The sequence below is a fragment of the Ricinus communis genome, chromosome 1, assembly GCF_019578655.1.
Source record: "Ricinus communis isolate WT05 ecotype wild-type chromosome 1, ASM1957865v1, whole genome shotgun sequence".
In the NCBI taxonomy this organism is placed as follows: Eukaryota; Viridiplantae; Streptophyta; class Magnoliopsida; order Malpighiales; family Euphorbiaceae; genus Ricinus; species Ricinus communis.
In genome coordinates this window covers 35,062,661-35,123,608 of record NC_063256.1, presented here as the reverse complement: position 1 = coordinate 35,123,608, position 60,948 = coordinate 35,062,661, and the positions used below count along the sequence as shown (strand labels likewise).

The 60,948-nt window shown below is 28.6% G+C and overlaps 5 protein-coding genes across 6 annotated transcripts; 1 reads left to right on the top strand and 4 right to left on the bottom strand.

Annotated features, from left to right (window-relative positions):
- Positions 1-2,629: 2,629 nt before the first annotated feature.
- Positions 2,630-4,293, top strand: LOC8278079 (outer envelope pore protein 16, chloroplastic). Its single transcript, XM_002532809.4, has 6 exons — positions 2,630-2,851; positions 2,938-2,989; positions 3,117-3,148; positions 3,523-3,556; positions 3,674-3,741; positions 4,014-4,293. The coding sequence occupies exons 1-6, from the start codon at positions 2,738-2,740 to the stop codon at positions 4,152-4,154; spliced, it is 441 nt and encodes a 146-aa protein (XP_002532855.2). The 5' UTR covers positions 2,630-2,737; the 3' UTR covers positions 4,155-4,293.
- A 212-nt stretch (positions 4,294-4,505) lies between these two features.
- On the bottom strand, positions 4,506-7,249 carry LOC8278080 (pentatricopeptide repeat-containing protein At1g07590, mitochondrial). The gene is made up of 2 exons (XM_002532810.4): positions 6,331-7,249; positions 4,506-5,834 (listed from the first exon to the last, which is right to left on the bottom strand). The coding sequence occupies exons 1-2, from the start codon at positions 6,643-6,645 to the stop codon at positions 4,584-4,586; spliced, it is 1,566 nt and encodes a 521-aa protein (XP_002532856.2). The 5' UTR covers positions 6,646-7,249; the 3' UTR covers positions 4,506-4,583.
- A 3,381-nt stretch (positions 7,250-10,630) lies between these two features.
- LOC8278081 (metallothionein-like protein type 2) lies at positions 10,631-11,590 on the bottom strand. The gene is made up of 3 exons (XM_002532811.4): positions 11,383-11,590; positions 11,164-11,247; positions 10,631-11,080 (listed from the first exon to the last, which is right to left on the bottom strand). Exons 1-3 carry the CDS (start codon positions 11,445-11,447, stop codon positions 10,990-10,992), a joined length of 240 nt encoding a protein of 79 aa, XP_002532857.2. The 5' UTR covers positions 11,448-11,590; the 3' UTR covers positions 10,631-10,989.
- Positions 11,591-17,039: 5,449 nt separating this feature from the next.
- Positions 17,040-21,675, bottom strand: LOC8278082 (probable GTP-binding protein OBGM, mitochondrial). 2 transcript variants are annotated; one of them, XM_015727636.2, is made up of 7 exons: positions 21,313-21,675; positions 20,143-20,415; positions 19,055-19,278; positions 18,846-18,954; positions 18,458-18,540; positions 18,320-18,382; positions 17,040-18,211 (listed from the first exon to the last, which is right to left on the bottom strand). In XM_015727636.2, exons 3-7 carry the CDS (start codon positions 19,187-19,189, stop codon positions 17,120-17,122), a joined length of 1,482 nt encoding a protein of 493 aa, XP_015583122.2. In that variant the 5' UTR covers positions 19,190-19,278; positions 20,143-20,415; positions 21,313-21,675; the 3' UTR covers positions 17,040-17,119. The 2 variants fall into 2 exon arrangements, with proteins under 2 accessions (XP_015583122.2, XP_048233697.1); XM_048377740.1 differs by lacking the exon at positions 20,143-20,415 and having other exon boundaries at positions 21,313-21,674.
- Positions 21,676-25,258: 3,583 nt separating this feature from the next.
- Positions 25,259-29,998, bottom strand: LOC8278083 (proteasome subunit alpha type-3). Its single transcript, XM_048369937.1, has 10 exons — positions 29,774-29,998; positions 29,521-29,560; positions 29,337-29,420; positions 27,936-28,009; positions 27,589-27,675; positions 27,426-27,510; positions 27,201-27,247; positions 26,711-26,776; positions 25,846-25,936; positions 25,259-25,591 (listed from the first exon to the last, which is right to left on the bottom strand). Exons 1-10 carry the CDS (start codon positions 29,875-29,877, stop codon positions 25,520-25,522), a joined length of 750 nt encoding a protein of 249 aa, XP_048225894.1. The 5' UTR covers positions 29,878-29,998; the 3' UTR covers positions 25,259-25,519.
- Positions 29,999-60,948: the final 30,950 nt, after the last annotated feature.

The window sequence follows — 60,948 nt, the reverse complement described above, 5'->3', positions numbered from 1 at the left end:
CTAAATAATAATTAGAATGTGAGTCTGGTTAATTAGATATAAGCAAACCTAACTGCATGTAAGCAATATTCTAATTAAAATTTTTCACCGAGACTTGATTTAGTATATAGACGATTAAAACACTGGTTTTAGATAATTAAAACATATTTTATTATTTAAAATTAATATATATCAATCATCTATAAATTTAGTATATAGACGAGGACACACACTAAATATAGATAAAAATTTCATATTCTAATAGGAATTAACATCTTTTGCCTTAGCATTTGGAGAAGTGTTACAATGCACTACTTTTTGAATGTTAGGATTATATTTAGGCGAAAAAGAACTTTAAGAGCCAATGTGACAAAATACAGGAACATTGTGGGTCAAATTTATTTATTTATTTTTGCCCTAATTACCTGAAAATTCTCAAATTTTGGACGTTCTAATAATTTTAATCAATTCTTACAACTTTTTCATGGAAAAGTCAATATTTGTATTTTTATTTCTAAAATACACTCTTGTCACCCACATTTTAAAATCATCGTGGTTTTTGCTGACTGTGTATTTATTAAAAAAAAGAAGAAAATGAATCAGTAAATAGTTGCTGACTCAGCCACTTAGGCAATAAGCATCGTTTTATACCTCTTCTATATATCACCTTCTTTACTGAGTTTCTAGGATTTTAACATCTTTCATCATTTTTATTTCATAAATAATATCTTAGCTTTTTTGCTGTCGTTCAAACTCGTCGTTGCTCTATTCCTCGTTGGAGTCATAATGTTGATTGGTGATCTCATTTTAGTCTTCACTCTCATATCAGAATTACTTCTTTAGTTATCAAATCTCTCATTGGTCTTTGCTATTCACAATCCTTCTTGAATCTGCAACTTACAACAATGACATCCTCCAAGTCATAAAGCAAGATGTTGAGAAGATCATTGATTGAAAGAATTCAGCTCTTAAACAAGATGAGATTCCTTTTAAACCTGCTCGTGTTATGTGGCAATTCCAACAAAATCAATCCCTCACTGTAGATTTGATCATTGATCATTTAGTTAAAGTTGATGTCCTAAGAACATAAAATATTGTGCATGCAAATATGGAGCTTGAATTTCAAAAGAATGAGGAGAGAGTTGCTCTTCTTAAACAGGGGTGAAATGCTTTCTAAACTATGCTTATAGTTCCTCTTGATTCTGGTGTTGGGAGGGTATTGAGGCAGAAGCTGCAAGCTTGGTCAGCCCACGAGCATGGTGTTACTTGGTATTGTTGGATTCAAGCTATATGGAGAATTGGGCACTAGGATCACTGATAGGATATCAAAATTGCTTGGAAGTACATGGATGCGCTGATAAATTTTTTATAGGTTCATTGTATAATGACTTGTATGTAGAACAACTTGTTGAATTATAACCACTTGTTGTAGGTGCCTGAAGGATGAAAGCAATGAATTAACAATGCAATGCCTAATGCAACATTACCACAGAATTGAAGGACTGGAAAGAGTGATGAAAATTGTTCCAATGATTGATGAGCCTCAACTTGAGTAATACACACCGTTTTACTTAAATGGTTGAGTCAGCAACTATTTATTAATTCATTTTTTTAAATAAATACACATTCAGTAAAAACCATTATGATTTTAAAATGTGGGTAGTCAGATTATATTTTAGAAACAAAAATATAAATTTAGATTTTTTTATGAAAAGATTTTAAGAATTGATAAAATTATTAAAACATCCAAAATTAAGGAATTTTCAATAATTAGGCCTTTATTTTGCCATCGAGACTTTACTCAACTTTCAAAATTTTGAGCCATTAGAAAGGGGAAGGCAATGTAAAGGGAAGGGAAGGGAAGGGAGTTAAAATGAAAAGGAGGAAAAAATTATTATTATATTGTGTTTGGTTACATAAAAACAATTATTAAAAGAAAGATAGAGAAAATAAGTAAAATTTATTTGGATGAGTGGAAGGAGAAGAAAATAATAATTATTAAAAAATATAAATAAGTCTCAAAAAATATGTCCTTACATAATAAAATACATACAAATTTTATATATATTAATTAATTTTAATATTTAATTTTAAAAAATTATAATAAAATAAAATAAATTTTTATTTTACGGTAATAAAATCATGAGACAATTAATTATGAAATATAAAAAGTGATAATATTATACAAATAATAGCTTCGATATATAAAACTTTTATATAAAAAAAAAATAAGAGACATGCCCTTGTATAAAATAGCAATTCTATTTATAATGATAAAAAAAAAAAATAAATATGAAAAATCTAATAAAAGACATTTTAAATCTATATAAAAAGGATTATTTTTAGATTATTATTAAAAAAAATAAAAAAAAACTGTATATATATATTTTAATTTTTTTTCATGAATTAAATTTTTATATTTTAAATTGAAGTGTAATTAATTTTATTTTTTATTTTTTTTTATTTTAAAAATTAAATAGCCAAATATAATAGTATCTTCCGTACATGGATATCTATTTTCCTTTTCCCAAAATGCCATCACATCGTTATCACAATCAAAATCAAAGCTGTAAAGATTATTAAAATAAAAAGAAAGAAGGAAAGCAACAAACAAACAAATGTAAAAAAGATATTTATAAATTATAATACATATAACATAGACTGATACCCAGAGAGAGAAAGAGAGAGAGAGAGAGAGAGAGAGAGAGAGAGAGGTGTACAGTGTTAGTTGCTAGCGAGTGAAGAAGAAGCAAAGAAGATGCCAATAAGCAGGTTTGCAGGTTCATTATCAACACCAAAAGTTGATGTAGTTATAGACATGGGCCATCCTTTTCTCAATCTCACTGTCGATGGTTTCTTGAAGATTGGCACTGTACGTTTCTTTCTCTTATTCTTTTAGGATCTGCTGAAGTGAAATTGATGCTGTTTCTGGGTTCCGGGTCATTGATGTTTTTGCAGGTTGGAGCTACTAGAGTACTTGCTGAGGATGCATACTATGCAGTCAAACGAGGTTATCTCTCTCTCTCTAATAATATCCATCAAATGATTTTGGGATTTGATTTAATGTTGGATAGTGATCGTGTTTACATGATCTAATGCTGTAGAATTTGTACTAATTGTTACATTTTCATTTGCAGGGAGTTTATCTGGTCGCAGTTTTGAGCATACAGTAAGCTTTTCTAAGCTATCTCGCCGTAGTTTTAGGCAAATCCCATGTGCAACAAGTGTCTTTTCTGCTGATGTTGCTTAAACCTAACATATTTTTTGTTTCTCGTTATTTGATTTGAAGAGTTCTAATGCATCTTCTTTGATTAAAGAAACAAAAATCTGTAGTAAATTCTTTAATCTAGGATGAGAAAACCCTATAGTATTGCCAACTCGTTTCCTTGATTTATGATTGATCTACTTTTTTCCTACCCACCATTTGTATTTGCTGTTCTTTATTATCTTCGTAAGTAGAAATTCTTTTATCAGAATGTTGCAGTAATGGTGAAAATGATACATGCTTTATGTACTTGCTAAAATGAAGTACTGTTTCTGCAGCTGAAAAAGATGTGCAAAGAAGGTGCTTATTGGGGTAAGCATGTCATACATTGCATAGGCTAACTAGAAATCAGAGGTGTGCTTTGTCAAAAGAAAACTTCTTGTTATGTGTTATACTAAAGTCATACTTGTTTCTTGATTGTGCTTGCAGGAACTGTTGCCGGATTATATGTGGGAATGGAATATGGAATGGAGAGGATTCGTGGCAGCCGAGACTGGGTATGCTCTCTGCTGATTTTAGTTGTGTCGTCTCTCTGCTGATTTTTGTTGTGTCGTCGAATAGGCAGCAATAACTTAAACGTGCTGTTAGAACTTCTATTGCTTTCCTTATTAGCGTCAGTCTTTTCCTAGTTAATTGAGAGGAATTGTTTATAAGAATCCGATATTGCCATATATATGGAGCTGTTTAGCTGAGGAAAACAGTGTGGTTTCAGTTTCAACTGTATGTTCTGCCTCTGCTAATGTCTTTCAATCTGCTGGATGTATTGCAGAAGAATGCCATGCTTGGAGGTGCATTGACTGGAGCTCTGATATCAGCTGCAAGTAACAAGAGCAAAGACAAGATTGTGCCGGATGCAATCACAGGAGGTGCCATTGCAACTGCTGCAACATTTCTCAATTATCTCACCTGAATTAGGGAAACTAGTTTTTCCTACCATCTTTGGAGAGTTCCGAGGCATTAGATATCGAGTTATCATGTTGCTTTCATCATTAACGTGATTGATTGTAAAATGGAATAGCTAATTTCAGTGCAATGAATATTTCTATCTATATGCTGCCTGTGCTTTTCCTTGAATAAACAGCAGCTTTTTAGGGTTTTGTACATTCTGCATCCAGGAGATTAACTTCAGAAATCATAATAAGCACAGCCTCATTTCAAATCCAGTGTAATCTCATCTAATACCAAATAACTGCACTCTCCTTCAATCCTTCTAATATTGATATCCAGTTTCTTGACTGTCAACTTCCACAACAAATTGAACTAGACCAAAATCACTTTCTTATTATTAAGAAAAATGAATGAAATATATACAAACAGCATAGAAACTTTTGTACATAATTCAAGTGTTAAACTGCTCAATAAGTTTAATCAAGCTATAGGTCTCAGCATCTGGCCTAGCACCCCCTAAAATCATCCTCCTCAAAAGATAAGGAACATAAACTTTGGCCTTCACATAGGCTTTTATCAAAGTATTATACACAAAGGTATACCTTGCATACTTTGCTTTATGGAGTTCTTCAAAAAATTTCTCAGCATTAGCTACATCACCCTTCTCTGCAAAAATTTCAACAATGGAAAAAGTAGTCTCCAACCACGGGATTGAATTCTTTATTTTGTTGCTTGTTGTGAAGTCCATCCCCATTTCCAGAGTCTTCAAAGCTTCTTCCACTAATTCAGCCTTCAAACAACCCAAAGCAAGATGTCGAAAAGTAATAGCATTCGGTTTGCAGCCATTTCTATCCATTTCCCTGAAAATGTCAGTTGCCTTTTTGACAAGTCCACATTTGCAATATATAGATAGCATGGAGTTGAACTGCTCTGTTGATTTTAACCCTTTTAATGACTTCATCTCTAACCAAAGCTCTTCAGCTCGACCAAGCTGCCCAATTCTACCAAATGCTTCAATTGCGAGAATGTAGCTTTTTGACCTAACATGGGGGAGTTCTTTCACAGTGCCCCAAATTCTATCCAATTTTTTTCCCTTCCTCAAATACCCATACAATATAATTAAAACATCTAGTGTTGACCAGTTATCTCCAGTATAAGACTTCTCAACAGCTTCTACATATGCCTCAGCCACAGTATATAATCTTGCAACCGCATGTGCAATAGCTAATATGCAAAATGAAACCTCATTTGGCTCAACTTCTAATCTCTTCATTTCACCAAATACCTTTATCAATCCTTCAACGTTATGTTCATTAGCTTCAATTTTCATCAGAATGTTGTATGTAGAGACATGACGAACCACCTTATCAGCCTTCATTTGAGTCAGAATTTTTGGAATCATTTTCCTGCGGCCAGGGGAGGAATGGAGGATTATAAGGCGATTAAATATCAAATGCGATATTGGGTGACCCAATTCTCTCATTTTCTTCATGTATTCAAGTGAAAGCCTTATGACACCTTTCTCCAAGCATGCAATTACAAGATTGTTATATAACAACTCATTCTGGAACTCAGTAGGAATACGAGTGAAAAGCTTTTCCCCATGTGATATTCCATGAAGTTTGGTTGTGAACTCCAATAGATAAGAGTAGTCAAGTTCCTTTGGCCTATAAGGTCTCTCCCTTATCACCCATTCCATCACCTGCCAAAAACCCAACATTCTCAAATACATCATCTAATTTAAAAGGCTCCAAGATTTAAGTGCTACCTCTAAACAAGACCACTATATCTTTAGTAATTAAGAACAGCACCATGCCCTCTTCTCTTCTAAACATGCTTCATGAAAATTTGCTTTTTTTAGCAATTTATTTGATTACGAATTACCAAGAAAAGGAAAATATCAATCTTTAGAAATATAAGCTTTTCTTTTTTGCTTTTGATTACTATCCATCATCGCATACTCTGCTTATACTAACTCTATGTTTGGTAAGGATGATTATATCACAACTTTCATTACTTTGCCTCGGGTTTAGAAGTGCATCTGTCTTTATTTCGGAACCTACAGAACCATGAAGACAAGGCTACAAAGCCATTCCTAAGCAGCGATGCAAAGTAACTCATTTAAGCATTTAAACAAACATCTACATTGCACAACACAAAGCTAATTTATATCATTAAAGAAATAAAGAAAGAGTAACCTCGAGCGCTCGTTTGTTTAATTTTAGCTTTCTCAAACGGTTAATAGCATGGAAAACATCGCCGCGGTGAATGGGGAAACCTTCACGCATCCAGCTCTGAAATGCTAATCCAATCGGTTCTCCTCTTGGAAGCTTCTCAATTCTCAAAGATAATGACTTGGGATTTTCTTCTTGTTCTTCTGGTTCTAGTATTTTCACATCGGTTGTTTGGGTGCAGAGAAAATTGAAATTGTAATGATTTTGATAGGCGATTGAAAGTGTTCGATGAATTGCTTGAGAGAACCTGCGTTGGCCCGAAAGCACTGCCGCATGCATGCTTTTGGTTTTGAATGCTTCGGTTAATGGTTTGCTTTGCTAAAACTAGAACATGACTGATGATTTGGGTAATGCTTTGAAAAGGTCGTACAAAGCCTTGCAAGTGTTCATAAAAGTCCAGCCCAGAAAAAGGTTACGCCAAATGTGTCCGTCTCCGCGTTGTGGTTGTGAAAAATGTTTGAGGAAATTGCATTGGATTACGGCATTTTTTGATAAAATATCTTTTATACGGTATTTTTTTTCTCTTTTCATTTTTACTTTGTCTTTTTTATTTTTACTGTTTCTGACCATTTTTCTTTGTTTTGTACTCTATTTTATTATCTTTTAAAAGTTTCTATCTCTTTTTCAATAAAATCACACATTCTTTTTTTATAGTATTCTATTTTCTCCTTAATAATTTTATCAATTTTACTTATTATCTCTTCAATTCTCTTTGTACTCTCTACTTAACAAATTTATTTTTCACATTTTATTCTTGCTTCATTTACTATAAATTAGTGGAGAAATTAAACAGTGAAGAAAAGATCTGTTGATGGAATAAAATCACTAAAAAAATATGAGTTAATGGGTGTGAAGACCGATGAGATAACTATTGTTATTGTTTTTTGTGTAGCAAAGATGACTAGTTCTTTGTGAAACAAAGATGGCTGATGATGTTAGGCGTAGAAGATGGATTCATGGGTTTTTTTTATAAAATTAAAGAGTGAAATGAGATGGATCACATTGTTCATTGTGGACTGCATCATTGCCAATGCCAAGAATACCTATGGGACTATACGAAGATGCTCCTGGCACTTATGGCACACGAGAAGTATTCAGTTTGAAATATCATGAAGCAATATATTTATAAATATGTTCATTGCCATTAAAGTGGCATTTATTGTTACTGTTTGTTGTATGTGCTAACTTGAAATAAATTTGTGAGTTTTTAATTTGTTGATTAATGGTAGAAAAAAATATATATTGAACCTATTTGATTTGTTATTGATTTCGTTTTTAGATTGTTAGAGTTTCGTAATTTGATAAAAAAGTGTGTGGTTTATCTTATAGTATTGAAGAATGTAAAGAACTAAATGATTGTGACTAACATTTGAATATGCATTTAATAGATGTTTGATGAATTTTCTAAATAATTCTTTTTATTACTTTTGATGATGGTTTTAATAGGTGTGATACTAATAGGTTCCGTATTATATTCAAGACAGTATATATATACTATATATATGAATATATACCAAAATATGTATACAAAATGCTTTTTTTTATACAATTTTAAGAAGATAAAAATTTTATTTGTAATATTTTTATTTTGATATGCTGGAAACTTTTTTATGTAATGATATAAATATTATTGTTTCTTTTTCATTTCTACGTTCAAAAATATATAGTGAAGACTGAGAAGGAAAATAGAATTATAAGAGGATCAAAGGAAGAGTAAATGGATTATTATACAATTAGCAAAGAAAAGTGATGACATGGAGCATTAATTAAGAATTCATGGCTAGCTATTCAGTTTAATTTGATTCTTTTTTTTATTTTTTTTGTAATGGTGCTACTCATGTATGGACAAGCAATAAAATGACCATTCGTAATAGTTCTACCCATATTTGTATGCTTGTCCTAAGAAACTGGCTAAACTTTTTAAATAGTGCTAAACTTATAGGTGCATAGATACCAAAGGTACAAGCAAAAACCAAATAACAGTTTCAGATACTATGTATATACTATATGTATATCGAATATATATGAAACATATACTAAAATTATCATTTACTGTAACTTTTCTTTGTGTTTTTCTAAAGATATAAGTATAGTGAGTATATTATATATAATGAACATATATTAAAATAGATTGAATGTATTTCATTATTTTGAATAAATACTGCTATTACTTATTTGCTACTGGAAAAAAAATTAAATTTGGAAATAAAAATATAAAAAGTATTGTTTTTCATATAAAAACGCATAATTACAAAATGCTTGAAGGGTCTTTCCCGATAGATTTGATTTTCAAAATACATTACAAAGTCATAATTTTTGTTTTTGATTCAGAACACAAACTTCACTCATAAAAAGGAGAGACCTCATTCCTCTAAACAGACCTATCTAAAGCCAACGCAACTATTCCAAAAACTATTCAATGGAAATATATCACACTTCTTCTAAATTAATCAATTAAAACTGATATTGTTATTGAGAAAAAAATCTAAAATTTAAAAATTTAAATTAAGTAAGTTGAAATTTTTGATTAAATATTTATCCAACATATCCTAATATATACTTTTTACTATACATTTATAAAAAGAAGTTTTCTTTATGATGATTTTTAATTTTTTTAAACAAATGTGACTTATATATAAAATAAATTACATTCTTAAGAAATAGTTTTAGATACTAGTTATGTATATAGCCGGTTCTCTAATGGTTTAATCTGCAATCAAATTAATATTATTGAATAGATACTAAACATATACCAAAAATTAAATATTACTAAAATTATGAAAACATATATCAAATTGCTAATAATATATATACCATTTTATAAAAAACGTATACCTAACATATACCACTATATTTTTTAAATAATTTTTCAAATTACAATGTTTTTGAAAGAAAAAGATTTTAATAGTAAAAATGATATTTTTAACGTTTTTTTGGATATTTCTGAAAGAACCCCAAATTATTTTTTTACATTTTTAGAATTTTGAAACTTGATTTTTGAAAATTTAAGTAAGTAAATTAATATATTCTCTAAGAAAAAGGTTTCAAGAAAGGAATTCTTTTAAAAAAAATTCAATAAATAACACAATATTTCATCTTTTAACATCCGACATGATCTTAAAAAGCTAAACTATGCAATATGCAATTGTTCTCGACTGCACATCATCCTTCCAAATAAAATACATGATTAAACTCAATATCATAGATTGGACGAAAAGTATTTATTTTTAATTCATTAATAGGATAATGATATAAAAAAAAGATTAAATAGACTTTTTAATCAAATAGAAAATAGAAATATTGGAAGAAGTTTCGAATTTCATGAAATATATCAAAATTTAAAATTTTTCTATGTCAATGATCATTTATCAAAATTCAACTAAATACTAAAATAATGTTACTGGATTTTTATATATATTAGGCGATTATAACAAATTTATTGAATTGATCCGCCGGTAATTTCTATCTCACGATTAAATATAAAAATCGAAAAAACCTTAGTTGGTAAAATAGTGTTGATTATGTTATTACTCTATTAGGAATTAAAATTATTTTTTACACAATTGAGCAATTAAATTAACTGTTGGAAAGTTATTTGGACATAATAGGATTGATTCTTTGAATTGACCTGATATTATCTTGGCTATCAATTGGAATCATCTGAGGGGGGATCCAACCCACCACCACATACACCAAGAGAAAATATTATTGTTTTCCATATGGACATATTATTGTTTTATTTTCCCTTTTTGTAGGTACCAATAGAACATAAAATCCTATGATTTTTAGCCTTTTATAATAATTTTCATATACCATTTAGTGCTTAGAGCCAAACAATGTGATAATCTTGTTTGTTTATCTTATGGAGTATGAATTTGAGAAGGAGATTGTGATCCAATTTTGTTTTTTTGCTTTAAAGAAAGAGAAACCAATGCATTATGGGTACAAAAGCTATCATCAATTTCAAGAATTTCTTAGTGTGGGGGAATCTGATTATTAAAAAGCAAGCTGCTGGAAATGGACAAAGACTAACTTTGACAAAGGCATAATGAATTATTGGATAGACTGTAGAATAATACAAGTGCATATCAAGTCTCAACTAAGGACCAATCAAGTATATATCAGTTGTCAGCATCAATGATGTCAAGCAAACATTGAAAAGTAAATGATCAAGATTAAAGTAGAATCAGAGATTGAGAATTGTGGAAAATGAGAGAAAGCAAAAGAGAAGAAAGAAAATTAACAGAAACAAAGCTTCACACTATAAATGAAATTAAGGAGATGTATTAACCATTAAATCCCCTTTCAGGAAGTACACAACAAAGACCAGCAAAGCACTGATGACACAAGAACATAAAGAGAAAAAGAAATAAAGAAAAGAAAAGCCATGAAACAGAAGGAAATGAAATCCCATGAAAGGATTTTTAAGTACCCATGGGCTTTTTCTTCTTCTTTTTCTTTTTTTCTTCTTATTTACAGCAAGCACTATTATATATACTGACTAATTAAGCAGACTCTTTTTTCTTCTTTTTTTTTTTTTTTTTTTTTTTTTTTCTGGGTAGTTATTAAACACCACAATCAATTACTTTGCTGGGGACATGGCCATGTCCATGGTGATTTTTCTCACTTGCAAGTGCATGGATCACAGCTGCAGCTTGATCCACACTTGCAGCCACTCTCAGCACTGAAGTTCATCTCAGACCCCTCAAAGAACCTGCAATTAGCAGTCCATACTCAAATTAATTTCATCTTCTTGTTTATATGTAAAATACCAAAATTTATTGTTCTGATACATACTTCTTAGCAGGTGCAACTCCTGCAATGAGGAGCTCAGTTTTGGTGCTGCTCTCTGAGAATCCCAAACTAGGGTACATGGAACATCTGCAAGAACAATTAAACATATAAAAAAAATAATATCAACCAGAGCCTGTTAGCAACCCTTGACAAGAAAATGATAAAGAGGTACAGAAGGTATTATAATAGATTTTAGCATATTTTCCAAGAAAATGAATTTACCCTCCACAGCCACTGCCACACTTGCAGCCAGAGCCACAGCCACAGTTACCACCACAGCAAGACATTTTTCTGTTTTCTCTTCAGGGAAGTTAAGAAAAAGAAGGATTTGAATTGCTTGGAAAATGATTTCTCAAACTCCTGAATGATTCTATAGTTGCTTGCCTTCGCTCCTATTTATAACGTAGCTTAGGCAAAAGGTCTTTCATGTCAACCGTACACGTGGTTATATCTAAGGCCAACAGCGTTTGTTGGGTATATATGCATTGTGCTTTACATTTCTCTCTTAGTCTAGGCAAACCCTAATAAATAAATATTAATCTTTAACCTTTCCTTGTTATCATAATTATACCAGAAAAATAAGCATATTTAGAATAATATTCGAAGCGGATTACACAAAAGAAGAACTAAATTACATCAGACTTTAATTATCTTTAAATGGGTCGATTTAATTTCAGCAAAAAATACAATTAAAATCACTATTCCATCTCTGGTTTCAAACTTGGATCATTCCTAATAAGAAATTATATAATTATATGCATTAAAAAATGATGTTCACAAATTATCAATAAAACAAAGTAGTGCAAATCATAGTGAGGAAGATCATTGTTTTATATTTAAATATTTTAGTCAATTCTCATAGGAAATGAAGAGAAGAAGATAGAAGATAGAAGAAAGAAGACAAAGAAAATATAATTACTTATTCTGTGTTGAAAAAGGAAAAAACAAAATCTGATTCATCATCAAACTATGGTAACATCGAAGCCTTGTAACCTAATGGAAGAACTTATCAATGAGTGGAAGAATTCAAAAGAGTATTAATTATTGTATTTCTTGAGGAAGTAAACGTCAACTTAAATAAGGCATGAATCTTGCAGTTTTGGACATATATATGTATATTTAATTTAATGATAAGTTTATATCTCCATAAATTTAAATTTGGGTTTTCTATTTTTGAAAAAAAAAATAGATATAATTAGCATGTGATAGGTTAAAAAGAATGAAAAATTTATTTTTTTTATAAAGTAAAGAATAAACCACCATATCTCGAGCTTCTAATATTAAGTGCCTCTCCACAAGACAATTTAGTGGCTAATTAGAGTCTTCTTCTTTTTTTTGTATAAATAAAAATAAATAAATAGTTGTTATTGTAAATATCTCTTAATAATACTAATAAATAGCATAGCGAAAGGTTCAAATTCAAAACCTCTCAAATAAAAATGGCACATTAATTTAGTATTTTTTTGTAGCTATTCAAGTGTATGATAGTATACTTTCTTTATTTAACATTATCTCTTCATTGAACAAAAAAATGTGATATTAATTCTTCTCCTTTGGGTCCCTCTTGGGTAGATAAAATTTTTAAAATTTATGAATTTAACTTAAATCTGTTGTTTGGCAAGCAAAAAATGGTTTAAATGTATGGATTTTAAAAATTTCTCGTTTTTTAAATTTCTCACTTTTTACGGTTTTAATTTTTCACTTAAAAAGTGTAAAATTTTAAAAATCTGCCATTTTAAAAGAATAATAGATTGTTATTAATATATTCTTTTATTTCAGTATTGTTTCTTAAAACTTAATATTATTTCAAAATTATTCTCAACTTTAAATAAAATATCATTATTTTTATTTCTAATCCAAACAAAAAAATTCATAATTTATAAGTTTTAAATCTATTAATTTGAATATTTCTCAATCCAAATGATATCTCTGAATTCAATTGAAATCCAATAACTAAAGCGAACCAAATCGGAATCTATTAACTAAAAAGTGAAATTAAGTGAAAACTGGAAGGGTGCCTAAAATTTCAATCAGTTGAATGAAAGAAAGAAAACAGTACAATAATTGGACTGTAAAAGGGGAAGAAAACAGTAGGGACGATGAGAGAAAGAGAAAGGAAGAAGGGGAAATGGGGAAAATCCACTTGCAAATGATGAAAGAGGTGTTTGGCTTTGTCACTTTTGGTGCAAAAATGAGTGGTGGATCTTCTTTACCTCTTCATATTTCCACTTGTATTGTCATCTCATCAGTTTTATCATCCTCCCTCCCAAACACACACTTCTTTTCAGCCTGACATTTTCTAAAATTCTTAAATTTTATTAAAAATCAACCAACTATCAAAATTCAGACTTTTATAAGCTTTTTAATTTCATAAATTTATTCATACTCTTTTTATTTAGTATTTGTATAAATCGATGAATTTCAAAAATATTTATAAAATAAAACAAATATTATCTTTTTTATAAAATATATATATATATATATATATAGTTAATTTAGAGCGTGTCGAATAGTACTCCTTACGAACGGTAAACTTACGGACAGTAAAGTACTCCTTCAAAAATTTTAAAATAGCTGCATATTTAAACAAATATTGCTTTAAATATTTATAAACTTTATTTATTTTTTCAGTTTTATTATGAGCTTTTCATATATAACATTTTTTTATAAAACCTTTTTAATTAATAACAATAATATTGTATGACTTTTTAAGATTGACGTCGCCTACTAGCCATGTAAAGAATAAGAATAAGTTTCAATTTGGCTCCTAAATTTGTCATAGAAGTTTAAATCACCCTTTTTAATTTTTTTCTGGCCATTTTAGTCCAAAACTTAATAAATATGAATCATTTAAATTTTTTGTGGAAAATGAGCTACACATGCTTTATTTATTAATAAAAAACACTTAAGAAACAAAATAAAAATAAAAATAAATAAATTATAGTTTTCATATTTTCTTTTTATCACTTTCCTAACAAACAAACAAACTCTACTCTTTAAATTCTTACCCAAACAAAATAAAATCAAATTCTACCAAAACTAAATCCTACCCACACAAATAAAAGAAAGTCAAATCCTACCCAAAGAAAAAGAAAATCAAACTCTACCCAAACCAGATCTCAACCACGCAAGCAAAAAAAAATAAAATAAACTTCAAACACAAATCTGAAAAAAATAAATTGAGAGTAGTAGGGACGACGGCGACAGTGACAACAAGTAAAGATAGTAGTGAACTGAGGTCATATGGGCGACGGCGACGACTGATTCTTTGATTTTTTTCATTTCGATTTGTTTTGAAAAATAAGCAAAGATGGTGGACACAGTTGGCTTCAATGGTGGTGCTTGAAGTGGTGCCTTGGTGGTTACTGTGATGGTGATTTTTTTATTTTTTATTTTATTTGTATTATTGTGTGATATTGCTATTCACGAGTTTTATAGTTGAGAGAGTTTTGTTGTTGATAAAATTATTAGTACGCCTTCCTCACCATCGTTGAGGAAGGCGGCAGCGTTAATCGAGCGATGGAGTTGAAAATAGAGGTGGTAAATTACATTTTTGTGTAATAACTATGATTTATTATGAAAATAATTAAGGATATATTAAATTTTATTTAATATTTATAATTAATATTATTTATTTGCATTTACGTATTTTTTTTATGAGAGGTGTAATACACTCTCTTATTTTTGTACAAAAATGGATCAAAATGAACCATATTTGCTAAGTTTTGATTAAAATATTTAGAAAAAGTCAAAAGAGGTGATTTGAAATTAGATGACGAATTTCAAGGGTCAAATTGAACTTTATTCCTAAAGAATATCTAATGATGGAAGGCTTCTGCTGCTAAGACCTTGAAATACAATCCTACATTGCTAAAATTAATTTAATTTTGTTCTGTAAATTAATTGAATTTCTAAAAGATATAAACTTCTTCCACTAATTTTTTTTTATTGAGCTATTATTTTTTAATTATTTATTCTATGGAAAATTCTATTTTACTATTTTTCTAAAAAAATATAAAATTTTATAGCTAATCCACGTTTAAATTTATGCATGGATACACATTAGAATGGGAAGTTCATAAATAAAATTAAAATTGAAAAAATTTATGTAAATTTAATGAATTTACCTCTCCTTTTCAGTTAGCCAATTATTGTTTTTAGATTTTTTTAAAGATATTATGCAGATATATGACTTTTTGATTCTATATGTCTTGAATGACTTCAAAAGTAAAGCAGCACTGTGTTTGAAAGGAAAGTTTATAACAAAGAGAGAGGAAATGAGATTAGAGAGTATGCCCTCTTCATAGATTTCTTCTTCAAATTGAGAAATTCTGTCAAGGAAAAACATGAAAGATTCATTTGCTCTAAATTATGAACACCCTATATATATATATATATTTATATGGTACAGAATTCAACATAGTGGGCCTTAAATTTCTTGTATCCTTTGATTGTGGTTTGCTTTTGTTATCAAATATTCTCTTCCAACTTCTACCTTTCTTTCTTCTCTTCCCTTTTTTCTGTTGCAAAATGCTATGACTTCCTTCTTTCCTTTTTTTTTTTTTTTCTATTTCCATATGTTAATAGTTTTTACAAGCTAACTGCTGTTTAATCCCACTGTCTATAAGAAATATGAGAGTTCAAATTCATTTTATTATTATTATTATTATTATTTTATACATATATATTTAGAGTTAATTTAATAAAGTATGTCGAGGAGAACTCTTGCGGATAACAAAACACTCTTTCAAAAATTTTAACAATTTTAACGCAAATATTTTAATTATATTAAAAAAAGGCTTTTACCATTTTATTTATAAGTTTTTAAATATTATTATTTTATAAGTCCCATTGCATGCATGTGTACAAGATAGGAACCTTCACATATCTTAAAAGAAGCTGTGAATCATTTAGGTCAGAGGGCTAATCTAATTGCTGATTTCTATGCACCTGTTTTGCATATTTTCTTGCAAAAAGCCAACCTTCTCCACTATGGACCACTGCAAATAAAAGTGCATATGATAGCAGCCACTATTGGAATGGGGTGTTTATTTTTTTTTATGCCATGTGAATCTTTATGAACGAAAATGACCCATTAGACTTTTCATATATCTTTTGTGAATTGTGGCAAAAGGATTAGAAGGAATGCTAACGGATCCATCCAAATAATGTATGAGGTCCAAACACAGAAAATCTAATTCCAAAATCCAATGATTGTGATATTAATAACTGCACTTGGCATTTGTTTGAGCAAGTGCAACTTAACCATTACATTTTCTGCACACAAGATCTCCAAATTAAATCAGTATTTTCCAGTTGATACAAAATTATAAAACTGAGCTGCACCCAGAGATATTCTTGTCTAAATTGCTTCCCTGGTAGCTGCTATTCAACTAATTTGCTCCTTTTGTATGGATTAGACTGGTAGGAAATTTTGCTTGATAATTCAGATATTATTACATTTGACTATTAAAAGTAATTCGTATACAGACAGCGGTTACACAGCAGAAAATAGTTCATTCCTTTTTCAAGCTGCAATTCGAACAAGAAAATACAGGTAGGATGGTTACACAACAGGAAATAGCTCATTCCTTTTCTAAGCTGTCAACCACAGCAATTCGAACGGAAGTAAAAGGATGGAAATTGAAAATGTTGAGAGAATGTAGTTATTTGATTCCAGGAATGAATTTGTGATCAGAGCAAGCTCCACCCACCGGTAGAAACTAGAACCATGATGTATAGTGAACATGCATGCTGAATTCAAATGCAAGAAGTCAGCTGTGAGGCATTCAAACTTGAAAGCCATAATCATAATTTAGAGAAGCAAATATGAAGGTAAAGAATTGACATTACAAAAAGGATTACTAGATCAGATGCCATTTGAAGAATTGCTGGATATGATTCATTTAACTCGTCTATCAAAAAAAGGTTTAGTATTTGTATCAATTTATTATCACTATCAGGAACAATCAACTTTATCTAAACTGAGTGTTTGCAGTTTTGCACTATCCATAAGCATTCTAAGACCTGCTTTCAGTTCTTGTACCCCCTCCTCCAAGACTGCACATACTGGATATATTGAAACACCTTGCACTCTCCTTTTCAACTCTTCACACACTTCTTCGGCCCCTGCCTCATCGATTTTATTGGCCACAACTAAGGAGGGCCTAATGGACAGTCCCTCTTGATGGTGCTCGAGTTCTAGGATTAAATCTTTCAACTGTTCCCACGGTGGAATTCCTTTTCTACCATCTAATCCAGCAACCAAATCCACCACATAAGCCAAGACCTTGGTTCGTTCTATGTGTCGCAGGAAGGCATGTCCAAGACCACGATTCTCGTGAGCACCCTTTATAAGTCCTGGAATGTCAGCCACTGTAATTGAGAGGTCATCAAACTTCAATTTCCCTAAATTTGGCCTAAGAGTTGTGAAGGAATAGTGGCCAACTCTAGGTTTAGCCCTGGATAAAGCTCCCAGAAGAGTACTTTTACCGGCATTTGGCATACCAACAAGGCCCACATCAGCTATGCTCTTCAGTTCCAATACAAGAACAGCCTCAGAGCCAGGGCATCCAAGGCTAAGGGAGGACTGATACTCACTGGATATTTCTGGATCAAAGGTAATATCTTTATTCACTCCAAGCTTAGCAGTCTTTGCTTTCTTTGAAACATTCAGAGAAGATGCATTTCCTAGACCACCATCCCCTCCATGAGCAATAATAATTTTCTGACCTGGTTTTGTTAGTTCAGCAACATTATATTGTATATGTTCTGCTTCTGCTGACTCAGGTTGAGTTTCCTGTGTCCTGGCCAATTCCTCTGAAATTTCATTATAATGAGTTGATGAGGCATCCGTACTATCCAATGATTCAACTTCCTCTGCCACGGCCAGGCTCTTGGAGGCAGACTGCAGGTGAGATTTGGATTGGTCAGTATGAAGAGTGCCAGGAAGTTCCCAGGGATCCAAGTCGGTTGTAGAACATTTTTGAACTGTAGATGGAAGCTCACCCTTTAAAAGATGAATAACAGTGCCAATAGGTACTTGGACAACCTATTGGACAAAAGACTTTCTCAATGAACAGCTGCACATCCAAAGTTCGATAAACTGCCAAAAAACAGACACCTCAAAAAAATTGCAGTTCAACATGTAAATAATAACCTTATCTTCCCCGCGAGTTCCTATCATATTCTTGGAACCTCCATGACCCCCTTTGGCTGCATTCTGCAGGACAGAAGAAGGACCTTAGTTCACTTAATGCAAGAAGAGAACTGGAAACATTGGGGAAGTAATACATACTACATGATGATGCAAACCACTGAAGTCCCAGATAGCAGGAGAACACTCTAAAATCACATCACCACCTCTTCCACCATTTCCACCTGCATATAATTATAAATCATGCATAGAGAATTGCCACCAAAAAAACTATTTCAACAAATTTCAGTTACATGAAATCCTCACCATTGACAACAATCAACCACATTTAGTGAAGTGGAGCGTGATGGAAATAAATTACATTGAAACAAAATTTTGAAAACACCAGAATGACAGAAAATCAAAGTAGTGATGACTAAATTTACAAAAAAAAAAAAAAAAAAGGACACTATAGTATTCTATAAAACTTTTTTTGATAAAGTATTATGGAAACAAGCCTCATAAAAGATGATTTAGAACATAAACCTACCATCAGGTCTGCCACAGCGATCATGTCTACTGCGGCGGAAGCTGGAACAACCATTGCCACCATGACCTCCCTTAGCATTTAGCATAAACCTATCTCTCATTCTGGTTTCCTACAAAAAGTCCCCAATATCCCATTACTAAGATGGACAAATATTATATAATATTAAGATGCAAAAATGCAGTAAATAGGGAAGAAAAGGAATGACAAACCTGTAAAGGAGCAGACTTTGCTTTTGCATGAGCTGTGTCTGCACAAGAGAGCAAAGATGAAAAAGCCCATGGAGATTTGGAAGATTTTCTTAGAGCTTCTAAGTGGCAAAACAGTTTTGCATAACGTAAACACATCACTACTCTTTCCTAACCCACGGATTGTCAAATTCTCCTCAAATTCAAAGAACAAGCAGTTTATTGAAATTTCTGATCATGCCTGCAATCTACAGAAAGAAAGAGCTCACGCACTGGACCAATAACAGAGACGCAATGGAAATTGTAAGCCAAACTCATAATGAGATGCCTTTTGAAACGAAGATAAATATATACTAGGCACCATTCACCAATCACCATAGTCCATCACAACCAAAGAGAAAGAGGTATGCAACTCTTCATAGCTAGATACCAATATAACAAAAGCAACCACCCTTGTTGTTTGACAAAAAGACACCAGAAAACCTCCCTATATCATAACCATTATAGATAACGACGTAAAACACTACTAAAAATTAACATATGGTTGCTAAAGCCATCAGTTGCAAGCAAATTTAAAAGCTTTATTAAGCCCAAATCTCTGCCTCTGAACCCAAAACAAAAGAAATGCTAATTATTCAGCAAGTACATACAAGTAAAAAGAAACAAACACTTTAAACATCAATTAAATCAATGTTAGCTCTGTACTATCACATTTACCAAATCCAATATACATTTACAATCCAGGCAATTGCTTATGCAAATTGCACTGAATTCGCACTAGAACCCAATAAAAAGTAAAAAAAAGAAAAACAAATAGAAAACGCATCTGAAATTACAAATACGGCCAAATATTAGAAAATTCAATCCCATTACATTCCTGATTTAAGGAATCATGCGAGCACCATGCACGTTACATGCCTCCATGTGGAAAGCATTGCATAATTCCTTTTTGTAATTTCTATATTTTAGACCAATAGTACATGCAACATCATTTCATAGAAACTTGTTTTCAAGCTATAGTGCCTTTCAGCGCAATCTGAAGAAAGAGAGCATCCAAATACTACAAAAGAACTAAACAAGATCATGGTGACATCTATGTTTGGAGAACTTACAAAATGGAAGTTCATTGTGCAAATTTGTCTATAAACGAGGCACAGGTTGCTATTTGTATGTATCAGTAGAAATTGAGACATGATTTCAAAGGTCTACACACATGCCTCATCACTACATTTTATCCTTCACCCAATAAGAAAGATCAGTGACAGCGTATTGAGAATTAGATGTTGTTCCCAAAACGTCCAACTGCAACACACAAGCTGCTTTGGTTTTAAGGAGAACATTGCAACGCACAAGCTGCTTTGGTTTTAAGGAGAACATTCTTCTGGCTTCACAAAACCAACACAGAACTAATCATGTAACCCATAGTTTACAAAGCTGAATGTGAAGCCACACAAATAATTAAAATATAAAAAGCAAAGGAAAAAGCAATCGCGCGATACGCCTCAACCTTTCAAATTCAGCTCACAAATAGGAAAAACAGTAGAGAAACATAATTATGTTAACACAACAGCAAGGACCCAAAATAAAAGCATTCAATCAAAAACCATTCAGCTCCTAAAAGACTTACTATATTCAGTTACAATCAACAGTTCCGCATGCTTGTGAATCATAGCCATTGATCAAAATCTCAAGTCAATGCACATATAATATTAGGCAAACGAGGTATGAAACAACCTAAACTAACAAATCACCAAGTCTTTCGCACAAAAAGACCCAGACTTGCTGTGGAATTAAGCAAAATATGATAATGATATGTTGTTCCCAAAACGTCCAAATGCAACATATTCACTTGATTGATTGCAATTGCATTGGTTTTAAAGGAGAACATTATTTTAGCTCCACATCAACAGAGTCCCAAACCAAAGTTTGCAACCTAAACTTTATAGAAAATGAGATGTGAAGCCTCAAATCATAACCAAAAAAAGAAAAGAAAATTTACATCTCAAAATGGCTCATGTCTAAGTTTAAAACAAACTCAATCAAAGGTAACGCATTCAGATTAACCAAGAATTATCAATAAGTCGTTTTAAGTACCCCAAAACCAAAGCTATTAATCATATTGATATAAATTAATCCAAAGATTAAATCTTTTTTAATAATTACCCATAAATATACCAAACGCCAAACGCAAAATATTACATAACCCATTACATTTTATTAACAAAATAGCGGATCCACAAAAGGAAAATGAAAGAAAAGGCGATGACAAAGAATTTACAAACCTGTCACGCACTTGAAGCTGTTCAATGAGGTTGGCCATTTCAGGTAGATTATCAAGTCCCTGTAGCATGTTCTTGTCCATAATAGATTTCTAACTCTTTAAATTACTTCCTGAGAAAAGAAAAAAGAATGGGGGTTTAGGTTTGTTGTCACTTTCTCCAAGGTGGGCGGCGAAGTAGGGTTTAAAGGACTATATCTTTGATGTTCTATACAGACGAGAACTCTAACATTTATACATCCAATTGTTATATCTTCAACATTATCCACCTGGAACCAAACACCTCGTCCGCGTGTTTTTAAGAAAAAATAAGATTAATTGAAGATTTTTATCCGCCATCATCAAAGAAAAAGTTCGACAGTCAGAACATAATTTTTTTATTTCAACTAAAACATACAAATGTTTTCTCTAATACTAAAAATCACTTTTCTTTATTTAATAAATTATAAACTATAAATTTATCTATTCATATATGAATTTATATCACAAATTTTAAATTTCTAAATTATAATTTATTAATTTTAAATATACAATTATAAATCTCTAATTTATTTTAATATATTTTTATTATCTTATAAAATATTATATTATAACTTTAATATTTTAGTTTTAATATTTAATTATATCAAATTCTTCGGCCATTTTTCTTTTTCTTCATAATTTCCACTTTTCTTTTTTTTTACCTGAAACATTATATAACTCTTATACTATTTTTCTTAGTTCTTACAAAATTAATCTACTTTTTATTATATTGTAACTTGAATACTTTAATTATAATATTTAGTTATTTTACATTTTCATTTTTTGAAATTTTTCTATAATTTTCACTTTAAATATTATTTTTAAATATTATATTACAACATAAAACAATTAATTATAAATTATTTTATAATCATTTTTCTTTTCAAATTATTTTTTATAATTTCAGTTTTTATTTAGATTTTTTAAATTTTTTTATTTTTCATAATAGAAAGTTTAACTTATTAATTGAAACATTATTTTTTATTTTTAATCTTCACATTTATACTCATTCAAAACCTTCATCTTTCTTTTCAACATAGTTTAATTTCAAGTAAAATAACTTTATCAATAGAATCTAAATTTTAATTTATAAATAAAGTATTTTTAATGAATTTATTGAAAACTAATTTCTAAATTATTTTCTTTGAAATTTAATAAATTAAAAATTAAAGTAAAATATTTTATTTTCATACATGTAAAGTGACAAACCATTATTAAATTATATACTTATAAATAGAAAATACTAAATCAACCAACAAATTTTAAAAGATAAATTAAATAATCAAATACTAAACCAAATTATATTGAAACCATTATTAAATTATATATTTAGTTTATTCAATTTTGTAAGATACTCCTAATTATTTAAATTTAAATAAACCATCTAACTCTCTTTTTCGTTCTAGTTTACATATATTTCATCAAGATTATTTCAATATAGTTCAGTTTTAAATAAAAAGTATTTTTAATAGAATCTGATTTTTATAGTAATTAATAAAATATTTTTAATATATTTAGTAGAAATTAATATCTATTTTAAATTTTATATAATTTAATAAATTATAAATTAAGATAAAATATTTTTATTTTCATACATGTAAAGTAAAAGAACATTATTAAATTATATACTTATAAACAGAAAATACTAAATCAACCAAAAAACTTTGAAATATTATTTGAAAAACAAATATTAAATCAAATTATATTAGAAAACTTAATTTGATTTAATTATACTTTTAATATATTTAGTTAATTTAATTTTATAAGATATTCTTAATTATGATTAAGAAAATAATATTTAAATATTTAATTAGATAATTTATAATAATATTTATAACAAATAATAATTAAGAAACATAATTAATCGCACATTGCGCAGATACTGATATATAATGAAAGGCAAAATATATATATATATATATATAAGGTTTTAAGATTGTTTTTTATATCCTCCATGGAAGGCTAGGACTTCTAAATTTATTCTTTTCAATTCTTAGATTAGTATATTTTAAAATTTTATCATAAGTTTAATAACTATTGTTGATCTCCCATAATTATTTTTATACTTTTCTTTCTTAGAAATATAATGAAACCTGAATTATACAACATAAACAATCATTTTTGTTTGTTATAGCGGTGATAAATTACGTCAATATATATATAAATATATATTAATTTATGAAACTTAGAATTATTTTTAACATGTATGCTTAATTTTTGATATATAAATTTTTTATTTTGATATGTGTATTTACTTTTGGCACATGAGATTTAAGTTTATTTGTAATTTTATAAATTTTTTTATTAATTTATTGATTAATAAGTTATATTCCTAATTAAACACTAACTATAATCTTAAGAACTAAAATATTAATTATATTTTAATATTATATTAACTAATAAATTAGTTTTATAATTAGGTAATAATTAGCTATTTACTCGTGCGTTGCACGACCGTTATTACTATTTTGATTATACAATCAAGTTTATAGATACAATTTAACAAATTTCTTAATATTTAATATTAATTTATAATATTTTAAAAAAATAATAGCAAACGAACTATTTTTAAATGTCCTTAATTTTTAAAAATAATTTATTAATGCAATAATACAAAGTTATTTCTAAAATATTTATTGATTAATTATAGTATTATATAAATTAATATTATTATTGATATTATTATATATCAAAATTAGAAGTTATTATAGTAATTAAAAGTTAGTTTATTAGTGAACATAATATTTAAAGTATTATTTTTATAACTAGAATTATTATCTAATTAGAAAACTAATTTATTATTAATATGTTATTTTTAAAATTAGAATGAATGTTTAATTAGAAATATAACTTATTAATCAATAAATTAATAGAAGAAACTACAAAATTATACATAAATTTGAGTTCCATGTGTCAAAAGTAAGTACATATATCAAGAGAATAATTATATGTGTCAAAAATTAAGTACGAGTCAAAAAGATTTATATCTCAAAATTAATATATATATATATATATATATATATATATATATATATATAGATCTAACACTGAAAAATAACATCTTAAATTATATTTTTAATATTATATTTGATAATATATTAATTTTTTAATTATATAATAAAATTTTAATCTTAAAAAATAAAAAATCAATTATATTGATATATTAGTTTATATAATTTTAAAATTTATTTATTTATTAAAATAATTTGTATATTATTATATTAATAAAATTTAAAAATTAAAAAAAATTAAAATAGTCAGTTTCCTATTATTTTTTAAAATTTTATAAAATTAATATTAAAACTTTTTTAAATTGTATCTATCAAGTTGATTTTATAATTAAAATAATAATAACTATCGTACAACATACGAATAAACAACTAACATTAATAAATGATCAACAAAATACTTGAAATTAAACAACTAGCATTAACAAATCATCAACGAAATACTTGAAATTAAGATCTCTCAAATACTTTCAAATGAGAATACCAACCAATGACTTCCTGATTGGTTTTATATTCATTTATTATAAATATTAATTTTATTATGTGAATGCAATAATTACTTGCTAGTATTTATTCAACCTGGATTAGCATCAGAATTCATTATGTAGCATGAAAAGCCTAATTTGTGAAATTGTTTTTTCATTTTTGGTATTGCCCGGATACATGATGAAATTCAATTAAACAAGCTTGTCCTAACCCTAATCCTAATCCATATGTAAATTTTAAATATTTGGTTCCTGTTGCCTTCCCAATTCCCATTCTTTTTTATGGATCTTGAGTCATGAAATTTTAAAGCTGTATTTAGTGACGCACATTCGCCTGCTATGTGCCTATATACCAAGGCAAATTATAGATTTTGCTTTGGCTCAGAAGCCTACGACAAGAAGGAATGAAATTGACATTGTTCCCTGCAATTCCAGATGCAAAAACATGATTTCCATCTACTATGATTTCATTGATTCTGCCTTCAAATAGTTTAAGAAAAAGCCTGGTCAGATCAAGTATACGGTAACCATACAAGAACAAGAGCAAGGGCGGGAAAGAATCGCACATCGAAACACGAATCCCGCCCACTCAGTTTTTGGCAAGGAAACTTCAGGAGAGAATGACAGTATGACAGGCTGACAGTATGACAGGCTGACAGCAACCGTCTCCAATGGGTTTCCAGCTTTATCTTAAGCTTTAATCAGCATCCATTTCTTCAAGTGCAATCCGTGCTGCAGCCTTGGCTTCCTCTAAGAGATCATCAGGAATCTGTAGTGACAGCAAATGAATAGATTTTAATACATATCCTGACCACTTTGACGTCAATTGGAAGTTTGTCCAAATTTAGGGCAAGAGTAAACTAGCTTATTCTTTCTTCCTTCCTTTTTCCCTGTTATTTGGAAACTGATAAATCCTTTTTCTTTCTGGGTGTTTGTCAGGATTACAAAGACTAAAAACCTCCATCTTAAAATTTCTTCTCTAACACAGAGATGATCAACAAAGAAGTACAGGCCAGGCATTACCTTCTGATGCAACCTCTTTGATTCATCACAAATCCAACTCATTTCCAGTTCAAAGGCTTTGTCCTTTGCTTCATCGTGCACCTTGTAGATGCTGCACAATGGAGATGCGAATAATTAAATCATGTAAAGTACACACCATGAAAAACAGACTACAAATTGCACACAGAATGACGTCTCCCCTCTCAAGTTCAAATTTCATGCTCTCTCTTGATGCAATTTAAATCTGCAATTATATAATGTCAAATGACAAGGGCAGTAGCCTCTATCAGAATTTCAATGATAATTTATACATATTCAGACTGGTAATCATTAGGCTATAGGTTTAAAAAGATTAACCATTTTAAGCAAAAAATAAATGGATTCAGATTCGATGGGCATCATCTAGGTACTAAAACATAGAAGTTTGTAAGTTCATCTAAGATCTTCAGCTTAAGCCAAGTCCTCAGTAATTTCCATGATAAAAGTTAGGCCTTTTTTCCCCTTATAATTTTGGAAATGATGCAAATATCTTAAGATCTTATCAGAGAAAGAAAAAATTTTAAGAAAACTAAATATACTCAACTTAAAAATAAAAACACAACATTAATCCACCGCCTCCAATGGGCTATCCGATTGGAGGTCCTCTAGAAATTCATTTGATGAACTTTTAACTGATTTGATGTTTCCCTTTCTGAAACAAAACATGGTTTATCTATTATAAATTTATGATAGGCAACAAAAGGGTTGAAAGAAAAAATAAGAGTTAAAGCAGGAGGAGAGAACATATAAACTTAACAGCTCAACAAAGAGAAACTCACAGAATGCAACATAATCCCAATAATAGTAAAGACCAGAATTCACAAACGAGGGTAAAGGCAACACTCACATTTTTGCTACTTCAATAACCCCTTCTCGACATGTCATTTCAGAGAGCTTCAATTTTTCTATTTCTCTGTTCACATCATTCATTCACGAGTTAGCAATGAAGAAAAAAATAAATGCAAAAATATTAGGTAGATTGAGCATATACACAGTCAATTTACAGCAATGTATGCTAAGTCAACAAATGAGGGATAAAATGGTTTTTATTTTAAAAAAAGGAAAAAATAGAAAGGTAGTTGAGTAAAGATAGATTACATTAGCATTTGCCATCTACATTGAGATGAGAATTTCTCACAAGAACCTTTTTACTTTGATAACCATAGTCCACATTACTATCTTCCAAAATTTAACAAGAAAAAGTAACCCAAGATTAAAAAAAATAAAGAAAACATCATCACCATATAAGCAAAATTTAATGTTCTCATGTGAGGATCCTATGATTATATAAAGTGGCTACCGAAGTTACCATTAAGAAAAAGATTGACAGTACTTACGTTTTAGCAGCCTGCTTCCCCTTCCCAATTGCAGCGCCAAAGTATCTCTATATCAAGATTTTTTTTTGAAGCACAACGAATTAGTAAGAAATTCCAAACACCACAGTTACAAAAAAGATACCAAGTATTATCAAATATCAACAGATCAATGTAAGATTTCACTAAATATGGAAACATATAGAAATAATGTAAATACAGCGCTATGATTAGGATAAATCAACTTACATATGATATGCCAGATGGCTCGACCATATACAATTGTGGTCCATCTCTGTCATAACCACCAAGAATCACCCCACAACCAAATGGCCTGTAGCATTAACAACAATTATATTTTTTCTGAGCTGTGTGCCAAATATACACAACTTAAAAACCATTGATTTCTAACCTGAGCCACCAATAGAGCGTGCATAAATGCACATAACTAGCAACACGGTCAGCAAGTTCCTTGACAGGAATGGGTTCGCCATAAACACTGACAAGCAGAAAAGAGAGAGAAAAAAAATCTGGATTAGCAAGTCCTGGGGCAAAAGATCATTTGAAAATCAAAGTAAAAACGAGCTACACCGCGCAGTAAAAAAGAACATGGAAATTTAGGTTTCAGCCTCTGAGAAACTATGTTCACTACTAAAATGTAACCAGCATATTTTGGAACTTTCTTATGTTTCTTTTTAATGATCAAGAGGGTTTCCAAATAGTAATAACATGTGAAACAAGATTCTTGAGACAACAAACCTTTCATAATTGGTTGCCTCAGACTTTGCTCGTGCAACAATTTGTCTCCCATCAGCTGCTAAACCAGCAACAGCCTGAGATTTGGGAACAGAGAGATAAAGAAAGAAAGAGAGAGAATGTTAGACACTTAATTGCAGGCAAATTCAAACCAATATTGGAAAAAGGGAAAACATTTTAGAAAAAAAAAAACACTTAAAGACTAAATAAAAGCATATTTTCCAACCATTGGAGAGGAAGAAAAGTTTGCATCATGGGTGTAGTTAAGAGTTCAAGGATAGATAAGCACAAAGATATTACAACTACAAAAGAAAATGTTAGCCTCAATGTAGAATAAACTAATTACTAGAGAACATACTGCTTTTTTTTTGCAAACTTTATCTTTGATTGAAATAGTTCCACACAAAATATCTGAATCTTAATAAATAATAATAATAATAATAATAATAAAAATTAATAATAATAAGATTAGAAACTATGCAGGCAGTTATGGGGGTATAAAAGCAAATGTGAAGGAAAAAGGTAGACCATAAATTCTTTGTTTCTTATACTTCATTTGAATGGGGGTATAAAAGCAAATGTGAAGGAGAAAGGTAGACCATACATTCTATCCCTTGAAATTAGGAAAAGATAGTTGTAGTTTGGAATTAAGATGAAGGAAAAAAAAAAAAAAGTACTGATCTTATTTATACTTGCAAGTATAAAGTGAGATCATGAGAGACGTGGCAATATTGCCCTATTCCAACTCAAAAAGCACCACATAACAATGGATGCTTCATAAAGTGTATAGCAAGAAATGGAAATGAAAATACAAAGTTTTGAGCATAATAAAAAGCAGCATAGACACAAAAATCATCATTATGAAGCACTTAAGTTAGGCCATTACTTGTATCCTTCAACAAAATTTGCTCGTACAGAAAAATACAGCATTTTAATTAAAAAAAATGCAAGATAAATACTAGTTAGAGTAAACCTTTTTGCCAGCTTAGGAGTCTAACATGAAGCTTTTGCTTCCAAATCCTAAGAATGAGACTTAATTACATAGGTCGAGTTCAAGACGACAACATAATTATTTGTATACCAGTTTCTTTCAACCTAAGCCCAAATGCATTTCAACCCATTACCCCAGTCAAATCATATTCAAGCATCAAATACACTCAAATAAAAATGGCACGATATTCGTTGAAGCCGAGATCACATCTGATGAGCGACTAAACATACCAATATGTCGGCTTAGATAGCCAAAGATAATGATAGAATCCACCAAGAATATACATTATATAAGAAAGATTTAAACTTCAGCGAAGAGCAACCAGAGTACACAATATAAGTTACAAACTTCATTTGATTTTGTCCCGCTTCAGAATAAAAGGAAAGCTACAAAAGGAAATAGCAAAACTATACCATGCCAGAATGACGATGAACGGCGTGAATTCTTCTATTTGAACCTGGCAACATCATCTTGGATGCTATGAGCTTCTCCACACCCTAAATCCCAAATTTAAAAAATAAATTACAATTACAAATGCAAATGCCCGGGATTAGCAAAGGTAATTGTATGGTAAGAAAGAGAAATATCTGCATTTACCATGACAATGCCGTCCTTGCACTTGATTCCAATCACAGTACTGAAAACCAAAATTTATTAAAAAAAAAGTCAAATGAGTAGCACCTAACATTAAAAAAGAAAAACAAATAAACCCTAATGTCACTCAGACACTTGCATTTCCTTTCGAAGTGAAACATCATAACACAAACAAATAAAACAACAGTAATGATTAATACAGAAATTCCTCGAGAAACAAACAGAAAACAAAGGAAAGACAGGGGAAGAGAGAGACCCGCTGTTATCGACGGCTTTGGCAGCGTATTCGATCTGGAAAACGCGACCATCGGGAGAGAAAGTGGTGACTGAAAGATCATAACCTGTTCCTATGCTACTCATCTTTTATCCTTTTGCTCTGTGATTTGCTCCGTCTCTGTGAATTCGAGTGGTTCTGTGTGTGCGTGTGTTTTTTCTAAAGCTCCTTTAAATCTTCAGAGAGAGAAGTTTTCTTCCATCTCAAGACAGAAAAAGGAAGACTGGAGTGAGATTGTGGACCGGGCTTCTGGAGTCCATGGCCCATTATTTTCCAATGCAAGCTATTTTAATTGCATTTAGAGGAAAAAGAGAAAAGAATTGTCAATTCATTTAAAAATTTATTTATATTTAATATATCATTCATAAAAATAAATTGATACATTTTAATATAAAATTACATCACGATAAAAATATCAACAAATACAATAATAATAAGAAAATTAATTAAAAATAATAAATTATATTAATAAAATTTTAAAATATTTTTCTGCCGAAAGCATTCCACTTGATGATTTTTTTTTATTTTTGCTAATTTAAATTGTTGAATATTTATTTTTATTTTTATTGTTTCTAAAATTATTTATTTTTAGAGAAGTATATTCTGCTTAGAGGAAGTGAATTCCCTCAAGATCACTTTTTATCCATTTCTCTTGAGTAGATTGTTAAATGAATAATACTTTATTGAAATATATTTATTTTAAAAATTAAAAATAAACAGTAATATTACTTTCAGTTTATATAAGAAATTAAGAAAACAATTATTTTTTTATTTAATATGAAAACTTTTTTTATTTATAAGTTGTGAACTTTTGAGCCTTGAAGAATTTGATAACTTAAATAATTGAGTTCCTTCAAATATCATGACATTAGATTTTCCTTATGGTATTTTTTAATTCTTTTTCTTTTAATAATATATAAGGAATATGAGTTGAATAGTTTGATGGTGGAACAAAAGTACATCAATGATGATGGGCATATATCTAATTATATAGTTATTAAAAAATACAAATAAGAAATTAAGCTAATATAAATGTGAATTTTCTTCTTATGTTTTACTTTTATGAACAAAATATAAGTCATTGATTAAATTTGAATGAAGTATTATCTGCGAGTTTTAGCATTTTGGATGATGTCTTTTGTATAATAAAATGAAAAAAAAATAGAAATATTTATGTTTTGTTTTTTTATTAATTTTATAGGTTTTTTTTTATTTTTATTGTAAATAGTGTTCCATTAAATAGGAACAAATTATACTGATAATTCCCGGATATAGTATGTTTATAAAAAAAATTCATTAGATAATGAACTATTTAAAATATAAAAATAAGGTTTTTTAATTTTTTAAATTTATTGTTTTTATTGATGAAACTGATAAATAATCATATTTTAAATTTAAAAAATAAATTTAAATATTGAATAAAAAATTTACACAGTAAAAAAATAATATTTTTTATTTTTAAATATTTTTAAATTTTATAATTTGGTATGTAAACTCTATATTGGAGGTGTCAAAAACATAATTCACTAACAAAAAAAAAGAAAAAATCATTAACTTCCTTCTAAGGAAACAAATGTGTGTAATGCACAATATTTATTCATAATTTAATATTTATATTTATTAATATTAAATATATAACTATTTGTATATTAATATATAATGAGTTATATATTCTCTTTTTAACAACTTAAATAAGCCGTGTTTAATTAAATATATTACACGTGTTATATTTATATTATTAAAAATTTATGTCGCGTTAGAATTGAATTAAACATGTTTTTGACACCTTACACTTTAGTATTTTAGGCATTGAATAGTTGTGAGTTGCACTTCAAAATTGTGTTAATAGTCAACACAAAATTGATGATTTGAATAATATGGCTTGTGGTTTGGTCAATAAGATTATGTCGTGGACGGCAGGATTGTACTTTGGACCACATAACTATGTACTCTAGAGTGTAGCTTGTATTCTTAGCAATGCAATTTTCTTTCTCTTAAAAGACACTCTGGCATTATTACAATTATTAAAAAAAATTTATTTAAATTTTATTATATGTTGCAATCTATACATCAAATCGATAAATAATTGATATATATTTATTAAAATTAAATAATAAAATATTTATCAATCATCTAATACTAAAGTGTAAAATACATATACATATATATCACTCTTTTTATTAGTCGTGGTATATATAACAAGCATGAGTAAGAATCTCTTAGCAAATATATTTTAATTTCTGATACTTAAAATTCTTTTGAAATGTGTCTCTTTTTTGACACATAAATTTTTTATTTTAACATATAAAATTTAAGTTTATGTATAATTTTATAATTTTTTCATTGATTTATTGATTAATTAGTTATATATTATTTATTAAACGATGACTCTAATTTTAAGAAATAACATATCAATAATAAATTAATTTTCTAACTAGATAATAATTAGTTCCTAATTAGATAATAATTAATCTAAAGAATAGCATAATAAATATATTTTAATATTTATATTAACTAATAAATTAATTATTTAATTAGATAATGATTTTAATTTTAAAAAAATAATATTTTAAATTATATAATAATTTTTAATTTTAAAAATAGTAATATCAATTATATTGATAGTATTGATTTATATAATATTAAAATTAATTAATAAATATTTTAAAAATAATTTTATATCAGTATACTAATAAAATCTTAAAATATTAAAAAAATTAAAAAAAGTAAGAATATCTAATTTGTTATTATTTAGAAATATGATGAATAAATATTAAATATTAAGAATTTTATTAAATTTTATTTATAAATTTAATTTTATAATCATATAATAATAACGGTCATATAACGCACGAGTAACCAACTAATTTATTTTTAATTTTTTATGAGAGGATAGTAATGATAAATTTGCAAGTCATTCTAGTGGGCACCCAATTCATCTATGTAACTAGACATTATTTAGGTTGACTCACATTCTTATTAAAAATGTGACATGTTAAAAAAAAAAAAAAAGGGACCTAGTGTTACCTAGAGAACAAGTAAATAGTAATGTCCAAATGAGCTCCTGTAATAAGTCATTACCAAGTGTATCTATGTTACAAGTGCATCATAGTAAAAAGACCTCCAAATTTGTTGGTTTCAGCTAATGCCTGTCTTGTCTTCAATTTTAATGGCTTGATATGGGAATTTGTTTATTGAAATAATAAATATATGCATGTATGAATTTAAATTCAATTCTTCCTTGAAATTTTCTGTGAGATTATTAAAAGTCAGAAAAAGACACTCTTGAGAAGCCTTCTATTTGAGGAAATGTTGTCAAAACTTAATAGTTACAAACCTTTGTAAAAGATTTTAGATGAGAACTATAATGTTGTCATAAATATAAAAGTCTTAAACATACCTCCAGAAGTACAACGCACAGATAAATTACTAGTTATATTTTATTATTATTTGTATTACCTTTTTATTTAAGATATTTTATCAGTTTTTACTTAATAGGCTTTTTTTTTAATGACCTAATTTTCATCTAAGCTGTATTAACTATTTAATTTGTTAATAAATATAAAACTTTATTAACGATTTCTTATATGGTAATAATCGGATCGTAAAAAAGGTTTATCTATTTCAAAAGGTGTAAAAATCATATTTAAAGTTGAAAAATTTTCCATAGTTGATCTAGAAGGTGACAAAACAGGTTCATCAGAATTTTTATCTTGTTCTATATTAACAGAATCAGTGTAAAAAGGTTGAGGAATCCTATTTTCAAAATCAACTCCTTGTAAATTTATATTAGAATTTGGAAAACGTGTTGTGTGTGTGGAAGGTCTAGAATTTTCAAAAGTAGACAATCTAGATGAAGGTACAAAAGTAGGTGAAAAACTTATTTGAACAGAACCATTTGATTGCTCTAAAATTTGTGAAACTCTAGAATTATTTTCTATAGACTGAGGCTTATTAATTTCTTGTAAATCCCAAGTTCCGGCTTGCGATAATTCATTCCATTTTAGTCTTTTGGGGACTTGTATTTTAGAATGTAAAGGATTAGCTTCAAATAAAACCGTTTCATTTCTTGTTAAAGAATGTCTTGCTCTAGGATCTATAGTTGTTGTCATTACTTTATAGTAGATCCTATAAATGACAAATTTATAGATCTAGAATTTTCAAAGTAAAATCCATATTTTTGTTTTAACAGTTAAAATTAAAGTGTCTAAAATATTTGAATCAAATAATGAAATTGAAAAATTTGGATAACAATTAAAATAGACAGGACCATTGGCTAAATTTGATTCGACCATAGCCAAAAGTGAATTTGAAAAATTCAAATGTCTTGCATCTCTTAAACAAAGGAAAATAGGTATGTCCAATCCAATTCTAAATAAAGGTTTAATGTTAATTTGAACCATGTTTATATGTAAAAATTTAAATTTCTTTTTAATATGTTCATGCAATGCAGAAGACGAAAGTAAATGTAAATTTTCATGAGATTTATTTAAAGCAATAGTTTGTTCAGTTTGTTTAATAGAATAATTTTGTGCAAAATCAAAAGTTCCAATTCGATAAATGCTATTAACATTTTGTTTAGGGATGGACCAATTATGTAACTGATTTTCTATTTCTGAGATATTAGACCCTTGAACAGTAAATTCTTCAGAATTTAAATCAGAAAGAGTAGAAGAAGAAGAAGGAGAAACTATTTCTCGACTACTAAAACTGCGAAACAACGATGTCATTACCAAAGACAATAAACAAGTAAATAATGTTTAGGATAGTGGGACTACCTAAGGACCACCGACGATAATTGGGAAGACGGTGACCAACTAAAACCAGGTGACCAACGCTACCTTAAACAATATCACGAGTTTAATGACTAGGCTCGATACCATATGCGAGGCGGGATCGAATAATAGAGAAATAGTTAATAATAGAAGAAGAGAAAAGAGAATAAGTAAGTAAATAATTTAAACTTTTATTGAAAGAAGATTTTACAAAGAGAAAGTAGGGAAGATAGTTCAAGCATTTAAGTGATGCCTCCTTACTTCTAATGTACATCTATTTATAATAAGAAAATCTATACTATTCGGACTTCAAACATTTTTGAGTCCGTTACATTATTGAATTAACTTTGTCAAAAGAAAATAGTAGCCATTTTGTCCATTTTGCCAAAAAGAAGATTCTTTGTCCGCCACTTGTTCAATTTTATCATCTTTGTTTTGTCCTTTGTCCTTTCTTCAAAAGATGCTTGTTTATCTTCTTGTCATCTTGTCCATTTTGTCAAAAAGAAAAGATTCTTTGTCCGCCATTTGTTCATTCTTATCAACTTTGTTTTGTCTTTCTTTGTCCACTTGTCCACTTATGAAAAATGAAAGATTCCTTGCTTATTTAGTCAAAAATAATGTCATAATTGTCGAGTCCATAACAATCATCTTCATTTTGAGGAGTAAAGCTAGGTCCACTAGTGCTTCCAGAATCTTCATTATCACTATCTCCAGAAACTTGTGACAAAGCTTGTTCCAAGGCTGCTTTGAATTCCTTCTTTGTTGTATTTCCAGACAATTTTGCTAAAATTTTACTTTTGTCTGATAAAAAGTTAAATTGTTCCATAGATTGGCTTGTGCCGGCTATCATGGGATTTTTTCCCGCAAAATGTTTCAAAACAGTTTCTTTATTGGCTTGAATGTCTTTGCAGTTTGTCCACCATTTGACACTATATTCTCGAACTAAGCAGGCAATAGAATTTACATTTGGAGAGGGTTTATAAGGTTTCACCTTGAACTGCCAAGAAAATATTCAAGGTAGGTTAAAAGTTTCAGAAAAAATGATTAATTTGTCATGTTTAAGAATGGGTAATTTTTCTTTAAAGATAGCAAATCCTTCCATAATTTTGGTAGGTAAAATTTCCGGGCATAGTCCAAAATATGTCCACCAATCGGAAAACCAATTGGGAAAGGTTTTGAGTTGGTTTTGTGAAACATAAAGAACCGGAATGGTTCCAATTTCGAAGATAAAAAGTATAGTACCGTGGGCTTTCTTGTAATCAAAATAATTGAAACAAGGAGGTGTAAAGGTAATGTGAAAATTTTTGGCGATATAAGGATTTTGGTTCCAGTCAGTTAGGGTAAGGACTTTCAAAATTCGCATTTTGAATAGGAGATCTTTTCAGGAACGTCTTTATCAAAGGAATGTTCAATTTCTATTGAGTGAGTGTCCAAAAGGATAAGTTCGTAAAAGTTTTTTAATTTATACGAACTTTCAGGAATGAAGAATTGTCCAGAGGGAAAAATATGTTGGAATAATTGTTGGTAATTAGGATTTTCTAAATTTCCATTGAATATTTCGCTTTCAAGAATAGTTACAATTTGGTGTTGAGGTTTTGTGAAATATTTGGGTGGTTCGGTTTTAGAAGAACCTGGTTTTGTAACAGTTTGTAAAAAGTTGGATGGTTTAGGTGGGGTAGAAGGAGTTTTGTCAAGTATTTCAAATCTGTTGGTAGAAATCAACGAAGTTTGTCCAGACTTTTTAGCCGCAAAATCGGCTGGAGATAATTTTTTCTTTATGGGAGTGCCCATAAGAATTAGCTTGATTTATTTCCGCAAAAATTCTCTTGTCAAAAATCGTGCAAAGAATTTGAAGAACCTTTAATATACTCAATATCAAAATCAAATATTCCTAATAGTGCTTGCCATCCCGGCAAAAACTTGTTTTGAAATAAAATTTTTAACATCCTTTTCTAAAATATTTTTTGCAGCACTACAATCAATACGTAGTAAAAAATGTTTTCCAACTAAATCATCTTCAAATTTTGTAATACACAAAACAATTGATAAAAGCTCTTTTTTAATAGTAGAGTATTTGGATTGAGTTTCATTCCATGCTCCAAAGTGAAATCTAACCAAAGACTCTGTATTTTGATCAGGTAACCTCTGTTTGAGAATACCTCCAAAACCTAAATTAGAGGCATCTGTTTCTACTATGAGAAAGGCATTGGGATGTGGTATGGATAGACAAGGTAAATGACGAATTTTCTGTTTAATAGTTTGTACGACTCGAGTGTGTTCATGGGTCCAGGGTTTTGGATTTTTTCTAAGACGATTGAACAAAGGTTTACAGAGGATTCTAATATCCTTAAAGAAATCAGATACATAATTAAGGCATCCCAAAAATTTTTGAAGTTGATTTTTGTCCTTAATTTCATCAGGAAATTTGGAAGTAAATTCCAAAACTCTTGAAATAGGTGAAACATTATTTTCAAAAATTTCATGTCCAAGAAATCTAATTTTTGTTTGACATAGTTTCATTTTAGGTGCAGAAACTACTAAACCATTTTGTTTAATTATATTGTAAAACTTATGCAAATGAGAAAAATGTTGTGCTAATGAATTTGAAAAGACTAACACATCATCAATGTAGACAATGGTAAATGATTGATGATCATGAAAAATGTCATTCATAATTCTCTGGAATTCAGATGGTGCATTTTTTAATCCAAATGGCATGACATTCCATTCATAATGACCGAAAGGAACATTAAAACCAGTTTTATAGCGATCCTTTTCATCAATTTGGATTTGCCAAAAATCAGATTTCATGTCAAACTTAGAATAAATTTTTGAATCATAAAGTTTTTTCAACAAATCTCTTTTGTTAGGTAAAGGGTATCTAATCCATTCTAAAACTTTATTTAAAGGTTTATAATTTATGACAAGTCTGGGTACACCACGTTCTTTCTCAGCTGCATTATAGACATAGAAAGCGGGCTCAAGGAGAACTAGAATTACGAATTAACCCTTTTTGTAATAATTCATCTATTTCTTTCTTACAATGATTTTCAAGTTCCGTGTTCATATGTATAGCATGTGATTTTGTTGGTATGTCATTTTCAGAAAAATCTTTAACATAAGGTAAAGATATCACATGTTTTTTCTATTCCAAAAAGCATTTGGGACAGTGCACATAAGTCTTTAGTAAAAGATTCTCAATATCTTTTATTTTGGCTTTTGTCACATCAAGGTCTAACTCTTCTTTAATCTTTAAAGATAAGATTTCTTTGTTTAAAAAAGCGATTTGTTTTTTCTTTTGACTAATAAGATCATTAAAAACACAATTTTTCTTCAAAACATTTATGTCATTTTCTTGCTCAGAGAAGATGAATTTAAAACAAATTTCTTTTCCTAATAATCTAGTTTTGATACCATGTGTGTCAACTGTGAAAGGATAAAGTAATGCTAAAAACGGAGTTCCAAGAATAACAGTAGCAGATAGATTTTTTATTAGAATAAAAGAAGTGTAAAAACACAATCCATCATTACAAATTTTAACTTTAGAAAGTTTATAATTTATTTGCATTCTTGAACCATCAGCAGTATGTAATTTTTCAGTTGTTTTTTCAAAAAACTGTGTAGGTACAATTCCTTCTTGTATACAGTTTTGGTCTGCTCCAGAATCAACTAAAGCAATCGTCTCAATTTTAAAATCATTTATAAGAATTCTAACAAAAATAAACCATTTATGAAAATTTACTCTGGTAATATGAGCTAAAAATTCATTAATATGAGAATCATTCGTATTTTCAGAGGACTCAGCAATATCTATATTTTTCCTATTTAGTTCCAATTTTAAAATTCTTTCTTTGAAATCTAAATTTTCATTTTTCAAATTATTAATTTCTTGTTTTATATTTTTAATTTCTTCTTGTAAATCTTGAATATTAGGTGTAGAATTTCTAGAGGATTTTGAGTCAAATCTTTGAAAAATTTCTTTTAAATTATAAGGAATAGGTTCAGAATTTTGAGTTTCGTTATGCAAAACAATATCTTTTAATTTTAAAAAGTATTTTTCTTTATCAGAAGGGTCATTAATTTTGTCAACTAATTCAAAAAGATCGGAAAGGGTTTCTTTTGTTAAAACATTTAAAGTTGAATTACAACAAGGACTGTACAAATTCCGTGGACCTTCACATGTTTCCAAAATCGTGATTTGTAGAAGATGAATCACTTAGAATATTTAAATCATTTTCTTCAAAATCGCTTAAATCAGAATTTCGGGATCATGTCGGATAGTAAAAGATTAAGCATTTGATCTTTTAGTTTATCGGAGATGTCTAAATTATTGATTTTTTCCTTCATCCTACATTGGGATTTAAAATGACCAACACGACCACATTTGTAATGTGACAGGAGGACCTTTCTTTTTATTATTTTTATTTTTATTTTGAGAAATATTTTTGGATGAAGAAGGTTTTTGAAAATTCAAGTATTTTTCTATAATTTCTATTAGAAGATTTTCTTTTCAAATATTTTTTAGTTTTTGAGGAAGGGGCTTGAATACGCTCATAGCCATATTGAAAATGTAAATCTCCTAACTCCTTTTTAGATTGTGAAAATTCATTTTTAATTTTGGCTTTTAATTTTAAATCAGTACACAAAGCTAAGCCTTCATTATTAATAAAATTAATAATTTCTCCATAGGTTAAAGTATCATAAGGAATAGTATTTCCATAAAAATCTCTAATCTTTGTTCTAACTTTTTCAAATGAATAATTTAGGTAAACCAAAGAATAAATCTTTCTTTCCAAAAACTATGGTTACAATCAGTTCTAGAGAAAACTTTTGTTAAAAAGACATCTTTGTACCAACGAAAATCTTGAAGTTTAGGACAAGTTAGATTTGAAAGAATTTCGGAAGATCGAATTTGATATTGATTAGGTTCACCAACAAAACATTTTGTAATAGCAAAAGTAAAGTTGCAACAAAGATCTTCTTCAGTTTGAATAGATGTTTGATTTTCAGTTTTTATAACTATTTTCCTAGCATTTAAAATCCTTGATTTATCTTCTAAGGAGGTGTAATTATCCCACTATCCTTTTAATTGACTGAAGCCAGGATATTAACATCCGAGCTATTTTTATCAAGATATTATTTACAGATCCGGCTCGTGAAGTACAAGCCATGGTCATTTCTTGTAACATATTTAAAATCCGATATTCGCATGCGGACCATCTAAGTTCCATTCATAAATGTGAATCTCCATCATATTTTGCTTGAGTAAAGCTAACTCTTTCCTCAAACAAGACATCCTGGAGGAGTAGGTCTAGGATAATAATGTCTAGTTCTAGGTTTGTCAAAACCTTTATTATGGTATATTTTATTTATTTCAATTTTATCGTTAATAAATTGACTCTCTAAATTTTTAACTTTATTTTGTTCAAGATTATCAGAATTAAGTACACTAACAGAAGGTTTATCTTTCAAGGACAGACTAGCTAATTTTAAATTTATTTGGTTCAAAATATCATCTTTATCATTTAATTTAATTAATTGTTGTTCAGGAATCTCATGGGGTTGAAAAATAGGTTTCATAGGTATACCACCTGGCCTAGGTGCTTGATTATTTAGGCTAGATGTCTCTATCCTATCAAGTTGTGAAGCAATTATTTCCTGATTATGAACATTTATTTTAACTTCTTCTAAAGGTGGATGAACAGAAATAATTTGTTTATTTCCTACGGTTGTATTCCAAGTTTTAGAAACTCTATCATTTGTAAAAATATTTTTAAAAGGAAATTCTATAATAGAAGAAGAGAAAAGAGAATAAGTAAGTAAATAATTTAAACTTTTATTGAAAGAAGATTTTACAAAGAGAAAGTAGGGAAGATAGTTCAAGCATTCAAGTGATGTCTCCTTACTTCTAATGTACATCTATTTATAATAAGAAAATCTATACTATTCGGACTTCAAACATTTTTGAGTCCGTTACATTATTGAATTAACTTTGTCAAAAGAAAATAGTAGCCATTTTGTCCATTTTGCCAAAAAGAAGATTCTTTGTCCGCCACTTGTTCAATTTTATCATCTTTGTTTTGTCCTTTGTCCTTTCTTCAAAAGATGCTTGTTTATCTTCTTGTCATCTTGTCCATTTTGTCAAAAAGAAAAGATTCTTTGTCCGCTATTTGTTCATTCTTATCAACTTTGTTTTGTCTTTCTTTGTCCACTTGTCCACTTATGAAAAATGAAAGATTCCTTGCTTATTTAGTCAAAAATAATGTCATAATTGTCGAGTCCATAACAATCATCTTCATTTTGAGGAGTAAAGCTAGGTCCACTAGTGCTTCCAGAATCTTCATTATCACTATCTTCAGAAACTTGTGACAAAGCTTGTTCCAAGGCTGCTTTGAATTCCTTCTTTGTTGTATTTCCAGACAATTTTGCTAAAATTTTACTTTTGTCTGATAAAAAGTTTAAATTATTTACTTACTTATTCTCTTTTCTCTTCTAAACATGTTTTTGACACCTTACACTTGAGTATTTTGGGCATTGAATAGTTGTGAGTTGCACTTGAAAATTGTGTTAATAGTCAACACAAAATTGATGATTTGAATAATATGGTTTGTGGTTTGGTCAATAAGATTGTGTCGTGGACGGCAGGGATTGTACTTTGGACCACATAACTATGTACTCTAGAGTGTAGCTTGTATTCTTAGAAATGCAATTTTCTTTCTCTTAAAAGATACTATCGCACGATTACAATCATTAAAAAAATTTTGTTTAAATTTTATTATATGTTGCAATCTATACATCAAATCAATAGATGATCGATATATATTTATTAAAATTAAATAATAAAATATTTATCAATCATCTAATACTAAAGTGTAAAATACATATACATATATATCACTCTTTTTATTAGTCGTGGTATATATAACAAGCATGAGTAAGAATCTCTTAGCAAATATATTTTAATTTCGATACTTAAAATTCTTTTGAAATGTGTCTCTTTTTTGACACATAAATTTTTTATTTTAACATATAAAATTTAAGTTTATGTATAATTTTATAATTTTTTCATTGATTTATTGATTAATTAGTTATATATTATTTATTAAACGATGACTCTAATTTTAAGAAATAACATATCAATAATAAATTAATTTTCTAACTAGATAATAATTAGTTCCTAATTAGATAATAATTAATCTAAAGAATAGCATAATAAATATATTTTAATATTTATATTAACTAATAAATTAATTATTTAATTAGATAATGATTTTAATTTTAAAAAAATAATATTTTCAATTATATAATAATTTTTAATTTTAAAAAATAGTAATATCAATTATATTGATAGTATTGATTTATATAATATTAAAATTAATTAATAAATATTTTAAAAATAATTTTATATCAGTATACTAATAAAATCTTAAAATATTAAAAAAATTAAAAAAAGTAAGAATATCTAATTTGTTATTATTTAGAAATATGATGAATAAATATTAAATATTAAGAATTTTATTAAATTTTATTTATAAATTTAATTTTATAATCATATAATAATAACGGTCATATAACGCACGAGTAACCAACTAATTTATTTTTAATTTTTTATGAGAGGATAGTAATGATAAATTTGCAAGTCATTCTAGTGGGCACCCAATTCATCTATGTAACTAGACATTATTTAGGTTGACTCACATTCTTATTAAAAATGTGACATGTTAAAAAAAAAAAAAAAAGGGACCTAGTGTTACCTAGAGAACAAGTAAATAGTAATGTCCAAATGAGCTCCTGTAATAAGTCATTACCAAGTGTATCTATGTTACAAGTGCATCATAGTAAAAAGACCTCCAAATTTGTTGGTTTCAAATTTAATGCCTGTCTTGTCTTCAATTTTAATGGCTTGATATGGGAATTTGTTTATTGAAATAATAAATATATGCATGTATGAATTTAAATTCAATTCTTCCTTGAAATTTTCCTGTGAGATTATTAAAAGTCGGAAAAGACACTCTTGAGAAGCCTTCTATTTGAGGAAATGTTGTCAAAACTTAATAGTTACAAACCTTTGTAAAAGATTTTAGATGAGAACTATAATGTTGTCATAAATATAAAAGTCTTAAACATACCTCCGTAAGTACAACGCATGAGATAAATTACTAGTTATATTTTATTATTATTTGTATTACCTTTTATTTAAGATATTTTATCAGTTTTTACTTAATAGGCTTTTTTTTTAATGACCTAATTTTCATCTAAGCTGTATTAACTATTTAATTTGTTAATAAATATAAAACTTTATTAACGATTTCTTATATGGTAATAATCGGATCGTAAAAAAGGTTTATCTATTTCAAAAGGTGTAAAAATCATATTTAAAGTTGAAAATTTTCCATAGTTGATCTAGAAGGTGACAAAACAGGTTCATCAGAATTTTTATCTTGTTCTATATTAACAGAATCAGTGTAAAAAGGTTGAGGAATCCTATTTTCAAAATCAACTCCTTGTAAATTTATATTAGAATTTGGAAAACGTGTTGTGTGTGTGGAAGGTCTAGAATTTTCAAAAGTAGACAATCTAGATGAAGGTACAAAAGTAGGTGAAAAACTTATTTGAATGTGAACCATTTGATTGCTCTAAAATTTGTGAAACTCTAGAATTATTTTCTATAGACTGAGGCTTATTAATTTCTTGTAAATCCCAAGTTCCAGCTTGCGATAATTCATTCCATTTTAGTCTTTTGGGGACTTGTATTTTAGAATGTAAAGGATTAGCTTCAAATAAAACCGTTTCATTTCTTGTTAAAGAATGTCTTGCTCTAGGATCTATAGTTGTTGTCATTACTTTATAGTAGATCCTATAAATGACAGTATAGATCTAGAATTTTCAAAGTAAAATCCATATTTTTGTTTTAACGAGTTAAAATTAAAGTGTCTAAAATATTTGAATCAAATAATGAAATTGAAAAATTTGGATAACAATTAAAATAGACAGGACCATTGGCTAAATTTGATTCAAATGTAGCCAAAAGTGAATTTGAAAAATTCAAATGTCTTGCATCTCTTAAACAAAGGAAAATAGGTATGTCCAATCCAATTCTAAATAAAGGTTTAACAGCAATTTGAACCATGTTTATATGTAAAAATTTAAATTTCTTTTAATATGTTCATGCAATGCGGAAGACGAAAGTAAATGTAAATTTTCATGAGATTTATTTAAAGCAATAGTTTGTTCAGTTTGTTTAATAGAATAATTTTGTGCAAAATCAAAAGTTCCAATTCGATAAATGCTATTAACATTTTGTTTAGGGATGGACCAATTATGTAACTGATTTTCTATTTCCGAGATATTAGACCTTGAACAAAGAAATTCTTGAATTTAAATCGGAAAGAGTAGAAGAAGAGAAGGAGAAACTATTTCTCGACTACTAAAACTGAAACAACGATGTCATTACCAAAGACAATAAACAAGTAAATAATGTTTAGGATAGTGGGACTACCTCAAGGACCACCGATCGATAATTGGAAGACGGGCCGACCAACGGAAAACCAGTCGACCAACGCTACCTTAAACAATATCACGAGTTTAATGACTAGGCTCGATACCATATGCGAGGCGGGATCGAATAATAGAGAAATAGTTAATAATAGAAGAAGAGAAAAGAGAATAAGTAAGTAAATAATTTAAACTTTTATTGAAAGAAGATTTTACAAAGAGAAAGTAGGGAAGATAGTTCAAGCATTTAAGTGATGCCTCCTTACTTCTAATGTACATCTATTTATAATAAGAAAATCTATACTATTCGGACTTCAAACATTTTTGAGTCCGTTACATTATTGAATTAACTTTGTCAAAAGAAAATAGTAGCCATTTTGTCCATTTTGCCAAAAAGAAGATTCTTTGTCCGCCACTTGTTCAATTTTATCATCTTTGTTTTGTCCTTTGTCCTTTCTTCAAAAGATGCTTGTTTATCTTCTTGTCATCTTGTCCATTTTGTCAAAAAGAAAAGATTCTTTGTCCGCCATTTGTTCATTCTTATCAACTTTGTTTTGTCTTTCTTTGTCCACTTGTCCACTTATGAAAAATGAAAGATTCCTTGCTTATTTAGTCAAAAATAATGTCATAATTGTCGAGTCCATAACAATCATCTTCATTTTGAGGAGTAAAGCTAGGTCCACTAGTGCTTCCAGAATCTTCATTATCACTATCTCCAGAAACTTGTGACAAAGCTTGTTCCAAGGCTGCTTTGAATTCCTTCTTTGTTGTATTTCCAGACAATTTTGCTAAAATTTTACTTTTGTCTGATAAAAAGTTAAATTGTTCCATAGATTGGCTTGTGCCGGCTATCATGGGATTTTTTCCCGCAAAATGTTTCAAAACAGTTTCTTTATTGGCTTGAATGTCTTTGCAGTTTGTCCACCATTTGACACTATATTCTCGAACTAAGCAGGCAATAGAATTTACATTTGGAGAGGGTTTATAAGGTTTCACCTTGAACTGCCAAGAAAATATTCAAGGTAGGTTAAAAGTTTCAGAAAAAATGATTAATTTGTCATGTTTAAGAATGGGTAATTTTTCTTTAAAGATAGCAAATCCTTCCATAATTTTGGTAGGTAAAATTTCTGGGCATAGTCCAAAATATGTCCACCAATCAGAAAACCAATTGGGAAAGGTTTTTGAGTTGGTTTTGTGAAACATAAAGAACCAGGAATGGTTCCAATTTCGAAGATAAAAAGTATAGTACCAGGCTTTCTTGTAATCAAAATAATTGAAACAAGGAGGTGTAAAGGTAACAGAAAATTTTTTGGCAGTATAAGGATTTTGGTTCCAGTCAGTTAGGGTAAGGACTTTCAAAATTCTGCATTTTGAATAGGAGATCTTTTCAGGAACGTCTTTATCAAAGGAATGTTCAATTTCTATTGAGTGAGTGTCCAAAAGGATAAGTTCGTAAAAGTTTTTTAATTTATACGAACTTTCAGGAATGAAGAATTGTCCAGAGGGAAAAATATGTTGGAATAATTGTTGGTAATTAGGATTTTCTAAATTTCCATTGAATATTTCGCTTTCAAGAATAGTTACAATTTGGTGTTGAGGTTTTGTGAAATATTTGGGTGGTTCGGTTTTTAGAAGAACTGGTTTTGTAACAGTTTGTAAAAAGTTGGATGGTTTAGGTGGGGTAGAAGGAGTTTTGTCAAGTATTTCAAATCATTGGTAGAAATCAACGAAGTTTGTCCAGACTTTTAGCCCGCAAAATCGGTACGGAGATAATTTTTTCTTTATGGGAGTGCCCATAAGAATTAGCTTGATTTATTTCCGCAAAAATTCTCTTGTCAAAAATCGTGCAAAGAATTTGAAGAACCTTTAATATACTCAATATCAAAATCAAATATTCCTAATAGTGCTTGCCATCCGGCAAAAACTTGTTTTGAAATAAAATTTTTAACATCCTTTTCTAAAATATTTTTGCGACTACAATCAATACGTAGTAAAAATGTTTTCCAACTAAATCATCTTCAAATTTTGTAATACACAAAACAATTGATAAAAGCTCTTTTTAATAGTAGAGTATTTGGATTGAGTTTCATTCCATGCTCCAAAGTGAAATCTAACCAAAGACTCAGATTTTGATCAGGTAACCTCTGTTTGAGAATACCTCCAAAACCTAAATTAGAGGCATCTGTTTCTACTATGAGAAAGGCATTGGGATGTGGTATGGATAGACAAGGTAAATGACGAATTTTCCGTTTAATAGTTTGTACGACTCGAGTGTGTTCATGGGTCCAGTGGTTTTGGATTTTTTCTAAGACGATTGAACAAAGGTTTACAGAGGATTCTAATATCCTTAAAGAAATCGGATACATAATTAAGGCATCCCAAAATTTTTGAAGTTGATTTTTGTCCTTAATTTCATCGGAAATTTGGAAGTAAATTCCAAAACTCTTGAAATAGGTGAAACATTATTTTCAAAAATTTCATGTCCAAGAAATCTAATTTTTGTTTGACATAGTTTCATTTTAGGTGCGAAACTACTAAACCATTTTGTTTAATTATATTGTAAAACTTATGCAAATGAGAAAAATGTTGTGCTAATGAATTTGAAAAGACTAACACATCATCAATGTAGACAATGGTAAATGATTGATGATCATGAAAATGTCATTCATAATTCTCTGGAATTCGGATGGTGCATTTTTTAATCCAAATGGCATGACATTCCATTCATAATGACCGAAAGGAACATTAAAACCAGTTTTATAGCGATCCTTTTCATCAATTTGGATTTGCCAAAATCGGATTTCATGTCAAACTTAGAATAAATTTTTGAATCATAAAGTTTTTCAACAAATCTCTTTTGTTAGGTAAAGGGTATCTAATCCATTCTAAAACTTTATTTAAAGGTTTATAATTTATGACAAGTCTGGGTACACCACGTTCTTTCTCAGCTGCATTATAGACATAGAAAGCGGAAGCGTACTCCAAGGAGAACTAGAATTACGAATTAACCCTTTTGTAATAATTCATCTATTTCTTTCTTACAATGATTTTCAAGTTCCGTGTTCATATGTATAGCATGTGATTTTGTTGGTATGTCATTTTGGAAAAATCTTTAACATAAGGTAAAGATATCACATGTTTTTTTCTATTCCAAAAAGCATTTGGGACAGGTGCACATAAGTCTTTAGTAAAAAGATTCTCAATATCTTTTATTTTGGCTTTTGTCACATCAAGGTCTAACTCTTCTTTAATCTTTAAAGATAAGATTTCTTTGTTTAAAAAAGCGATTTGTTTTTTCTTTTGACTAATAAGATCATTAAAAACACAATTTTTCTTCAAAACATTTATGTCATTTTCTTGCTCAGAGAAGATGAATTTAAAACAAATTTCTTTTCCTAATAATCTAGTTTTGATACCATGTGTGTCAACTGTGAAAGGATAAAGTAATGCTAAAAACGGAGTTCCAAGAATAACAGTAGCAGATAGATTTTTTATTAGAATAAAAGAAGTGTAAAAACACAATCCATCATTACAAATTTTAACTTTAGAAAGTTTATAATTTATTTGCATTCTTGAACCATCAGTGATGTAATTTTTCAGTTTGTTTTTTCAAAAAACTCGTAGGTACAATTCCTTCTTGTATACAGCTTTTGGTCTGCTCCAGAATCAACTAAAGCAATCGTCTCAATTTTAAAATCATTTATAAGAATTCTAACAAAAATAAACCATTTATGAAAATTTACTCTGGTAATATGAGCTAAAAATTCATTAATATGAGAATCATTCGTATTTTCAGAGGACTCAGCAATATCTATATTTTTCCTATTTAGTTCCAATTTTAAAATTCTTTCTTTGAAATCTAAATTTTCATTTTTCAAATTATTAATTTCTTGTTTTATATTTTTAATTTCTTCTTGTAAATCTTGAATATTAGGTGTAGAATTTCTAGAGGATTTTGAGTCAAATCTTTGAAAAATTTCTTTTAAATTATAAGGAATAGGTTCAGAATTTTGAGTTTCGTTATGCAAAACAATATCTTTTAATTTTAAAAAGTATTTTTCTTTATCAGAAGGGTCATTAATTTTGTCAACTAATTCAAAAAGATCGGAAGGGTTTCTTTTGTTAAAACATTTAAAGTTGAATTACAACAAGGACTGTACAAATTCCGGGACCTTCACATGTTTCCAAAATCGGTGATTTGTAGAAGATGAATCACTTAGAATATTTAAATCATTTTCTTCAAAATCGCTTAAATCAGAATTTTCGGGATCATGTCGGATAGTAAAAGATTAAGCATTTGATCTTTTAGTTTATCGGAGATGTCTAAATTATTGATTTTTTCCTTCATCCTACATTGGGATTTAAAATGACCAACACGACCACATTTGTAATGTGATGTGGAGGACCTTTCTTTTTATTATTTTTATTTTTATTTTGAGAAATATTTTTGGATGAAGAAGGTTTTGAAAATTCAAGTATTTTTCTATAATTTCTATTAGAAGATTTTCTTTCAAATATTTTTTAGTTTTTGAGGAAGGGGCTTGAATACGTTCATAGCCATATTGAAAACAGAAATCTCCTAACTCCTTTTTAGATTGTGAAAATTCATTTTTAATTTTGGCTTTTAATTTTAAATCAGTACACAAAGCTAAGCCTTCATTATTAATAAAATTAATAATTTCTCCATAGGTTAAAGTATCATAAGGAATAGTATTTCCATAAAAATCTCTAATCTTTGTTCTAACTTTTTCAGCGAATAATTTAGGTAAACCAGCAATAAATCTTTCTTTCCAAAAACTATGGTTACAATCAGTTCTAGAGAAAACTTTTGTTAAAAAGACATCTTTGTACCAACGAAAATCTTGAAGTTTAGGACAAGTTAGATTTGAAAGAATTTGGAAGATCGAATTTGATATTGATTAGGTTCACCAACAAAACATTTTGTAATAGCAAAAGTAAAGTTGCAACAAAGATCTTCTTCTTGAGTTTGAATAGATGTTTGATTTTCAGTTTTTATAACTATTTTCCTAGCATTTAAAATCCTTGATTTATCTTCTAAGGAGGTGTAATTATCCCACTATCCTTTTAATTGACATTAACATCCGAGCTATTTTTTTATCGATATTTACAGATCCGGCTCACGAAGTACAAGCCATGGTCATTTCTTGTAACATATTTAAAATCCGATATTCGGACGGACCATCTAAGTTCCATTCATAAATGTGAATCTCCATCATATTTTGCTTGAGTAAAGCTAACTCTTTCCTCAAACAAGACATCTGGAGGAGTAGGTCTAGGATAATAATGTCTAGTTCTAGGTTTGTCAAAACCTTTATTATGGTATATTTTATTTATTTCAATTTTATCGTTAATAAATTGACTCTCTAAATTTTTAACTTTATTTTGTTCAAGATTATCAGAATTAAGTACACTAACAGAAGGTTTATCTTTCAAGGACAGACTAGCTAATTTTAAATTTATTTGGTTCAAAATATCATCTTTATCATTTAATTTAATTAATTGTTGTTCAGGAATCTCATGGGGTTGAAAAATAGGTTTCATAGGTATACCACCTGGCCTAGGTGCTTGATTATTTAGGCTAGATGTCTCTATCCTATCAAGTTGTGAAGCAATTATTTCCTGATTATGAACATTTATTTTAACTTCTTCTAAAGGTGGATGAACAGAAATAATTTGTTTATTTCCTACGGTTGTATTCCAAGTTTTAGAAACTCTATCATTTGTAAAAATATTTTTAAAAGGAAATTCTATAATAGAAGAAGAGAAAAGAGAATAAGTAAGTAAATAATTTAAACTTTTATTGAAAGAAGATTTTACAAAGAGAAAGTAGGGAAGATAGTTCAAGCATTCAAGTGATGTCTCCTTACTTCTAATGTACATCTATTTATAATAAGAAAATCTATACTATTCGGACTTCAAACATTTTTGAGTCCGTTACATTATTGAATTAACTTTGTCAAAAGAAAATAGTAGCCATTTTGTCCATTTTGCCAAAAAGAAGATTCTTTGTCCGCCACTTGTTCAATTTTATCATCTTTGTTTTGTCCTTTGTCCTTTCTTCAAAAGATGCTTGTTTATCTTCTTGTCATCTTGTCCATTTTGTCAAAAAGAAAAGATTCTTTGTCCGCTATTTGTTCATTCTTATCAACTTTGTTTTGTCTTTCTTTGTCCACTTGTCCACTTATGAAAAATGAAAGATTCCTTGCTTATTTAGTCAAAAATAATGTCATAATTGTCGAGTCCATAACAATCATCTTCATTTTGAGGAGTAAAGCTAGGTCCACTAGTGCTTCCAGAATCTTCATTATCACTATCTTCAGAAACTTGTGACAAAGCTTGTTCCAAGGCTGCTTTGAATTCCTTCTTTGTTGTATTTCCAGACAATTTTGCTAAAATTTTACTTTTGTCTGATAAAAAGTTTAAATTATTTACTTACTTATTCTCTTTTCTCTTCTAAACATGTTTTTGACACCTTACACTTGAGTATTTTGGGCATTGAATAGTTGTGAGTTGCACTTGAAAATTGTGTTAATAGTCAACACAAAATTGATGATTTGAATAATATGGTTTGTGGTTTGGTCAATAAGATTGTGTCGTGGACGGCAGGATTGTACTTTGGACCACATAACTATGTACTCTAGAGTGTAGCTTGTATTCTTAGAAATGCAATTTTCTTTCTCTTAAAAGACACTATCGCACGATTACAATCATTAAAAAAATTTTGTTTAAATTTTATTATATGTTGCAATCTATACATCAATCAATAGATGATCGATATATATTTATTAAAATTAAATAATAAAATATTTATCAATCATCTAATACTAAAGTGTAAAATACATATACATATATATCACTCTTTTATTAGTCGTGGTATATATAACAAGCATGAGTAAGAATCTCTTAGCAAATATATTTTAATTTCCGATACTTAAAATTCTTTTGAAATGTGTCTCTTTTTGACACATAAATTTTTTATTTTAACATATAAAATTTAAGTTTATGTATAATTTTATAATTTTTTCATTGATTTATTGATTAATTAGTTATATATTATTTATTAAACGATGACTCTAATTTTAAGAAATAACATATCAATAATAAATTAATTTTCTAACTAGATAATAATTAGTTCCTAATTAGATAATAATTAATCTAAAGAATAGCATAATAAATATATTTTAATATTTATATTAACTAATAAATTAATTATTTAATTAGATAATGATTTTAATTTTAAAAAATAATATTTTCAATTATATAATAATTTTTAATTTTAAAAATAGTAATATCAATTATATTGATAGTATTGATTTATATAATATTAAAATTAATTAATAAATATTTTAAAAATAATTTTATATCAGTATACTAATAAAATCTTAAAATATTAAAAAATTAAAAAAGTAAGAATATCTAATTTGTTATTATTTAGAAATATGATGAATAAATATTAAATATTAAGAATTTTATTAAATTTTATTTATAAATTTAATTTTATAATCATATAATAATAACGGTCATATAACGCACGAGTAACCAACTAATTTATTTTTAATTTTTTATGAGAGGATAGTAATGATAAATTTGCAAGTCATTCTAGTGGGCACCCAATTCATCTATGTAACTAGACATTATTTAGGTTGACTCACATTCTTATTAAAAATGTGACATGTTAAAAAAAAAAAAAAAGGGACCTAGTGTTACCTAGAGAACAAGTAAATAGTAATGTCCAAATGAGCTCCTGTAATAAGTCATTACCAAGTGTATCTATGTTACAAGTGCATCATAGTAAAAAGACCTCCAAATTTGTTGGTTTCAGCTAATGCCTGTCTTGTCTTCAATTTTAATGGCTTGATATGGGAATTTGTTTATTGAAATAATAAATATATGCATGTATGAATTTAAATTCAATTCTTCCTTGAAATTTTCTGTGAGATTATTAAAAGTCAGAAAAAGACACTCTTGAGAAGCCTTCTATTTGAGGAAATGTTGTCAAAACTTAATAGTTACAAACCTTTGTAAAAGATTTTAGATGAGAACTATAATGTTGTCATAAATATAAAAGTCTTAAACATACCTCCAGAAGTACAACGCACAGATAAATTACTAGTTATATTTTATTATTATTTGTATTACCTTTTTATTTAAGATATTTTATCAGTTTTTACTTAATAGGCTTTTTTTTTAATGACCTAATTTTCATCTAAGCTGTATTAACTATTTAATTTGTTAATAAATATAAAACTTTATTAACGATTTCTTATATGGTAATAATCGGATCGTAAAAAAGGTTTATCTATTTCAAAAGGTGTAAAAATCATATTTAAAGTTGAAAAATTTTCCATAGTTGATCTAGAAGGTGACAAAACAGGTTCATCAGAATTTTTATCTTGTTCTATATTAATGTAATCAAAAAGGTTGAGGAATCCTATTTTCAAAATCAACTCCTTGTAAATTTATATTAGAATTTGGAAAACGTGTTGTGTGTGTGGAAGGTCTAGAATTTTCAAAAGTAGACAATCTAGATGAAGGTACAAAAGTAGGTGAAAAACTTATTTGAACAGAACCATTTGATTGCTCTAAAATTTGTGAAACTCTAGAATTATTTTCTATAGACTGAGGCTTATTAATTTCTTGTAAATCCCAAGTTCCAAACATGATAATTCATTCCATTTTAGTCTTTTGGGGACTTGTATTTTAGAATGTAAAGGATTAGCTTCAAATAAAACCGTTTCATTTCTTGTTAAAGAATGTCTTGCTCTAGGATCTATAGTTGTTGTCATTACTTTATAGTAGATCCTATAAATGATGCCTATAGATCTAGAATTTTCAAAGTAAAATCCATATTTTTGTTTTAACAGTTAAAATTAAAGTGTCTAAAATATTTGAATCAAATAATGAAATTGAAAAATTTGGATAACAATTAAAATAGACAGGACCATTGGCTAAATTTGATTCAGCCATAGCCAAAAGTGAATTTGAAAAATTCAAATGTCTTGCATCTCTTAAACAAAGGAAAATAGGTATGTCCAATCCAATTCTAAATAAAGGTTTAATGTTAATTTGAACCATGCCTATATGTAAAAATTTAAATTTCTTTTTAATATGTTCATGCAATGCAGAAGACGAAAGTAAATGTAAATTTTCATGAGATTTATTTAAAGCAATAGTTTGTTCAGTTTGTTTAATAGAATAATTTTGTGCAAAATCAAAAGTTCCAATTCGATAAATGCTATTAACATTTTGTTTAGGGATGGACCAATTATGTAACTGATTTTCTATTTCTGAGATATTAGACCCTTGAACAGTAAATTCTTCAGAATTTAAATCAGAAAGAGTAGAAGAAGAAGAAGGAGAAACTATTTCTCGACTACTAAAACTGCGAAACAACGATGTCATTACCAAAGACAATAAACAAGTAAATAATGTTTAGGATAGTGGGACTACCTACCGGGACCACCCTGACTGATAATTGGGAAGACGGGCTGACCAACGGAAAACCAGGCTGACCAACGCTACCTTAAACAATATCACGAGTTTAATGACTAGGCTCTGATACCATATGCGGAGCAGGATCGAATAATAGAGAAATAGTTAATAATAGAAGAAGAGAAAAGAGAATAAGTAAGTAAATAATTTAAACTTTTATTGAAAGAAGATTTTACAAAGAGAAAGTAGGGAAGATAGTTCAAGCATTTAAGTGATGCCTCCTTACTTCTAATGTACATCTATTTATAATAAGAAAATCTATACTATTCGGACTTCAAACATTTTTGAGTCCGTTACATTATTGAATTAACTTTGTCAAAAGAAAATAGTAGCCATTTTGTCCATTTTGCCAAAAAGAAGATTCTTTGTCCGCCACTTGTTCAATTTTATCATCTTTGTTTTGTCCTTTGTCCTTTCTTCAAAAGATGCTTGTTTATCTTCTTGTCATCTTGTCCATTTTGTCAAAAAGAAAAGATTCTTTGTCCGCCATTTGTTCATTCTTATCAACTTTGTTTTGTCTTTCTTTGTCCACTTGTCCACTTATGAAAATGAAAGATTCCTTGCTTATTTAGTCAAAAATAATGTCATAATTGTCGAGTCCATAACAATCATCTTCATTTTGAGGAGTAAAGCTAGGTCCACTAGTGCTTCCAGAATCTTCATTATCACTATCTCCAGAAACTTGTGACAAAGCTTGTTCCAAGGCTGCTTTGAATTCCTTCTTTGTTGTATTTCCAGACAATTTTGCTAAAATTTTACTTTTGTCTGATAAAAAGTTAAATTGTTCCATAGATTGGCTTGTGACGGCTATCATGGGATTTTTTCCCGCAAAATGTTTCAAAACAGTTTCTTTATTGGCTTGAATGTCTTTGCAGTTTGTCCACCATTTGACACTATATTCTCGAACTAAGCAGGCAATAGAATTTACATTTGGAGAGGGTTTATAAGGTTTCACCTTGAACTGCCAAGAAAATATTCAAGGTAGGTTAAAAGTTTCAGAAAAAATGATTAATTTGTCATGTTTAAGAATGGGTAATTTTTCTTTAAAGATAGCAAATCCTTCCATAATTTTGGTAGGTAAAATTTCTGGGCATAGTCCAAAATATGTCCACCAATCAGAAAACCAATTGGGAAAGGTTTTGAGTTGGTTTTGTGAAACATAAAGAACCAGGAATGGTTCCAATTTCGAAGATAAAAAGTATAGTACTGTGCTTTCTTGTAATCAAAATAATTGAAACAAGGAGGTGTAAAGGTAACAGAAAATTTTTTGGCAGTATAAGGATTTTGGTTCCGATGGGTTAGGGTAAGGACTTTCAAAATTCTGCATTTTGAATAGGAGATCTTTTCAGGAACGTCTTTATCAAAGGAATGTTCAATTTCTATTGAGTGAGTGTCCAAAAGGATAAGTTCGTAAAAGTTTTTTAATTTATACGAACTTTCAGGAATGAAGAATTGTCCAGAGGGAAAAATATGTTGGAATAATTGTTGGTAATTAGGATTTTCTAAATTTCCATTGAATATTTCGCTTTCAAGAATAGTTACAATTTGGTGTTGAGGTTTTGTGAAATATTTGGGTGGTTCGGTTTTAGAAGAACCCGGTTTTGTAATGATTTGTAAAAGTTGGATGGTTTAGGTGGGGTAGAAGGAGTTTTGTCAAGTATTTCAAATCTGTTGGTAGAAATCAACGAAGTTTGTCCAGACTTTTTAGCCGCAAAATCGGCTGGAGATAATTTTTTCTTTATGGGAGTGCCCATAAGAATTAGCTTGATTTATTTCCCTGCAAAAATTCTCTTGTCAAAAATCGTGCAAAGAATTTGAAGAACCTTTAATATACTCAATATCAAAATCAAATATTCCTAATAGTGCTTGCCATCCGGCAAAAACTTGTTTTGAAATAAAATTTTTAACATCCTTTTCTAAAATATTTTTGCAAACACTACAATCAATACGTAGTAAAAAATGTTTTCCAACTAAATCATCTTCAAATTTTGTAATACACAAAACAATTGATAAAAGCTCTTTTTAATAGTAGAGTATTTGGATTGAGTTTCATTCCATGCTCCAAAGTGAAATCTAACCAAAGACTCTGTATTTTGATCAGGTAACCTCTGTTTGAGAATACCTCCAAAACCTAAATTAGAGGCATCTGTTTCTACTATGAGAAAGGCATTGGGATGTGGTATGGATAGACAAGGTAAATGACGAATTTTCTGTTTAATAGTTTGTACGACTCGAGTGTGTTCATGGGTCCAGGGTTTTGGATTTTTTCTAAGACGATTGAACAAAGGTTTACAGAGGATTCTAATATCCTTAAAGAAATCAGATACATAATTAAGGCATCCCAAAAATTTTTGAAGTTGATTTTTGTCCTTAATTTCATCAGGAAATTTGGAAGTAAATTCCAAAACTCTTGAAATAGGTGAAACATTATTTTCAAAAATTTCATGTCCAAGAAATCTAATTTTGTTTGACATAGTTTCATTTTAGGTGCAGAAACTACTAAACCATTTTGTTTAATTATATTGTAAAACTTATGCAAATGAGAAAAATGTTGTGCTAATGAATTTGAAAAGACTAACACATCATCAATGTAGACAATGGTAAATGATTGATGATCATGAAAAATGTCATTCATAATTCTCTGGAATTCAGATGGTGCATTTTTTAATCCAAATGGCATGACATTCCATTCATAATGACCGAAAGGAACATTAAAACCAGTTTTATAGCGATCCTTTTCATCAATTTGGATTTGCCAAAAATCAGATTTCATGTCAAACTTAGAATAAATTTTTGAATCATAAAGTTTTTTCAACAAATCTCTTTTGTTAGGTAAAGGGTATCTAATCCATTCTAAAACTTTATTTAAAGGTTTATAATTTATGACAAGTCTGGGTACACCACGTTCTTTCTCAGCTGCATTATAGACATAGAAAGCAGAGCAGCTCCAAGGAGAACTAGAATTACGAATTAACCCTTTTTGTAATAATTCATCTATTTCTTTCTTACAATGATTTTCAAGTTCCGTGTTCATATGTATAGCATGTGATTTTGTTGGTATGTCATTTTCAGAAAAATCTTTAACATAAGGTAAAGATATCACATGTTTTTTTCTATTCCAAAAAGCATTTGGGACAGGTGCACATAAGTCTTTAGTAAAAAGATTCTCAATATCTTTTATTTTGGCTTTTGTCACATCAAGGTCTAACTCTTCTTTAATCTTTAAAGATAAGATTTCTTTGTTTAAAAAAGCGATTTGTTTTTTCTTTTGACTAATAAGATCATTAAAAACACAATTTTTCTTCAAAACATTTATGTCATTTTCTTGCTCAGAGAAGATGAATTTAAAACAAATTTCTTTTCCTAATAATCTAGTTTTGATACCATGTGTGTCAACTGTGAAAGGATAAAGTAATGCTAAAAACGGAGTTCCAAGAATAACAGAGTGATAGATTTTTTATTAGAATAAAAGAAGTGTAAAACACAATCCATCATTACAAATTTTAACTTTAGAAAGTTTATAATTTATTTGCATTCTTGAACCATCGCCAGTGATGTAATTTTTCGGTTGTTTTTCAAAAACTGTGTAGGTACAATTCCTTCTTGTATACAGCTTTTGGTCCGCCTCCAGAATCAACTAAAGCAATCGTCTCAATTTTAAAATCATTTATAAGAATTCTAACAAAATAAACCATTTATGAAAATTTACTCTGGTAATATGAGCTAAAAATTCATTAATATGAGAATCATTCGTATTTTCAGAGGACTCAGCAATATCTATATTTTTCCTATTTAGTTCCAATTTTAAAATTCTTTCTTTGAAATCTAAATTTTCATTTTTCAAATTATTAATTTCTTGTTTTATATTTTTAATTTCTTCTTGTAAATCTTGAATATTAGGTGTAGAATTTCTAGAGGATTTTGAGTCAAATCTTTGAAAAATTTCTTTTAAATTATAAGGAATAGGTTCAGAATTTTGAGTTTCGTTATGCAAAACAATATCTTTTAATTTTAAAAAGTATTTTTCTTTATCGGAAGGGTCATTAATTTTGTCAACTAATTCAAAAAGATCGGAAGGGTTTCTTTTGTTAAAACATTTAAAGTTGAATTACAACAAGGACTGTACAAATTCCGGGACCTTCACATGTTTCCAAAATCAGTGATTTGTAGAAGATGAATCACTTAGAATATTTAAATCATTTTCTTCAAAATCGCTTAAATCAGAATTTTCGGGATCACATCGATAGTAAAAGATTAAGCATTTGATCTTTTAGTTTATCGGGAGATGTCTAAATTATTGATTTTTTCCTTCATCCTACATTGGGATTTAAAATGACCAACACGACCACATTTGTAATGACAGGAGGACCTTTCTTTTATTATTTTTATTTTTATTTTGAGAAATATTTTTGGATGAAGAAGGTTTTTGAAAATTCGAAGTATTTTTTCTATAATTTCTATTAGAAGATTTTCTTTTCAAATATTTTTTAGTTTTTGAGGAAGGGGCTTGAATACGTTCATAGCCATATTGAAAACAGAAATCTCCTAACTCCTTTTTAGATTGTGAAAATTCATTTTTAATTTTGGCTTTTAATTTTAAATCAGTACACAAAGCTAAGCCTTCATTATTAATAAAATTAATAATTTCTCCATAGGTTAAAGTATCATAAGGAATAGTATTTCCATAAAAATCTCTAATCTTTGTTCTAACTTTTCAAATGAATAATTTAGGTAAACCAAAGAATAAATCTTTCTTTCCAAAAACTATGGTTACAATCAGTTCTAGAGAAAACTTTTGTTAAAAAGACATCTTTGTACCAACGAAAATCTTGAAGTTTAGGACAAGTTAGATTTGAAAGAATTTCGGAAGATCGAATTTGATATTGATTAGGTTCACCAACAAAACATTTTGTAATAGCAAAAGTAAAGTTGCAACAAAGATCTTCTTCTTCAGTTTGAATAGATGTTTGATTTTCAGTTTTTATAACTATTTTCCTAGCATTTAAAATCCTTGATTTATCTTCTAAGGAGGTGTAATTATCCCACTATCCTTTTAATTGACCAGTGAAGCCAGATATTAACATCTGAGCTATTTTTTTATCAGTATTATTTACAGATCCGGCTCGCATTTAAGTACAAGCCATGGTCATTTCTTGTAACATATTTAAAATCCGATATTCGCATGACCATCTAAGTTCCATTCATAAATGTGAATCTCCATCATATTTTGCTTGAGTAAAGCTAACTCTTTCCTCAAACAAGACATCTGGAGGAGTAGGTCTAGGATAATAATGTCTAGTTCTAGGTTTGTCAAAACCTTTATTATGGTATATTTTATTTATTTCAATTTTATCGTTAATAAATTGACTCTCTAAATTTTTAACTTTATTTTGTTCAAGATTATCAGAATTAAGTACACTAACAGAAGGTTTATCTTTCAAGGACAGACTAGCTAATTTTAAATTTATTTGGTTCAAAATATCATCTTTATCATTTAATTTAATTAATTGTTGTTCAGGAATCTCATGGGGTTGAAAAATAGGTTTCATAGGTATACCACCTGGCCTAGGTGCTTGATTATTTAGGCTAGATGTCTCTATCCTATCAAGTTGTGAAGCAATTATTTCCTGATTATGAACATTTATTTTAACTTCTTCTAAAGGTGGATGAACAGAAATAATTTGTTTATTTCCTACGGTTGTATTCCAAGTTTTAGAAACTCTATCATTTGTAAAAATATTTTTAAAAGGAAATTCTATAATAGAAGAAGAGAAAAGAGAATAAGTAAGTAAATAATTTAAACTTTTATTGAAAGAAGATTTTACAAAGAGAAAGTAGGGAAGATAGTTCAAGCATTCAAGTGATGTCTCCTTACTTCTAATGTACATCTATTTATAATAAGAAAATCTATACTATTCGGACTTCAAACATTTTTGAGTCCGTTACATTATTGAATTAACTTTGTCAAAAGAAAATAGTAGCCATTTTGTCCATTTTGCCAAAAGAAGATTCTTTGTCCGCCCACTTGTTCAATTTTATCATCTTTGTTTTGTCCTTTGTCCTTTCTTCAAAAGATGCTTGTTTATCTTCTTGTCATCTTGTCCATTTTGTCAAAAGAAAAGATTCTTTGTCCGCTATTTGTTCATTCTTATCAACTTTGTTTTGTCTTTCTTTGTCCACTTGTCCACTTATGAAAATGAAAGATTCCTTGCTTATTTAGTCAAAAATAATGTCATAATTGTCGAGTCCATAACAATCATCTTCATTTTGAGGAGTAAAGCTAGGTCCACTAGTGCTTCCAGAATCTTCATTATCACTATCTTCAGAAACTTGTGACAAAGCTTGTTCCAAGGCTGCTTTGAATTCCTTCTTTGTTGTATTTCCAGACAATTTTGCTAAAATTTTACTTTTGTCTGATAAAAAGTTTAAATTATTTACTTACTTATTCTCTTTTCTCTTCTAAACATGTTTTTGACACCTTACACTTGAGTATTTTGGGCATTGAATAGTTGTGAGTTGCACTTGAAAATTGTGTTAATAGTCAACACAAAATTGATGATTTGAATAATATGGTTTGTGGTTTGGTCAATAAGATTGTGTCGTGGACGGCAGGATTGTACTTTGGACCACATAACTATGTACTCTAGAGTGTAGCTTGTATTCTTAGAAATGCAATTTTCTTTCTCTTAAAAGACACTATCGCACGATTACAATCATTAAAAAATTTTGTTTAAATTTTATTATATGTTGCAATCTATACATCAATCAATAGATGATCGATATATATTTATTAAAATTAAATAATAAAATATTTATCAATCATCTAATACTAAAGTGTAAAATACATATACATATATATCACTCTTTTATTAGTCGTGGTATATATAACAAGCATGAGTAAGAATCTCTTAGCAAATATATTTTAATTTCCGATACTTAAAATTCTTTTGAAATGTGTCTCTTTTTGACACATAAATTTTTTATTTTAACATATAAAATTTAAGTTTATGTATAATTTTATAATTTTTTCATTGATTTATTGATTAATTAGTTATATATTATTTATTAAACGATGACTCTAATTTTAAGAAATAACATATCAATAATAAATTAATTTTCTAACTAGATAATAATTAGTTCCTAATTAGATAATAATTAATCTAAAGAATAGCATAATAAATATATTTTAATATTTATATTAACTAATAAATTAATTATTTAATTAGATAATGATTTTAATTTTAAAAAATAATATTTTCAATTATATAATAATTTTTAATTTTAAAAATAGTAATATCAATTATATTGATAGTATTGATTTATATAATATTAAAATTAATTAATAAATATTTTAAAAATAATTTTATATCAGTA

What these genes read in the sequence shown, in the direction of transcription:
- LOC8278079 (XM_002532809.4), top strand. Translation starts at nt 2,738, where the DNA reads ATGCCAATAAGCAGGTTTGCAGGTTCATTATCAACACCAAAAGTTGAT. An exon ending in GTTTCTTGAAGATTGGCACT is followed by an intron (nt 2,852 to 2,937) that starts GTACGTTTCTTT and finishes ATGTTTTTGCAG; the next exon opens with GTTGGAGCTACTAGAGTACT. An exon ending in ATACTATGCAGTCAAACGAG is followed by an intron (nt 2,990 to 3,116) that starts GTTATCTCTCTC and finishes TTTCATTTGCAG; the next exon opens with GGAGTTTATCTGGTCGCAGT.
- LOC8278080 (XM_002532810.4), bottom strand. Translation starts at nt 6,645, where the DNA reads ATGCATGCGGCAGTGCTTTCGGGCCAACGCAGGTTCTCTCAAGCAATT. An exon ending in TAAACAAACGAGCGCTCGAG is followed by an intron (nt 5,835 to 6,330) that starts GTTACTCTTTCT and finishes GGTTTTTGGCAG; the next exon opens with GTGATGGAATGGGTGATAAG.
- LOC8278081 (XM_002532811.4), bottom strand. Translation starts at nt 11,447, where the DNA reads ATGTCTTGCTGTGGTGGTAACTGTGGCTGTGGCTCTGGCTGCAAGTGT. An exon ending in TGTGGCAGTGGCTGTGGAGG is followed by an intron (nt 11,248 to 11,382) that starts GTAAATTCATTT and finishes TTGTTCTTGCAG; the next exon opens with ATGTTCCATGTACCCTAGTT. An exon ending in GGAGTTGCACCTGCTAAGAA is followed by an intron (nt 11,081 to 11,163) that starts GTATGTATCAGA and finishes TGCTAATTGCAG; the next exon opens with GTTCTTTGAGGGGTCTGAGA.
- LOC8278082 (XM_015727636.2), bottom strand. Translation starts at nt 19,189, where the DNA reads ATGTGTTTACGTTATGCAAAACTGTTTTGCCACTTAGAAGCTCTAAGA. An exon ending in CAAAGTCTGCTCCTTTACAG is followed by an intron (nt 18,955 to 19,054) that starts GTTTGTCATTCC and finishes GACTTTTTGTAG; the next exon opens with GAAACCAGAATGAGAGATAG. An exon ending in GTGGTTTGCATCATCATGTA is followed by an intron (nt 18,383 to 18,457) that starts GTATGTATTACT and finishes TCTGTCCTGCAG; the next exon opens with AATGCAGCCAAAGGGGGTCA.
- LOC8278083 (XM_048369937.1), bottom strand. Translation starts at nt 29,877, where the DNA reads ATGAGTAGCATAGGAACAGGTTATGATCTTTCAGTCACCACTTTCTCT. An exon ending in GAGGCAACCAATTATGAAAG is followed by an intron (nt 27,676 to 27,935) that starts GTTTGTTGTCTC and finishes TCTGCTTGTCAG; the next exon opens with TGTTTATGGCGAACCCATTC. An exon ending in ACGCTCTATTGGTGGCTCAG is followed by an intron (nt 27,511 to 27,588) that starts GTTAGAAATCAA and finishes TTAATGCTACAG; the next exon opens with GCCATTTGGTTGTGGGGTGA.